At 37.8% G+C, this 72,089-nt stretch overlaps 3 protein-coding genes and 1 long non-coding RNA gene across 6 annotated transcripts in view; 2 read left to right on the top strand and 2 right to left on the bottom strand.

Moving 5' to 3' along the window:
- Nucleotides 1-15,304: 15,304 nt before the first annotated feature.
- Nucleotides 15,305-30,950, bottom strand: LOC122139734 (guanylate cyclase soluble subunit beta-2-like). Its single transcript, XM_042738855.1, has 10 exons — nucleotides 30,908-30,950; nucleotides 30,709-30,812; nucleotides 30,249-30,465; nucleotides 27,700-28,020; nucleotides 21,135-21,283; nucleotides 20,915-21,061; nucleotides 20,597-20,751; nucleotides 20,228-20,439; nucleotides 15,907-16,026; nucleotides 15,305-15,776 (listed from the first exon to the last, which is right to left on the bottom strand). The coding sequence occupies exons 1-10, from the start codon at nucleotides 30,948-30,950 to the stop codon at nucleotides 15,619-15,621; spliced, it is 1,626 nt and encodes a 541-aa protein (XP_042594789.1). The 3' UTR covers nucleotides 15,305-15,618.
- Nucleotides 30,951-32,088: 1,138 nt separating this feature from the next.
- LOC122139753 lies at nucleotides 32,089-33,816 on the bottom strand. Its single transcript, XR_006156513.1, has 5 exons — nucleotides 33,651-33,816; nucleotides 32,982-33,055; nucleotides 32,758-32,852; nucleotides 32,507-32,668; nucleotides 32,089-32,174 (listed from the first exon to the last, which is right to left on the bottom strand). It is a non-coding gene; the product is annotated as an uncharacterized LOC122139753 (long non-coding RNA).
- Nucleotides 33,817-48,502: 14,686 nt separating this feature from the next.
- LOC109059504 (cullin-3-like) lies at nucleotides 48,503-63,437 on the top strand. The gene is made up of 15 exons (XM_042738883.1): nucleotides 48,503-48,723; nucleotides 52,030-52,143; nucleotides 53,379-53,539; nucleotides 55,205-55,319; nucleotides 56,611-56,839; nucleotides 58,276-58,421; nucleotides 58,512-58,688; nucleotides 58,949-59,119; nucleotides 59,202-59,309; nucleotides 59,397-59,521; nucleotides 59,639-59,735; nucleotides 59,818-59,949; nucleotides 61,157-61,343; nucleotides 62,148-62,293; nucleotides 62,438-63,437. The coding sequence occupies exons 1-15, from the start codon at nucleotides 48,526-48,528 to the stop codon at nucleotides 62,567-62,569; spliced, it is 2,238 nt and encodes a 745-aa protein (XP_042594817.1). The 5' UTR covers nucleotides 48,503-48,525; the 3' UTR covers nucleotides 62,570-63,437.
- Nucleotides 63,438-67,389: 3,952 nt separating this feature from the next.
- LOC109103043 (protein FAM124B-like) overlaps nucleotides 67,390-72,089 on the top strand; it is a 6,562-nt gene continuing 1,862 nt past the window's right edge. The window contains exons 1-4 of one of the 3 annotated variants that reach the window (XM_019116360.2): nucleotides 67,390-67,730; nucleotides 68,905-68,936; nucleotides 69,042-69,808; nucleotides 72,031-72,089. The exon at nucleotides 72,031-72,089 is cut by the window's right edge and continues 1,859 nt beyond it. In XM_019116360.2, the coding sequence (XP_018971905.1) occupies nucleotides 67,594-67,730; nucleotides 68,905-68,936; nucleotides 69,042-69,808; nucleotides 72,031-72,089 (995 nt within the window). In that variant the 5' untranslated portion in view covers nucleotides 67,390-67,593. Of the gene's footprint in view, nucleotides 67,798-68,863; nucleotides 68,937-69,041; nucleotides 69,809-72,030 lie in introns of all 3 variants that reach the window. The other 2 variants (XM_042738880.1, XM_042738881.1) reach the window with 2 other exon arrangements.

Here is a 72,089-nt window from a genome sequence, read left to right as displayed (position 1 = left end):
TAAGGTGGTGGGCAGCCAGGTAATCACGCAGCTATATAGACACAGGTGAGATGTAGTTTCCTCATGACTTTGTATCGATGTGACCTGTTTAAGTGAGGTTCCCAGATCTCCTTCCACCTCGTAAAGGTAGGTTTTGTTCAGCTGGAGAATTCATACATGAAGGGAATAGACTTCTGAATATGGGTGTTTGTGGGAATTTAACTTAATTCACTCTGTTTGATTTAATGTGCTTGCTTGGTGTACTTTTAGATTATTCGGTTACGTTCGGCATTGCTAGTGAGCATGTGAGTGTTATGCACGTCAAAGGTAATTTTATTTTTCCCTTTCCCCTATTTGTTATTTTTAAATGGAGGGGAGTGGGGAGGAAGTAAATGAAAACATCTTTATTTGTTTTACAGAAGTTGCCAGTTGCTGCTTTGCTGTGGCTTAAAATCGTCAAGCTCTCCAATTTTTGGGATCTAGATTTTTGTATTTTGTTTTATTATGGGAGTCGTGGGAAATGTGTTATTTCAAAGACATAATTCCAAAGAAAGAACCTCCTTGTTAGTCTATCTGTTTTGTGAACGTTCTTGTGTATAAATTTTCCTTTCTTTTCGTGTGGTTTTGCCTCAGTGCAAGGGGTGGTTTGACCTATGTGAACTGACTAACATGCCCATTGGCTGTATTCATTTCACATTGATTAACGTGTGTTTTTTTATTGATGTGAGCTCAAGTTGTTTTTAATTGAGAAAATAAAATTGTAGCTTGTGGTTTGGTCCTCTGCTTGTCCTTTTCATATTTAGTTGGAAAGCCTGTTTATCGGGGAGGATTTCAAAATTGGGGTCTTGAGTACCGGGCCTTACTAGTGTAAAGTTGATCAGAGTCATGACGGTCACAAGTATTTATGGTTATGTTTGTGCGGTTATGCTACTGTAAATGTTGTATTTTTCAGAATTTTTTTAAGTGGTGGGATGGAAATCTAAAAAGCCTCAGCCTAGGGTCCCAACAAGCCTGGGAGGCACATACTGGAAACTAGAGAGCCGGGTTTATATTTGAAATGGTCACAAAAACATGCACAAAAGTGGGAAGCAGTCGATTGGTGGCGCATGATGATGATGTGCCTGGTTTTGAGACAACACACAGAGATGGCATATCTGTTGAAGTTTAATGATAGGATGGGGAAAGAAGCCTCATAAAACACAAGGTTGTCCCCCCTGACTGTTCCAGGATAAGATTCAAAACATTCGGAGACCCTCACGAGAGCGAAGCAGGAATGACGCTACATTTAATTACCTGATTGATGATAGTAGTAGTTTGAAAGTAATAATAATATATCATCATAAAGCTCTTTCTGATTCTGAAAGGTGTAAGAAACACAGAGCAGCCAAAAGCCTGTGAAAGAAGCTCTGTCAAATGAAGCCGCCTCAATAGTCTTGTCACACACGGTCCTGCTTGTAGTAAGGGTGCTGAAAAAGGAGGAGAAGAGTAAAAGGCGGTCTTTAATTAGCATCAACATGCTTAAACCATTGACAGCAAAATTTATCCTAATTGAGGGCTTATAAACACAAGGATTCCCAGGAGTAAAGGAGATGAGTAACATATCACGCAGGTTCAAACAGAATGAACGATGGTTAACTAATAAATGAGAACAGGAAATGAATCCAAATAAAAAAAAGGACAGACAGGAACTAAAACCGAAACCCACACCTGACAAGTCCAAAGTCATGAGCAAAACTAAATGTTCTCTCTCTGTTTAGGCTACCTATTAAATTAAATGTGCCTGTTAAAGTGGTGGCGATACATGTCAGTTGAAATATCAGTGTGATGTAATAGAAGAATAATATACACATATTGATTAATGGGTTTTTCATTTTTATTTAATTGAAATAATTTGTATTCTTAACTTTACTTGTATAATTCGGCATTTAACATGTAATCGAAGAAGTGTGAATGAAAACCAGTTTTGTAAAGTAAGATCACGGGGTGTTGAACAGAGCAACACGCAAAGCGAAATGGACTTGAAGCGGGCTCTCACAGACCGATTTGCTGTCATGACATCCAAGTACCGCGCAAAAGCCTCCTGCTTTCTGATCGCTTTGGTGGCACTTTGATGTCATTGATACTTTGATACAGCGATCGGGTGTGCGCAGCGCCTCTTCAAGTCGACACAGCTTGAGGCTTATTTGGGTCGTCAGTCACGTGAACTCTGTGAAAGCAGTTGTGAAGACGGTGCTAGTGCGTGCTCGATACGTGCCTCCAGGCTTCTTCAGTGTTGTTTTTCTTCAGTGATATTTTACTTGTCAATTTGAACCAGAAGGTGAAGCATGTTTAGGTTTTTAAACAAACAAATACATATATAGACCTACATACATACATACATAAACATAATCTACATAGTTTTTTCTCACCAAGTTGAAATTCCGAACATTTTATCAACTTATAAAATACTGATGATCTCAGAGCTCTTTATCTGCACTTCTTCGTGTTTTAGTTTACATAAGCTAATCAGGATGATGACCAGAATTACTCACAAGTTCCAGAAGGTGGGATTAATTTACTGTTATTGCTATGGTATATGCATTACATGTAACAGGGACACATTAAAATAAAGCACGAGTGTCCATTACTGCTCCTGCCCTTACCAAAAGAAATATACTTTGTTTATTTGTATTAAGTTTAAGTTCAAGTAATATTTTTTTAAAATATTTTTAAGTAGAATCTTTTATGTAGTAAAGTATACAAAAATACCATGTACTAGTAGTATACTTGTAAATGTACTATTCAATACTCCTTGGGACTAAATTGGCCCACTGTCTAGTGTATAAAAGTTACACTTTTAATGTATAAAAGTATAACAGTAGCAAACTTTGAGTACCACAACTAGTTTGCCTCTGTTGGTAGTTTGTACTGCAACTATACTAAAAGCGAACCTTATAGGTATACTGATAGTTTATTAATTAAATACTTGTAGCATTTTTTTTAGTACACTTTGAAGTATAGTCTCAGTAAACTAGTACTTTTATACTGTAAGTATACTCAGAAATTTTCTTTAAGCAAACTTTACATCATACTTTAAGTAAACTACTATGTCACTTTTTATTAATTTGTATATATTTTGTTATATGAAATCTGAAGAGACAAAACATGAAAAAGAAAGAACAGGATGCTGTTTTATGTCTGATGATCATGTACAGAAGATGATTATAGCGCCCCCCTACTGTATAACACACAAAACATTCTCGGAGCATAAAGCTAAAATAAAATTTAGACTTTTTCCAAGTATAAGTCAAGTATATTTAAATGTTATTTTAAGTATATTTCTGAGAAGTATATAAGAAGTAGACAAAAGTATACTTTTCTATATTTTTTAGTTTAAAAGATAGCACACTTGAATAAACTTGTGGAGGAGTGGAATATCATTGTGTCTCAGTGAAGTATCATTAATTAATCCTTGCACATCAATTAAGATTACAGTATACAGACTTTAGAATAATTTTATGATAATTTTTTTTAGCAATCAAGTCGTGTTTTTCTATCGGCTGTTTAGAATCAGAATGCAGATTTGCGAATGAGCACTGTTTTTGATCTAATTGGTTCAAACGGGTTTGCAATAACACCTGAAACTGTTCGTGATTCACTTTGATTCTTTTGGACAGTTACTCATACAATCGATCATTTGCAGTGGTTTCTCACACTAAAATAGTAACAGGCAGAGCTGGGTAGACACTGATCACATGTTTTATCCGGATTACGTAGACTAATCAGATTCCAAAAATTAACTGCTTGTTATTCAATTAAATTACTTTTTTTTAAATATTCATGATCAGACTACAGTTACTTTATATTGATTACATTATTAAATATTATTCTCATAATAGCAATAAATTATTTACATTTTTTTTTTATCCTCCCTAATTTTTCCTTTTTCATCTTTTAATTTTCCTTTTTAAATAAACTTACCATTTTTATAGATTTGAAATGCACAAATTGATGTTATTTCTTATTTATATGTAATGCAGGGATTTCCTAACTTCATTGTCATCTGAACCTTGTTTATATAATATATATATTTTTTGAAGTTGAACATTTGAATGTTCATGGTTGGTCAATTGTCACATGGCATGCTGGTATACAAAATATTTCATCTTTTTTTTTTTTTTTTTCTTATTTAAATTTTTTTATATATAATATATATATATATATATATAGAGAGAGAGAGGAGAGAAGAGAGAGAGATAGAGATTTTTTTTATTTTATTTATTTTTATTTTATTTTGCATTTTCATGGTTTAATTGATTATATGCTTTTCATTAAACCCCCTGCGGTTTCTTCACAAACCCCAGTTTGGGAAACCTTGATGTAATGTAATGTGTAATGCACTTCATGTTTTTTAATAACAATGAATGGAATATATTGTCTTTCTCTTTGATTTTTTTTTTCAATATTGTACAATATTATCCTATTTAAATCAATTTGATAAGCGAATTGGGTCAAAGGTTTTACCATATATAACATTATAATATTACCCATGTGTAATACAATGGATTATGTTTACTAATTATTAGTTTTTGTCATGTAATTTGGAATCAGTAACAGACTACAATGTCAATAAGTTGACATTTTTAGAAGATCTGTTGTCATTTTACATTTTTTATTATTGTTAGATAAGAAGTAAACTCTGCTCTGGATGCTGATTCAACATTTGACTACTTGGATTTTGTTTTTGGTTTCATTTTCTTTTGGACTCTTCGTTCGTTTACCTGTCTTTTATTTCTTTGTTTCTTTAGTTCTCATATGCTAAGGCGGGTTTGTTTGCATTGATAATGTTCATCACCTGTGCCTTGTTTGGTTGGTTTCTTTACCTGTGTGTTGGTTTATTCCCTCACATGTTTCACAGCGCAGTTCAGTGTCCGGTATTGACTTAAACATTGTGACCCGCAGTTTGCAGAGCTGGCCTGTTTATCTTCTGTCAGATCTCTAGTTGTGATCTTTGTTCATTTGTTTAAATAAAGAAAAGTGTAAGCTGCGGGTGTAGATCCAAGCTTCACCTCTACCCTTTGGGGGGGTAACGCATTACAAGTAACACAAGTTATGTAATCAGATTAACTAGTAAAATAACACAATACGCTTTTATAATTCCAGGGAAATGTTCTGAGTTACGTTCGCAAATATGAAATGCGCAGTCACTTTGTTTTCTAGTGTATTGACTGACAGCTCTCCTGAAGCACAGCTGAAAGGTTTGTTTGAGCTTTTGAATTTGAATTTGCAGCCTGAGGCATGTTCATTTTACTTTTGATCAGTAAGTAATCTTCCCAGCACTGGTACGGCATATATATATAAGACAGAAAACAAAAAGAGCTCTGGATGAGGTGGATATTTGACTTGCGAAATGTCTTCTATAGTGTGTTAATAACGAAGCAGCTCTTTCTTGCCTGTGCAGCTTGTGAACCACTCTGACACTGTAGTGCAAGTAAAGATGAATTCATTTCCGTTTATATCCATATGGGTGTTTTTTTGCTGCCCTGCACTGATGAAAACTGGCTCCAATCTCAATTAAACACCTGAATCAGCAAAACAAGGTCTTCTGGAAACTTCCAGGCAGATGAGTTGGAGTAAGTTACAACAAAACTCTGCAGGATATTTTGGCCCTCCAGAGAAGCAGAATTGTACACCACTAAAAATAAAGTGCTACCTATTAAGAAGGCATCACTGGAATGTTGTTGAACCACCAAGTCCTTCTGTTTGACCTCCCAAGTTTTTTCCTCCTATACTGGTGGAATTTTGTCGATTAGTGGGACCAAACAAAGAAATCCTTTGAGGAACAATAAACAAAAGAGCTGTAGCTAGGAAAGTAAGATCAGGCTCTCTTACCACTGTTTGCTTTAGCTATGGATTTTTTTTATAGACAGCATTTTCCTAAAAAGGTTTTATTAAACCAAAACTTTGGAAACACTTTATTTAGGCCACATCAGACATTCTGCTAACTATAAGTGACTTTTGCAACTCCATGTCATCTAGCAAGTCATTATTAGAGTATCAGTGGCTTTATATCTGCTAACACTTTATTTTGATGTACATTCTATAAGTGACTTTGCAAGTGTATGTCAACTTATTGTGCTAACTCTACCCTAACAGTCTGCTAATACTAATGAGAGTTAGTTGACATATAGTTGCAAAGTTACTAGATAGTAGAATATCTAAAGTAGACTAAATAAAGTGTAAACCAATATATTTATTGATGTGGATGGAGTTATTTTTTAAACCCATACACAACTGCAATATATTTACTCATATACATTTCCATATGTGAAATATATTGTCATTTGAAGTGAAAACATACATGAAACCTATTAGAAATTAGTACAATATCATATATTAACACACACACACACACGCGCCGTTGACATGGTTGCAATATATAACACTATATAAATAGCTTAATATAGATATTATTAACATGTACATATACAATCTATATGCCTACATATATAAAAAATATCTTCCTCTATGTAAAAAAAATATAGGTAACATAGCAAATTCACTCTTGATATAGGGCAATATATGTCTCATATTACATTTCCATATGGAAACAATCAAATTACAATACAAATCCAGGAAATAAATAGTTTCAAAGACTTTCATTGTCTTAGTAAGGATGTAAACTTTGTCAGTATTGCACACTCAACTGATCCCTATTCATGTCTCGTCGTGTGAGGAAACAGAGGGATTTGTTATGAAACCATGGCAAAAAAAACACAAAGGGATCCTCCACGTTTCGACCGCAGCGTGTTTCTCCACCCACAGCTGGAATGCAGTAAAGTGAGTTTCCATGCTATGAGAAATAGTTCAGCTCGGCGCTGCTGAATAAACACAGACATGAATATTAGGGTAGAGTTCGCTGTTTTAGGGCTGGCCAGTACGGGCTGGTTTTTCTCTATCCTCACAAAATTTCTACCCATGTGGCATGTAACCGGAATGGTGGAAAACATCACAACAACACTTCCATTGTACTGGGATGGAGTTTGGCTGAACTGGCAACACCACACGACCGGCAGACTTCGCTGCGCCTTCTATCAGTCTCTGCTGAATCTAACCGAGCACTTCAACTCCTGGAAAATCCTGGTCATAACATCCATAGGATTGGGAGCTCTTGCAATTGCAGTTTACCCTTTGGCTGGATACGATACCCTAAGAACATATCGTTAAAAATAGCATCCGGGCCCATGTTTGTTGTGAGTGGGCTGGTTTTACTGGTGGTGATTTCCTGGACTACACATTTAACTGCATCGAAAGCTGGTGCTGTATTAACACGGGGGAGTTCGGCTCAGCGATCTACACTGGCTGGATAGGCACAGTGCTGCTTGTGGTGGGTGGAGTAGTGCTAACCATTATTTGCAGTATAGCACTCGGGGAGCAACGACGGGATGAGAGAGCGACGCAAACTTCAGAGCCAGGCGTTCAGATGCCACTCCAGGCCACACACAGCACTGCGCTTCCACAATATCCCTAAGCGGATTGTAGACTGTGAGTCTAAGAGTGACTGTTGTTGCGTCTGCTGAAGGAATTAAGTTGACGTTTTAGAAGATCTGTTGGTCATTTTACATTTTTATTATTGTTAGGTAAAGAAGTAAAACTCTGCTCTGGTTTCCTAATTCAGCATTTGGCAACTGGATTTTTGACTCTTCGTTCGTTTACCTGTCTTTTATTTCCTGTTTTTTCTTTAGTTCTCATATGCTTATTTGTTTGCATTGATAATGTTCATCCCCTGTGTCTTGTTTGGTTCCTTGTTTACCTGTGTGTTTATTTCCTCACTTTTCACAGTTCAGTGTCCGGTATTGACTTAAACATTGTGATGTTTGCAGAGCTGGCCTGTTTATCTTCTGTCAGATCTCTAGTTGTGATCTTTGTTCATTTGTTTAAATAAAGAAAAGTTAAGCTGCGAGTAGATCCAAGCTTCACCTCTACCCTTTAGGGGTAACACACTACAAGTAACACAAGTTATGTAATCAGATTAACTAGTAAAATAACACAATACTTTTAATTTACAGGGAAATATCTTTTTTCAAATATGAAATGCTGGTTACTTTGTTTTCCAATGTATTGACTGACAGCTCTCCTGAAGCACAGCTGAAAGGTTTGTTTGAGCTTTTGAATTGGCAAAAAAAAAAAAAAATTTTTTTTTTTTTTCTTAACATGCCTGAGGCATGTGAAGTGTTAAGAACAGCCTTTGGGTGAACCAAACTGTTTTAAAAAATATACATAATTTAAAAGGGGTCTTGAGTTTCATGAATGTGACCATTTAATGACTGCCAGATGTTAGTTATGATTGTAACAGTCTTTTCGTAACTGTTGTTGCCACCTTTATTGCAGTAATTTATTTGAACTGAAATGTGTTTATTTACTGAAGAAGTAGAGGGAGAATGTATTGTGTGATCAGAGTTTGACCGCTAGATGGCGGTAAAAGAAAACAGAGGGAGAGACTATAGAGAAATTGAGTTGATGATGACCTGTTCTTCCACACTTATTGACATTAAAGACTGTTGTTGTCACTGTATATGATTTACATTTTTAATCATTTAATTTATTTAATTTAATTGATTAATTTTAGCAAGATTAGTTATGTAGTGTTTTCTAGTCTGAGTTAGTTATGGTTAGACTTGGTTATTGATTGCTGTTGAAATTAAATGTGCAGACAGGTAAAAATAAAAATGCAAGCTACCATTATCAACACTGGTTTAACAGATAAATTACAAAAAGATGCACCAAATAGATAGTGAATGTTACTTCATAGTTAATGCTAGCTAGATTGTAAGATTGCTTGGAGCTTTTTATAATTAACTAGCAAGCTGGCAATTTCTCACAAATTAATCCAAACATTTAAAAAAAAAAGTGCTTATGTTTATTTATTTGAATTAGTTTAACAAAATCTGTTAAATCTGAAGTCTGTACATATTTATGGCAATGAAGTGTATGTATCTGTAGTAGTATATAAGTCAATTTTGAATTTCATGAACTTTTAATGCAACTTATCCACTGTTTGTACAGGCAGTCAATGTGAAATGTTTCACTCCAGGTGTGTTTTGATATCATTAGTGAATAGAAGTTAAATAGTCTCAAAATAGTAAATAGTCACACAGTGCTATATCACACTATTTGTGCTTTAAACATGAATCTGAGTGCAGGATGCAGTGGAGGGACAGTCCATAGAGCTCAACGGAAGCTGTGCTCATTTTTTGGCCAAGACCCAGTCATTGTAACAATTTAAGATCCATGTTCATTTGACAAGTATTGTCTGGATGCTATGCTTTGATAACAACAATATTTACAACACTTAGTCTTTTATGGACAATGTGACAGTGTTGGGGAAGGTTACTTTTAAAAGTAACACATTGCAATGTTGTGTCACTATATTAAAAAGTAACTAATTGAGTTTAATTAATAAATGGTATTACATATTTGAAAAAGTAACTGAGATACTTTGTTGCAAATGTAAAAGTAATGTGTTACTTTACTAGTTACTTGAAAAAAAGTAATCTGATTATATAACTTGTAATCTGTCACTCCCAACACTGCATTGAGATTCCAGTCATTGCATTTTTGTCCCAATTGAAGGCCTGGCTTCTCAATAGTCAAGCTCTTAAATAATTATTTACAGTACAATAAAGACATTTAGGTAGTAATGAAATGACATAATGCAAACAAGCTTTATTATGTATTAGTTATTCTATTTGTGTTTAAATAGAATTTCCAGATTGAGTGTCTTTGTCAAAAATCATCACTGGCGTTCCACCCAAAACAGTTTTCCTGTACAGAGCGAGGCACCTTTACCCAGCTGTGCTCTGTTCATTTCCTTCCCTTCTGCAGATACAAAAGAAATTCTGAACTCATATGACAGATAATTGCTGAGCTCTTTCAGTCTCTGTAAAAGGTGCATGCATGTGAGGTGGCAATGTGTGATCACTGAATCAATCCGAGCCTTTAGGAAAGGAGTAGACAACACGCTTTTATCAACATCCACTATAACATGCTGCCTAGCATTCAGGTCCAGGTGATCTATGCTTACTAAACCCATAGAATTTGGTATGGATGAAGTTCAGACACTTCTGAATAATTCTTAATGTTTAGCGATCTTATCTGTGACTGAACACTGAAGTACTGGAAATATATGTTATAAATATTGTGTAAATAAAGTGTTGTGTCGTTCCTAAAACCATTGCTATAATGTGCTTGAGGCCCCGGAGACCAGGGTTTCTGCTCAGGGTTGCCAGGTTTTGGAACAATTTCCAGCCCAAAGCAGAATCAACGCCCGCCCAAATTTCCCCCATCCAATAATATTTGACAGCTGCAGGTTTCCCATAAACAGCCTTAAAATAAACATTTTGATTTTATTTATTCTATTTTTTTTAATCTTATCTGTATGATTTTTAGCTATACTGGTGTGGTTATAAATGTGCTTGCTTAATCAAGAGAGCAACTCGTTAAATATTAGCAAAGTTTGTGTCTGCTTATTCATTTATTTATGCAAAAGAATTATATCTATAAATAACTATAGTTGCATATATATATATATATATATATTATATATATATATATATATATATATATATATATATATATAATTTTGTTTTTTTGTTTTTTTACATTTTGGGGGGAATTTAGGTGTGGGTTTGGTTTTATTGTGCTTTAAAATGCATAATAAAATTACAAAAGATAAAATGTCACTAAAGATGGTGCAAGATTTTGTTTAGGACTCTGAAATGAATTTTGTTCAGAACGGTTGCTTCACAATAATCAGCGGTTGTCATGACGACCATGCACACATCTGAAGTCATGGATAGCAGTGTTTGGGTGATAGGGTTTCTCTCCCACACAGACAGCCTCATGCATGATTCAGAGTCTAGCGTGCACACTGGAGAATCAGATAGCTTTCTGTTAACAACACACAGACAATGTTTTGGTATTCAACAGCAAATATGCCTGTGGTTTTGGCACTATGGCAATGAGGAAACAAAAACAAACAAAGATCATCATTTTCATATTGTATTTTTAAAATAATTTTGTGATTTTTAACCTCATAATGGTTCAAAAAGAACATCATATTTGTACATTTCATTAATCTAATACTATGTATTTGCTTGTGTGCAAAAAGAACAGAGAAACAAGTACAGCATCAAATATGGAAATGTTCTAAACCACCCTGTGCTCTCTTTGATTAATTTGTGATCACAGTAGTGTGAAGAGAAGAAAAAAAATATTAAAGCAGAAACAACTGAGCTAGCCATTTTTGTGCTTATGCATATTAGGGCAATTTTCTGTAATTTCCCCCATTGTATGTTCTATTGTACACTTTTATTTGATGTGTATTCGTTAGAATTAATTCTTTGTTAGACTCAAACACAGTATTCTTTATTCTTGTGTCTGTGCTATAACTAAAGGGTAATATCCTTAACCTCTCTTTTATGCTGCCTTGCCAGATGCATATTCATTGGAGCTCATAATGACGCTGGATAATGGTGTATGAATAACACAAACATTTCTTTAAGGGTGCTAATTACAGATAATTACTCAATGATTGTGGTTGGTTTTCACTGATTGTCACTTCCTCTTGTTTCTAAGGTGTACAAGATGTTGACGTCTATCATTTCTGTTGCTAAATGTTGTCATTTATTTTGGTATGGACATTGGCAAGTCTCCTAGAACTGAGAACAGAATGATGATGAATGAACATATTTATATGCCAACTGCTTTAGTTGTAATAAATATATAACTACAGTCGGTTTGCACAATGCTGAAACCTTTAATAACAAATGGAAGACATTTTTAGACATGATGTGAAAAAGATCATATCTGATGACACCAAAACTGATGGACCACAGTGTAAAGGGGACATGTATAATGCTTATGAAGAACTTTTCCATCCTAGATTTTGTTGCTACTTGTTGACTGACCTGATGAATTTTTTAAGCTCCTGGGGAGGCGCATCAGTTACCACTGAATCTATCGCAGATCTTCATCTCTGTCTGATGAAAACTTAATTGCATTTGTCCTCTTAGAGAAAGAAAATTAACAAAGTGGTTTTTGTAGCTAAGTGTTCTATGTCTATTTAGTTTACTTTGTATGGTTATTTTACCTCCATATACACCATTCTGGGCAAAGCTAACAAAGGAAACTCAACACTCTGTCTGTGATTAATAAAACATCGTCTCGAGGCCCAAAGGGCCAGCCACCCGAATGCTTTCAGCTGTATAAGTGGTGAAAGGCGACATAATCTCCTCGGGACAAGATTTGGGCTGAGATTGAAAGACGCTGTGGGAGAGGTCCGGTATAAGTGGTGGAAAGAGGACTCTTCATGCTGCACTCGAATGGACGGATAGTCTGGAAGCATGGAGAGCGGACGGAGCTTGGCGCAGGTCATCTCTGAAATGCAGAATGAGATCAGAAAGCTGGAGAGCGAAAACAAAGCACTCCGTGGGCAGCTTGACCGGCCGGCTTCAGAAAGCAGAAAGACGGGTCACAGGACACCTCAACCCATGCCAGCCTGAGACGAAACGTGTCCGCACCACAACTTGAAGCACAGTACAAAGGTAAATAAATATCTTGTGTTGCTCAAACTTTAATAAACTGTAAAAATGGTTACACTTTATTTTTATGTCTCCTTTATGAATTCTGCTGACTATAAGTAACTTTGCAACTACATGACAACTAACTCTCATTAGAGTATTAGTAGACTTTTAGGTTGGGGTTAGTACTTGCAAAGTCATTTATAGAGAGTAGAATATCTGACCATCACAATAAAGCATATTTTAATGAATGCTTGCTGACATGTACTGTAGCTGCAAACTTACAGTCAGTATATGTGGACTTTCAGAATATAGTGTTACTGTTGCTTACTCAGTGGTGATGTTAAATAACAATTTTGACTAATAATAATAATATCATTTTTAAATAATTTGGATATTACATGGTAAAGAATGCAACCTGGTATTTTGTAGTTACATGCATTGCTCTTTTTGTTGTTGTTTTATATTTTCACACTTTGCATGTACAGAAAAGTTGTTTAATTACGGTCCCATAGTAGGCTCTAAGACAGGACTGGCCAACTCTGGCATAGGCTATGTCTACATTAATCCAGATACATCTGGAAATTTACAATTTCAAAACACTGTCCATCCACACTTTCTTTTTGAGCATTTTCCAAAAGTTTCTAATTCACACTGAAACATCAGAAAACGCTAATATTATCTTACTGTGTATGCGTTTAAAACCTCATAAAAGCTCACTGAGATGGTACAGAGAGACCAGACATAGTTAAGTTCCCACACTATTCATTTGCCACAATCATGTTATTATCAAAAGTCTAACCATGTACTGGTGCATCAAGGTTGCGCTCAATCACTGTTTATAAATTTGGTCTAAATGCAACTACCCACATTTTGTTTCAGGCCAGCAAATGCGCAGACATCTTTACAAGAATCTCATATTAAGATTGTACAAAGTAACATATATTTAGCAAAACTGTGAAAGTGAAAAGCACCTAACAGACACATACTGGAAAAAAACAAAAACAGGTTTGAAAAACCTGTCACGTGACTAAACATGTGTCATCATTTTTAAATACTTCTGTTTTCACACTGGTTTCAAATTTATCTATTAAGAAGAGCATCTTTAAAAACCTCAATTTTTGCTGAACAAATACACCATCTCAGTTTGCAGGCAAAAACTTTGAGGAAAAGAGTAGATGTAGCTCTAGTTTAGCTCCAGCCCTAGTCAAACACAAAGCCTGTCATTTTTAAGCAATTCTGAAGACTGTGGTTAGATTGAAAACTGTAGATATGACCATGGAACTGGAAGGACAGAGTTGCCCAGCCCTGCCCATTCATGATAAATGCACTGATGAAAATGATAAAGATGCAGAGATCATTACATTTATCGCTTTCCAAACCAGTAATGCCATTCTTAGTCAAGTATTGGTTGTTATTCAAAAAGAGGTTATAGTTCATGCCTTCTGCTTTATTTCTGTAGAAAACATTATTATGACCGTGCGAAGATACTCCGTATCGTCAAACTCTGAGAATGAGATTTTGCACAAGCCGAGACGATATGAGGAGACTGTGAACAACAACAAATGGGCAAAACTACATGATGGTTCACACAGCCGTCCTTCTAGTGCCTATTCTAAACCAGACATGGAGAAATTAACCAACAGACATTCCCTTCAGGAGTATGTCAACAAAAACAGGTGAGTTTGGCTTTAGTCGGTATGAAATATTAACCAGCACTTAGTAACTTTAATGCTAATTGTTATCTGACATTATAGAGCCAAAGTCAAGACGGTAACTTTCCTGTTGCCAGTGGATGAACATTTACACCAATCAACCTGTACTAGCTGAACACCTGTCAGAAAGAAGCACCTGTGAACTCCAAGCGATAGCGGAAACAGACTCGTGAAGCCCAAACTAATGGCGGGAAAAACAGAAACACCCAAAAAAACTGATGCTTGTGAAGCTGACAAAGAAGAAGTGCAGTAATGCGGTCAAAAATCTATCCCAATGCATCCTGCGGTGAATTAATACCCACACCTGACCTCAACGCTTTGACTCCTGTTACAGATTTGGTTTCTCAAATTCATCCAGCTAAAGAAACTCAAGTCATCCCATGGTCTCGTCCGATGTCAGTCCCACTCCAGCGTTCGGATCGGGTGTCTGCTTGTGTGAAAAAAAGCTCACTAAACTGAGTTTGGTGCAACTGTTAGTTTATAACGCTTTGAATGATGGACATTATTTACATCAGTTTGTTCTCCACAAAATCTCCCACTATTTTATTCAGCATTAGCTTGCTCAACTTTAACATAACAGTTTACTTAAAAACATGTTTAAAGTGATAGTTCCCCTAAAAATTAAAATGAAAATTCTCTTATAATTTCTCATTCTCAATTTGTTCCAAAGCAAAGGAAGATATTTTGAAGAATGTTGGTAACCAGACAGCTGACGGTAACACTGATTTCCACAGTATTTTTTTCCCCAAACTATAGAATTGGCAGTGGCTACCATCAACTGTTTGATTATCAATATCTTTCTAAAATATCTTCTGTGTTCACCATAAGAAAGAATCTCGTTGAGTAAATGATGATAGAATTTTCCTTTTTGGGTGACATATTCCTTTAAATAAAACTGTTATTTAATCATGTTAAAATGTATTAAAGCAGTGACACTTTTGCTACAAGGAAGAGAAAGCCAAAGGAAGGTTTACACATTATTATTTAGTTAAGATAATGAGAAATTTTTTGAAGGTGTTATTGGTGGTGGTAGAAAGGCTGCTTTTTTTACACTCCTGAAATCAATTATTGCTCAGGGGTTGACATTTCTTTTAGGTATCACTTCCATGTTTAACCCAAAGGTAAAACAAAGCCACTCATTTGTGAAATTAATAAAGAGAAAATAGTCAAACCTAAATGCTAAAAACAGAAATATTTATCTCATAGACTATTTGAGGTGTAGAAAACACTTCAATAATAATTTAGTACATGACCATTAACTTGTCTCTGACTTACAATTTCCATATTAACAGCATAGGTCATTATATTAAACTCTTTAGAGTTACAGTGTAACATATTGGATACATCTGGGTTTAAGAAACAGGTCAGAATAACAAGCAGAACCTAGTGTGAACATGTTTGCTGCGTTTATCAGCTGAAGGTTTCTTATTCTCTGTCTTGTTGTGTGTGCCGTCCTTTGTGAGCTCAGAAGGCTCATCCTCACTGTAAAGACTGCCGTAACTCTCCGAATCTCGTGGCTTACCTGTTAGTGAATATAGCAGTCAATGTGAATAAGCAATGTCAGTGCACCCTTTTGTTATCAATAAAACATACTTTTTTTTAAACAGTTGTATTACATTTTTTTTTATTTCTACTGTACTGCATGGTGATACCTGTTATAGTGCTGTGCTGAGGTTCAGTAAATTGTGTGGGAGGTTTGCTCTCTGTTGGACTATCTCCATATTTCATTGGTACCATTGGAAAACTGTCTCCTTTCTGCAGTCTCTGGGTAGCTTTGAGCGAGAGATAGACGAGGAAGAAGACAGAGGGTGATTACAAATAGAAAACCATAACATAACTTATGTTTTATGTACACAATTTTTTTTTTATTATTACTTATTCATAAAATTAATTTCTTCTGGAATGGTGAAATACTGTCACTCTAAAAATGTTTGACTCTGTTCTTACTTAAAAGCATATACAACACATACTGTATCCACTACAGGATACAAAACAGGTTATACAAATGTGCCACTTGTTTTTGACAACAAAGAGTCCATGAAAGGAGTAACAGAAATAAGGTTAAACTAAATATTATATGTGCTGTTTTATGTTTATTTTAGATTTAAGGGACAATTCACCAAACAATTAAAATGAAAGATTCTGAAGAATGTAGGTAACCAAACAGTTCCAGGTAGTGTTGTCACGGTACCAAAATTTCAGTATTCGGTACCGATACCAGTGAAAATCCACGGTTCTCGGTACCAATTTCGCTACCAAAGCAAAATACAAAAACATGCTAATTAAAAAAATTTGACTATACTTTCATTTATTTCAAACTGTGTACATATTTATTTTTAAAGGGCTTTTGAAAACATTTTAGAGTTATTCAGCGAAGAATAACATCTAAGTTAGCTACATTTTTTTTTTAAACCCAGAACTGCTTTTCTGACTGATATGACACAATGTTAACCATTTGTTAACGTTTCTCTAAAACGCAAATTTTAGATTCAGAATTCATTTAAAAGCCTCTTGTGTGTAAAAATAGTAAATAGCATCATGTCCTCTTGTTTTTTTTAACCTAATAAAAGTTATAGGAGCATTAAATAGTTAATAAAGAAACTTAATTCTAATGCTCATTATGTTTATAGCAGTTATAATTCATTATAGGATTAACTACTCTAATAACAGCATTCATTTCAATTCGACATACAACTTACAATATTTAATAATATTCATAACAGAAGCGGTGTTTCCCACAGCCTTCCACTTTATTTTTGGCAGCATTTATATGCAAATTCATTTTCTGCCAGCAGGAGGCGCTTGTAGAGCTCGAGAGAGGTTTCCTCAGTAATGGCTGTAATCAAAAAAGCGCTCCTTTCCTTAATTCCTCCTTTTGATGTAGTCATCTCTCAGTGCTTTTCTGAAGAGAGCGCATCTGCGCACCTTTCGGATAGTGCATCAAGAACCGGGTTGACCGGGCACTCGGTACCACCAGTACTTAAAAAAACCTGGTACTGTAATGTTTTCATTTTTTTAGTACCGACTTGGTACCAAAGTACCGGGTCTTTTGACAACACTAGTTCCAGGTGCCATTGACTTCCATTGTATTTTTATTTATTTTTTTCCATGCTATGGAAGCCAGTGGGGACCAGCAAATAATTGTTTTTCAAAATATCTTATTTTGTGTTCAGCAGATGAAAGAATGTCATTCCTTTGGTTTCTTCCCACATGTCTAAGGCACGTAGGCGCCTCCGCATGACCTTGAGCATGCGAAGCGGGTTTCCCCTCGAGGAGAACCCCTTGGTCTTGAGCCACCACTGTAGGAGTTTCATGTACAGCAGGCCAAAAGTAATCACATTGGAAACAGCTGCCATCACACCCAGCAGTCTCTGAAACTGCTTGACAGTGAGTGACAGGCCTTCTTTCACTCTCTTGACTGCCGTGAAGATCGACTTGATCTGAGACAAATGTGCCTGCATCATGGTCGACCCACACCACGCCTAGATAAGTGGTCCTCTGTAATGGAGAATGCACACCTTTCTTGATGTTTAATCTTAACCCCCAGCTCTTTCATGAGAGCAAGAACGACATCTCGATGTCGAACCACCATCCGCTCTGAGTGAGCTAATGTCAACCAATCATCGATGTGGTTGAGTATGTGGATGCCCTGGAATTGCGGTGGAGCCAGAGCAGAATCCACACACTTCGTGAAAGTGTGGGGTGAGAGTGCAAAACCAAAGGAAGAACTCAGTGTTGGTAAGCTTTTGCCCCCAAAAGCAAACCTCAGGAACTTCCTGTAATGAGGAAGGTTGGAGACATGTGCATCTTTTAGATCGATCGTGCCAAACAAGTCCTCGGTCTTGATCTGAGACACGACTTGTTTGAGTGCGAGCTAGCTGAACTTCAGTCGCCTGACTGAGTGGTTCAAAAGACACAGATCTAAAATAGGACTCCACCCTTCATCTTTCCAAGGAGCGGTGAAGTACCGGCAGTAGAACCCGAACTCTGCTACCTGAGGAGGGACCACCTTAATGGCCTTCTTCCTCAAAAGAGTAACTACTTCTGTTCCATGACCAGAGCCTGCTCGGGACCCATCATAGTGGGGATGACCCCATTAAACTGAGGTGGAGGAGAACTGGATTCTATAACCTCACTCTACAGTGTGCAGGACCCACCGAGACACGTTACTTTACTAAGGAAATCAGTCTCTCCAGATTGACCTCTGGTGTAATTGAAGTAGCTAGCTCGGTGCCCTGAAGCGGCACACCTTCAGGGGATGGCCGAACTAGCTGCTCTAGAGACCTCCGTGGAGGCGGCAAGCCTCTTTTACCGCTACATTTCCAGGCAGTAACTGAGAGAAACACTCACGGGAGACCGCTGAGCCCAGGAACACCGGCAGGGTTGGCAGATCGATCTCCTGAGGGCACTGAGGAGAGATGGGCACCGTGTAATGCGATGAACCCAGCTCTACCCCAGAGGCTTTACCTCCTCAGAGGAAGAGACAAGTAACAAGTGCTCTCAATAAATTTTTATCCCAAGAGCCCCTGTATATCGTGGGGAAGTCGTGGCCTAATGGTTAGAGAGTCGGACTCCCAATCGAAGGGTTGTGAGTTCGAGTCTCGGGCCGGCAGGAATTGTGGGTGGGGGGAGTGCATGTACAGTTCTCTCTCCACCTTCAATACCATGACTTAGGTGCCGTTGAGCAAGGCATTGAACCCCCAACTGCTCCCCGGGCGCCGCAGCATAAAATGGCTGCCCACTGCTCCGGGTGTGTGTTCACAGTGTGTGTGTGTGTTCACTGCTCTGTGTGTGTGCACTTCGGATGGGTTAAATGCAGAGCACGAATTCTGAGTATGGGTCACCATACTTGGCTGAATATCACGTCACTTTCACTTTCACACTTTCACTTTCATATCTAACTTCTCATAGTCAGATAAATAATTAATTTTATTCCTCAGAATTAAATGCAATCAAACAACCAAATGAGTAAACACAGTCTGGTGTAGTAAGATTCACATCAAAAACCGAAAATGATGTAATACACGCAATTGCCTCTGCAGTGCGCGAGCCGCTTGGTCACACAAACAATATCAATCTCTTCATAGAAAAATAGCTGCAGCAGCGAGCTCTCACTCAGAGGGGGAAAGAAACCGCAGCGCGGGCTTCCGAGCCTCGAGAACAAGCTCTAGATCTAGGGAACACGGGTGGAAATAGGAAGAGCCGTCTCCAACCCGTCCGCTAGATCATGTGCGTTCCCCGCGATCTTAGTCACCGCCGTGCCTCAGCAGCATTGGGACCAGAACCGGGCACCGGATCTGGTGGTTAAGGAAGAAGACAGGGACTCGTCCATTTACATTCCCTCCACCAGATTCATATGCGAAACTCCAGCACCATGAGAAACGCTAGTGAAGGCTCCCTCCTCAAAGAAAGCCCTCTGAGAGCGAAGCAAGGCAGTAACAAAACAATCGCAATGCTGGCAGTCAGCCCCCTCGAGAACTGACTCTGTGTGCTTTGCTCCCAAGCAGACAACACACAAACTGTGTGTGTCCCCACCCGAAATATAGCACGGGCAGGGAGGAACACACAGCCTGAATGCTGCCTACTCGCCCAAATGCTTCTCTTCACTGAAGCTTTGACATAATGGAGCTTATAAGTGGACAAACAACTCTAAATAAGACTCACAAACAGATACCGACTGACACACACACAGAGCACTTGCTAAATGACAGAAAGCTGACGCCGGTTTCACCGCACATGCTTTCAAGCTTTCAAGTCACCCCATCCATGACGTCTCGCCCATCCATTGGATTGATTACACACGTGATTCAGAGCATGGCCATGCTGAAGGCATTCCCAAAGCGTTTTGATGCAGCTCGAGTTCCTGAAGAGGAACTAAAGTATACTTTGGACTTAAGAATCTATAGTGGGACAAAAATACATATGCCGTTGCTTATGACTGGTAACCAAATAATAAAGAGACATTCAACTGACCTTTTAATGATGGGCTATAGTGAAGAAGCTGTGAAGCTTGTGTAGAATGATTCATCTTCCTGTCTGAGTCAGCGTTGGGCACCAAAAGCCCCATGATCTCACTCTCTGTGACTTTTAGGTTCCTCTGCAGGAAGTAGGTGCGCATTCTTCCTTTACCTTTTACCTCTATCTCTCCACGCTCCTCCATCTGATAGCCTTTATTTCTTAGAGCACTGGTAAGAAGAAATCAGCCAAAGAGATTCAAGTCATGATTCTCATCTAAAGTCAATTATCAATTTACGTTAATGTTTATATATGCTGAATCTTTACAGGTCCAAACAGAGATTATGTGAAGTAACTAAGACAGAGACATATTTTTGTGCTTCTCACTGATAAACACTGGGACTGAGGTGGATTTTGTCAGGCAGTCCATGACTCTCCATTCGGGAGGCCGTATTAACTGTGTCTCCAAACAAACAATACCGAGGCATCTTCTCACCAACCACCCCTGCCAAGACCGGTCCACTGTGCAAGCCCACTCGAATCTGGGACACAAAACTGCAAAAATCTAAAAAAAAACTCTTTTCTAAATCCCCAAAACAGCTGGGGATGAAATGTCAATTACAGGAAAGCAGGTACAGTTTGAGGTTACAGGCTGAAAGGCTGATCTCAAGGCTGAAGTATTAATCAAAGATAACCCTCAATCACCTGTATAGGGCCACCAGTCACAGGGTTAGTGACCTCTTTTGCAGCTATGATCATGCCTAGGGCAAAGTTGGCCACACGCTCAGTCTGACTTGACATTGGGATGGGCACGCCACCGACAACCATGTAAGCATCTCCAATTGTCTCAACCTACAGAACATGTTGCAAGACATTAAAATCAATAGACTTACATTTAAGAAGAATCCTTAAAACTAATGCTCACCTTGTAAACATTGTGTATAGTGGTAAGACGGTCAAACTTCAGATACATGGAATTGAGCATGGAAACAATCTGGATGGGTTCACACTCAGAGCAGATGTTGGTGAAGGTCACCACATCGCTGAAGAGGACGGTACACTCTTCAAATTCACCTAAAAGAAAAGCAATGTAAAATTTAATTGTGATTTAGAGGTCTGCGCTCCGCTCCCGTAAGGATATATATTCCGCACCCACCCGCTCCCACTATATATCCACTCTTTGTTCACCCGCTGTCCACTTAGAATAATTTTCTTTCTGACCCGACTGTTCCTGCTAAATTTAGATCTTGTTTTCAGAACCTCAAATTTAAATTTCCGCTACTGAAAGAAAGAGAGACAGGCTAATAAATAAAAGTGTAGTCTGCACAAAATTGTATGTCATTATATTTATCTTGTCAAGAGTCTTGAATTTATTGACTTTGACTTGAATTCATATGAATTATCTTGAGACACAAAATTTGTTTAATATTTTATGCAACACATTAAAAAAGTGTCAGAGAAAATAAAAATGTTGTACAAAAATTGTATTTCTTATTTTTATTCATCTTGTCAGGATACAATTTGTGTAACATTTACAACACAATAGGAAAAAGTGTTGCAGAGAGAAAAAAAATTATAGCCTATTAGCAATTTTTTTTAGTCTTGTCAAAATACTAAATTTGTTTGACATTTTTCTGTTAACACAGTAGGAAAGTGTCACAAAGAAAAATAAATAAATACGACATCTGATGTTCCACCAATTAAGATTCATGACCATAATCATATTATTTTGTTGTACGCTGATGACATGTCAATTGATATGTCAATAACCAATATAATTAAGGAATTTGACCACTTTAGTAGTTCATCGGGGTACAAGTTAAACTGGACCAAATCTGCTTTAATGCCAATGTTAAAGTTAACTCTCCTATCCCCTCATTCATTCCTACTTAAAGATTATATCATCTATTTGGGTATATATAAAGAAATTCATAAAATTGCCAGAAACAATTTTAATAATATGTTAGTCAAGATCAAGAGTGATACTCAAAGATGGAACAATTTTAAAGTCTCTCTCCAAGGCAAAATCTCCACCGTCAAAATGAATTTGTTACCTCGGTTTAATTTTCTTTTTTCTGTGTTGCCTCTTTCCCCTCCTCCAGGTTACTTTAAGGAGATCAATTCCATACTTTCCCAGTTTTTCTGGAATGGAAAACGACCAAGAATAAAACTTGCCACGTTGCAGTGTCCTATATTTTCAGGAAGATTGGCTGTACCAAATATTGAATTATATTATTTGTCCTTTCAACTTAAGGCTCTTCATATTTTGATTGATTCTCAATCTAAAGCTTCATGGAGAGTAATCGAAGCTGACCAGGTTAAACCACATAGGCTCCAAGATATTCTATTTGCTGGCACAGGAAAATATAAATGATAAATATAAATTTGGCCCGGTTGTGGCCAATTCTATTAGGATATGGAAAAGGGTGGAACGTCTGATGGGAGGACCTTTCAAATTTTGTAACACCACACCCTTATGGCACAACTTTCATTTTTTATGTGGAAATCGGCCATTTGTCCAGCTCTCTTGGTCTACATTGGGCATAAACACTTGCGTGACTTATATGATAGCCAAGGACTCTGCTCGCTTCAAGAAATAAGAACTTAATTTTGTTTATCAGCATCATCATATTTTGTCTTTTTTCAGTTATGTTCTGCTCTCAAGGCTTATGGAGTTCCCTGGGCATCCCCCATTTCCTCTCGTCCTATGTGGGATTGGATCACACCATCCTCTGGTTAGCCATCTGTTTCTTTAATATATAGTAAACTTAATGATCACACTGCAAAGTCTCTTTCTATTAGACATATATGGAATTGTGTATTAACAGAAAACATGCCGGTCGACTGGGAGAGGGTGTGGTCTAATCTAATCTTAACTTCTAAAAACTTTGCTCATTGTCTTATCCATTTCAAAGTCATCCATATAGCATACATAACTCCTTACAAAAGGTTTAAAATGAAACTGCAATCAACCTATAACTGCCATATCTGTAACACTGCATCATCAGGTACTTTTCTCCACGAATTCTGTTTTATCCTTTTTACAACAACTTGATTACATGTCTAATACATGTTTATGTCTTCTCAATGATTATTCTAACTCCTGTATATGTTCATTAAAGAAGAGAATGTTGCTTGCTGGTTTTACAGCTGCAAAGAAGACAATAATACAAAACTTGGTTTACTCCTCACAGCGTGCAAAAACATTTTGGATTCACAGCCTCCTTAAAATAGTGACTTGTGTATACACAAGAGCACAGATGAACAGGGCTAAACCTAGTACCATTGATGCATGGCAAAGTTTTTCTACCAAAATTTTGGATTACATAAAGGAATGACTATATTTTTTTTTTCTTTCAGATTGTAAAAATATTGATATGTCTGTTGCTCCCCCTTCCCTGTTTGGTTTGTTTGAATGGATGTTGTTTTGTTGAATCAAAAATAAAAAAAAAGAATACTTTTGTGCACAAAAGAAAAAACATAACGACTTTATTCAACAAATTTGTCTCCTCCGCATCACCCTGGTGCCATTTTGGAGAATATCTTCTGGACGTATACTGTTCTGTATCAGCTGCGTCACGCCGGATACACTGTTTCCATTCAGATCAAATCACAACAACGTAGGAAACGGATCCAGCATGACGCAGCTGACACATGTTTACGGATATTTTCCAAAATGGCACCAGGGTGATGCGGAGGAGACGAATTGTTGAATAAAGTTTTTTTTTTTGGCGCACAAAAAGTATTCTCGTAGCTTTGTATAATTGTGGTTGAGCCACTGATGTCACTTGTATTATTTTACAGATCTCTTTGCTACGTTTCTGGACTTGGGAACATTTCAGTTGCGTTGCTGTCTATGGAGGGTAAGAGAGCTCTCAGATTTCATCAAAAAATATCTTAATTTGTATTCCGAAGATGAACAAAGGTCTTACGGGTTTGAAACAACATGAGGGTGAGTAAATAATGACATAATTTTCATTTTTGGGTGAACTAACCCTTTAACAAGCCAAGCAATTCAACATTAATTTCACGGCGTGTTTCCTTTTCCATCATAGTAGTTTCGTGCAAGCGTGAACGTCATGGCAAAGTAGCCTCACATGGGAGACACTTAATGTAACGCGTAAATGCGTGTAACTAATGTAAATCAAGCAAGCTAGTATTCATAGGCCACGAAGTGTTGACGAAATAACACATTAGCAGACCAGAGGGGATAATATGGAATTATTTTCCAGAAAACTTCTTGCACAAAATAAATTCAGGTCAGTCAGGAATTGTTGGTGGGGTAGTGAATAACCAGCGCTCTCTCCATCCTCAATACCATGACTGAGATGAGAACCTTGAGCAAAGCACCGAACCCCCAACTGCTCCCCAGGCGCCGCAGCATTGGTGCATCTTCCTCCTCTGCTGGTTTCGTCAAGCATAATTTACCCTTGGTTCCACCTGGGTCCCTAGCTCTTCATCCTCCCCTGGTCTCATCCAGCATGAAAGACTTCCAGCTAATCCCTACCAAGAATAATTGTTCCTTCTCTTTTGGCTTTGCCATGGTCTTCATCTGCTCTCCTTATTCTTCATCACCTTTCTGCTCTGCCGGTACCACTGGCTTTACCAGCTTGACCACGGTCTCTTAGCCAGCCAGATTGTCACCTCAGCTAAGGTACTTGGATCCACCCCCTTCAATCGCTTGGCTCCACCTTTTCTCCTACCTTGGTACCGCTGTGATGGTCTCCAGCTCCACCAATCCCACCATGGTGTTCTCCTCCACTGACTCTACCATGAGCAACTGACTCTCCACTGACTCTACCTACTGCTCCACAGGTGCCAAATAGACAAGGTCCTCTCCCGATGAGAAGTCCTAACCCTAGGTATGTCTAACATGGTTAGGAGGTAACGTCACATTTCTGTGTTTCTAGGGGTCTTATGTTTACAAAAGATTCTTGATGGTAGTTAATATTTTTTTCTGCGATATCTTTATTTTACTTCCCACATCCCAGAATGTGTGATAGAAATTTGAGCTAATCAGCTATAACCAGTCTTTACAACATGTTTTACCCTCTTCCTCAATAAATTCCCACATGTTTTAAATAATCCCTCATGATTCCTGTCCCCAAAACCCCTGTCTCAAAAGCTCTTTGAAAAAAAAACTGATCAGAACCTACATCTGCTCCTTCCTTCCCATTTGCCTGGACCCATTACAGTTTGCATTCTGATCCAACAGGTCCACAGATGACACTATTAAAGGGTTAGTTTACCCCGAAATGAAAATTCTGTCATTAAGTACTCCCCCATCATGTCATTCCACACCCGTAAGATCTTCATTCATCTTCGGAACACAAATTAAAACATTTTTGATGACAGAATGCTGTCAGATTTCCTTCCATTGACTACCTTTGTAACCACCACTTTAACACTTAAAAAACTTCTTAAAGAAATCGAAAAACTAGTCAAAATTTTCTGAAGAGAATCGATAATTTTTTATGATGAACATATTTAATTTAGGCTTTTACTCGAATGTAAACATTGATCAGCGAACATAACCAGAAGCTCAACTAAAACCTGAATAACGCACAAGAACGAACCTCTTCCGGAAGCTCAAACGATTTGCATGACACACGTGAATGAACCTCATTGGTTACGCAACGTTTGAGCTTCCGGAAGAGGTTTTTTCTTGTGCATTACTCAAGTTAGGTTGAGCTTTTAGCTATGTTTGCTGATCAATGTTTACATGCAAGTAAAGTGAACGAAAGTCTTATGGGTTTTGAACAACATGAGGGTGAGTATCTAATGACAGAATTTTAATTTTGGGGTGAACTAACCCTTTAACCACACCCTACACACTTCCCTTTCCCACCTTTATCAGAGGAAAGAGATCTACATGCAGATGCTGTTTGTAAATTTCATCTCTGGTTTTAACGCAATTGTCTCTTCATAAATTCACAAAAAGCTTCAGAACCTTGGACTGAACCCTCCTTACTGACTAGATGCACCCAGGTGCTTTAATCCCTTGACACCAGCAACTGCACACCAAAACACAGCTCCAACAAATCATGGAAAAAAATTACTTTGCCAACATCAGAGTGGCCTCATCACTAATAATGGCAAGATGGCCTACTTAGAGGAAGTGGACATCCTAACAATCTCTTCCTGAATGCCCACCAAGACTAAAGAGATTATCGTCAGTTAAGGGGGTAAGCAGGAGAGGAACTACAGTTCCTGATGAGCAGTGTGGCTGCTGTCAAGAAGGCGACCAACTTCAAATACCTTGGGGTCCATCTCAGAGAAGATCTCTGCTGGACAACACAGCTTGGTGAAAAGGGCGCATCTGCACCTCTACCACTTATGACACCAGGATCAGCATCTCCCACAGAAGGCTAAGGGCTTTCTATACTGGGGCTGTGAAGAGTCCTCTAACAGAGGTAACATGGCCTAAGGTACCATGGCCCAAGACATCACATGTTTGGATGATTGGATTGTTTGGAAGAAGAAGGCGGAAATCAGCAGACATTTGTCAAAACTCACTGACCCCTCACTGGCTACCTTCATAAACATAAAAAAACACAACTAAAGTGTTCCAGGCCTGGTCCTGTCTCATCCTTCACTATCATCACTCCACCTTTTATACTTCCGGAGCTCCTCTGTGGGACTCGAGACCAGTGAGTGGCACAGGTGTCGCTATTATCATTTACTCCACCAGTCACACTCAGCTCCCACAGCTCTCAGCCCCATCCTACTCGTCACAAGGATGTTTGGATGACATCTGAGCTGCACGTAGACCTAATCCAGCATGGACTGAATTACTCCAAGGGAATGTATTAAGAAAAACAAATCCTTAGCCAAAGATGCCCTCGAGCAGTGCTTCTCCAGCCTGTCCAGTGGACCCCCAACCATTGCATGTTTTGTATCTCTCCCTCATTTAACACTCCTGATTCAACTCTTGATTCAATTGTAATTTTATGGCCTCAAACCTGTTTTTCCAGTCCATCTTTGCCCGTGCAACTTTCAGAGTATACTCAACCATGGATGACTGTGAATGGACTAGTTTGACATATGCACAGAACCCTGTGAACTCCTCTAAACATTTCAAACCTCATTTATGAATTTTTGTATACACATCATCCACACAGACACAAAGAAAGCGGAGTGTAGCGAATGTTAACAGCCAAAGTATACTTCAGGCATAAGAATTTAAAAGGAACGACTGCCTAGATTTACACCAGGAGTTCTCAACTCCAGCTCACAAGGTTCACTTTCCTGCAAAGTTTAGCTCCTAACTTGATCAAACTCACCTGCCTGTAACTTTCTAGTGATCCAGAAGACCTTGATTAGTTTGTTCAGGTGTGTATGATTATGGTTGGAGCTAAACTTTGCAGGAACGTGGACCTTGAGGGCCAGAGTTTATCTTTACACTATAAGGCACACTTCTGTTGTCTCACAGAAACCATAGGTTTTGCATTGTCTGCTCTCCTAACCATCCATCTTTTTCTTTGATTCACCTGCCTCTACTCTCTTGCCCTCTTTCAGCTGGTTGGCCACGTGTTTGGGCAGCATGGCATACAGTAGATTCTCCGTCTTCTGCTTTTCCTCCTCAAGGTGTTTTGAGAGCTGATGAAGCTCTTCCTTTTTTCGTTCTAGCTGGTTGGAGAGCTCCATCTCTGCCAGTCGCTGCTGGTTGAGCAGGATCAGGTCACGTGTAGCGTCATGTGGAGCAATATCGGAGAGGTGCATGGAGTGCTCCTCCAGCTCCTGCAAGCTGCGAAGTAATGGTGATGCTAGGTAAAGCATGCAACGCAATGGAGTCATCCATAACATTTGTCCTGGGGGAAAGAAGTAAGAAGTAAGAAAAAGATAAGCTTATTTGATATTCCCTTAAGGTACAAAAAAAAAATGTGCGATGGACACGAGATAATTTATTCAAATTTGGTCAGTGTGGAACTAATTCTCAATTAAACGAGTGCCCGACAGTTGCATTTAAGTTCTAATTCTGTGACAAATTAAGAACTTCTGCCTATCTTCACGATCCCTTGCCACAGCAACCACAATTAAAGGGTTAGTTCACCCAAAAATGAAAATTAGGCTGCGTTTTACTCAACCCCAAGGCATCCTAGGCGTATATGACTTTATTCTTTCAGACGAATCCAGTCAGATATTAAAAACTGTCTTTAATCTTTCAAGCTCTATCATTGCAGTCAGCGGGTGTTGCATTGCTTCAGTCCAAAAGAAGTGAAATAAAAAGCGCCCTTCCATAAAAAAAAGTGTCTCACATGGTTCTGGGGGGTGAACAAAGTCCTCCTGTAGTGACTTGATGCATTTTTGTAAGAAAAATATCCATATTCAAAATGTAATAAGCACTTTAATCTATAGCTTGCGCCAACAGTTGTACACAGAAGCAGTTCTTGGAGCATGACGTATGGAGGTCAGCGTTGTGCATGCGCCGGTGAGTCTCTTGAAAACCAGAGTTTTGTTTACAGGATCAAAGGAAGCAAAGTTTCTTACTTTAGCAAAGGAAAACCAGAATCCTTTTGGCTAATATTGATATCCTCCGACATTCTTCTTTACAAATCCTCGTTTTGTACTTCTAATTAGTGACTGTTGTTTTGTTTTGATCTCTCGGCTGCATCTCCACGTGCGTCACTTCTGAGCGGCGCATGGGCAAAGCCAACCTCATACATCTTCAGCCTGGAACTGCTTCCATGTACAACAGTGAGTGCAAGCTAGATTCAAGTGATTATTATGTTTTGAATATGGATATTGTTCTTACAAAAACACATCGATTCGCTACAGGAGGACTTTGTTCACCCCCTGGAGCCATGTGAGACACTTTTTTTATTGAAGGTGTTATTTCACATCTTTTGGACTGAAGCAATGCAACACCCGCTGACTGCAATGATAGAGCTTGAAAGATCAAAGACAATTTTTAATGTAACTCAGACTGGATTTGTCTGAAAGAAGATAGTCATATACACCTAGGATGCCTCGGGGGTGAGTAAAACACAGCCTAATTTTCATTTTTGGGTGAACTAACCCTTTAACAGGTAAATCAGCGATAGGCAATAGCCTTCAAATAATACTTAACAACATGCTAGTCTGGCGTTGACAAGGAAGTTCTTATTTTATATAGTTAATATAGTTACATTATATTGTTAAGCAATAGATTTTAATAAAATGCAGATTAATTATATAAACTGACTAGTTATAGAAATATTCCCAATTTTGACTGTTTTTTATCTATTTTGCTAATAAAAATCATTCCAAACAAGGCAGAAGTTGCATCACAAGCAGCTTCATTTTTGAATGAATCAGAATTTTTGAACAAATCAGTTGAGTCAATAATTCATTGACTGTTTCATAAAAACAGTGGTCAGTTGCTTCATTTATGAATGAATCAGCTGTTCCAATGAATCATTCAAAACAATGATTCTATAATTCACTTATTCTGGTGTGAAACTTATTTACTTATAAGACTTGACGCCACCTATTGGTGGTTTTAGTTTCATAATAATTTCATAGTTCTTTTCATAACTGCTATATTTAAAAAGGTTCATCTCATAACATTATTTATGCAATTGTAATTGCAGTGTAACTGCATTTTGATCAGTGGTAAGATGGATGAATGATAGCAAATGGATGCATGCATGCAAAAAAAAAAAAAATTCTAAATGTAGTTAATAAATGTTTTTCAAAGTATATAATATATAAATCTGGAAAGTAAATATAAGATAAAATAATCAAGCTTACAGACTGTACAATATGCGGGGTTGGTCTAAAAAGCATCTTCGCTATTATTCAGGAAGCTGATGTTTCAGAATGCATTCTTCAAAGACAGTGGTTGTTAAATCTGTTCCTGGAGCTCCCCCAGCTGAGCACATCTCATTTAAATGAATATACATAGTGCTCATATAGGGGAAACACAATTTTAGACAGAACAGCAGTAATAATGAGGTATAAATGGCTGAAGAGGTGAAATACAGAATTAAAAGTAATAAAAGACATACATAACATACATGATCGTATATTAAGTCATCACCTTTTCTAGAATTCTCACCTCTCAGTTCTAGCATGGGTCTCTCTCTCCAAGCCATAGGCATTCTGTCTCTTCGTGTCCGCAAAACAAAATGGCTATTAATGAACTTGCGGATGCTGCAGATGTTGAAAGTCACCTGTGGATGCTGGATGTTGAAATATTGATCCAGCTGGCCGCACCTGCTCTGTAACCCTGGCACAATTCTCTGAATAGTCACCCCTGCCTGTCTGACCTGGAGCTGAATGGATGCATTGAGTAAAAGAATAAAACAGCAATTATATAACAATGCTCCAACTATTCAGCGCTCAGCAATGCAGAAATTATTTAATACAATGCTTTCAAACTATAAGAAAGCAGAGGGGTTTTCCACACTCATATTATCAACACCTCTGTCACAAACTGGCAATGTTCCATATTTAAATATGCAATAAATGTAATGATTTCAGATTCTGAAGAAACAATGTCCTCAATCACCCCTTACTTCTTCATCAAACACAATGTGGAAAGGAAAGGCATTGCAAAATGTCTTCAGATCGATGCACAGATTATCTGGATACACAGGCTCAAATGCCCTTAAAGTTTTACCTGAGGTTGAAAAAAATAAAATAAAATTAATCTCAAATATATACACCAATAGAAATAAAAAAAATTCAAACTACATTTCCTTATATATTCGTTACAAAGAAAATGTATGAATGTTGCTGATAACGAATCAGACCTCATCAGAGAATCAGTTCCTTGATTAAAAAATGATTTAGCTTTACTGACTGCTCAGTTAAGATTTATATTTAGCTGTAGAATTCAAATAATAAATTTGTTGTATCTCATGAAACAAATCATTTTAAACCATCTTTACCCTTTTCTGGATGCACCAAGTTTCTGACTGCGTCATTTTTTTCTACATGATTTAGAGATTTCATCTGCAGGGACCTTTCAGGAAAGTCCTGGAAAGACAACAGAGGTGCATTTTTCTGCAAAATTGCATAAAAACCAAACAAAACACTAATTCTCAACAGTACTGTATATATAAGGTTGTATATGACTGTGAAATCTTTAAAGCATGAGGATTCAAATACTTAAACATATACTTTAAAAGCATTTTCAGTGTATACTTTGTCTAAGAACGCTGGGCTTTGGGTGATGAGGAAAACAATATGCTCTTTTTTCCCCATCCTCTCAACTTCCTCGATCTGGTTCACAATTTCCATCTTTATCTCGCTGTTGAAGAAGTCTTTGGCTACAGCTCCGATGATACCTACAGGATTAGAAATCAGTCAACTAGGAAATCAAATTACTTCCTGATTATTTCTTATATGGTGGCCAAAATGATTAGAACACTAGTATTTTCACCAGCTAAAAATTATTTTAAGTCAGTCATGTCTATCTTATATATCTAATCTGATCATCATCCAGTCTGTCTGGAATAACATGAAGAAACAGAACAAAACCAAGACAGACTCAATCCAGAAGATCTGTGGAGAACAACGTCTCCAAGGTGCTTCAAGAAACCTACCTGCAAAGCTACAGTGCTGTTAAAAGTTTTAGGCACTTGTGTAAAAATGCTATAAAATGAGGATTGCTGTCAAAAAATAATATCATAAATATATTTCCTTTATCAATTAACTTCTATTAACTAACTTAAGATAGAAATAACTGACTTAAAACCATTTTTAAGTCAGTGGGGAAAATACTAGTGTACAAATAATTTTGGCCACCAATGTATATATGGATTATTATTTTGTTGTATTGTTATATTGTTTAAAAGATAGATAGATAGATAGATAGATAGATAGATAGATAGATAGATAGATAGATAGATAGATAGATAGATATCAGTAATTGTTTACCAGGGACGATATGACAAAGACCTCGTCGGTCTGAGTAGTAGTGTAACAGCAAAGTGCCATCATTGTTTTTTTCTACACGGAATGATGGTGCATTCATTTCCTAAAATAAAATAAAGGCAACAGAGATTTACTGTATATATTTTGCACATACGAAGGATCACTCTAGATTGTTTGTAGTTCTTCTCACAAGATAATAATCACAAGAATAAATATTTATAACTAATTCTGAATGCATGGCTCGAATGAATGAATGAATGATTGAATGAATCAAAATTCAGGAAAAGTATTATTGAGTGAGAAAAAAAAGGTCTTATTTGGCACATCAAAAGTGCGCTATTCATTCTGGATTAACAAATAAATTATGAAGCAGAGTCTTTGATCGAAATTATCCTCAAGATGTTTATGAGAATACTAATGTCCTGCTCACTCGACCTTGTAGGAAAGAGAGAGAAAGCCGTGCAGCGCGTCCAGGTTCTCCATGAACTCAAACAGATTTCCTCCAAGAGTGCGCAGCATATGATCATATCCAGCCCTTTTGCAGAACTCAAAGAAATATTCTCCAAACTGCCCCAGAACCACCACTTTGCTCAAGGTCTTGGGATAAACAAAGAAAATTGTATATCAGCTAACAAACAATGCACTTTTAATAAATACTGGCTGCTTAAGAAGTGAAAGTGCTTTACGGAGCATCTTGCAGGCCTCTGTCACTAATTGCATGGTGATGTTATCTGTGTACACTTCATAAGTCATGAAAGTGTCTTGAACCTTTGCTGAATCCCTGTGAAAATCCCATCAAATCAGACTTTTTCTCCGTATGATTTAAGAAGGCAATTTCACAGACATTAAAAAAAATCTCTTGAAAAATCTGCGTAAAATCATCAAGTAATTCAGTGTTATGGACACTCACCTGAGTTTGTCCCACGTCTCTTCTCCAAATCTGTCAATCACTAGAGACTTCAGACATGTGTTGATGAATCCATACTGGACATTAGAGGTAAACGCGTTTAGACATTTGATGATTTGTAGCCAATAGTGAAAGTCTAATTAACATCTGCAATAATAATTCATAAGACCCATGCTAGTTTTCAGAAGGGCTATATTTCAGTTTTGGAGTCAAAAGTTCTGTTACACAATGTGTGATTTTTTTTAAGTGGGATTTGTATGTTGGTTTCAAACAATTAACTCAAAAACATATTGTCTTCCACAACTTCAGGCAACAGTAAACTACAATGAATGCAGACTATTTTTCACATTTTTTTTATATACAAAAAAAAACATACCAAAAAAAAAAAAACATGGATCATAAAAAGTGCATTTTGCTTGTTATTTACAACCCTGACTATGCTTTTTCACATGAATAATAACTAAATTGCTGCACATTTTTTAATTTTGAACAGGTGTTTTCTCCGTATTGAATTAGCCCACACATTGTGAAGATAATCGGTGTATATTGTTAGGAAGTTAAGGTAAGCTATTTATGCACCCAACTCTATAGCTACACATCAATAAAAATGCAATAAAGCTAAATAAAGAGCATACAGAACATCTAGATATATAAAAAATGCCATTTCCTCACCATTTCTCTGTCAGGTTGTTTTCCTTAGGCAATTGAAAGGTAAATTAGTGTCTCTTTTTACAGTCCATTGATAAACCATTCATTCACCTCCATGACCATCATGCTCCGCTGAAGAAAAAACACACAATACAACGCTCTATCCAGCAAACAGAGTTTTCTGCATCGAGTCCCACAGCTGAACGAGCATGAGATGTCCTCTGCAGCGCGCGCCGCGTGAATGAGACCGCGTGACCCTGGGAGAGACCTCCTCAGCAGTCTGTTCATATTAATTGACGTTTGACATTCATTAGACATTGTTTTTCTTTTTTTCTTTTTTTGCCAGTTAAGCTTTTTTTTATGTTTTGAACCCAAACTAACTCAGATAGACATCAATACATGCCCTTTACGTTGCACAAGGCTTCTTTTTTTTAATTAACCATTTATATTAATTAAACAATTTAACTACCTGACATTATAATATAAAACCAATACTAAAATGTTCAGAAAAACATCCCTGTTATTGCACAAAGCTCCGTTTTTGGAATTACCATTTTATGTGTTTTATAATAATTTTACAACTTTTAATGTATGCAATAATATAAATCCAATTAAAGGACGACATCATTTGATCTAAAGGTGTCAAACGAACTGTAAAATATTCAGAATATTATTCCCTATAAACAGGGCCGGCCCAGGCTCTGTTGGGGCCCCAGGCAGGATTTTTTATTTTTTCCGCCACTAATAATAATTCTGGAAATAAATTTTTTTAAAACTTTACTATAAAATAACATAACATAAATACTTAAGTATTAACATTAATAAGTAGTAGCCTAAATAAATTGTGATGATAAATAAATGGAGATGTTGAAGTGCCTTGTAAGTATTTTATTTGTAGTGAATCTGTTAAAATTGCTTATTGAAGAGACCAGACCTGAGCTACTCCCACAACTATGCCTACAAGTACTTATTACAACAAAGAGAAATATGGGCAATATAAAAAGCCTAAAGTAGTCTAACAGACAACAAAATAAAGGCTACATTTTGTAATTTATTTGTACATGTTACAAGATAACTAGTTAGTCTAATTAGCATTCCCATACCTTTCATTTCAATTATGTTCATACATACAGTGGAAAATGACATACTTAAACTTCATTATTTCATTTTATGAATGCTAGATTATAGTCCTATGGACTTTTTCAAAAGACATTTAGACACTTTTTGGTGAATTAAAAGCAAGCAGTAATGTAACTGATCTTAAAACAACATTAATTAAATAAGCAACTCAAGCAAAACTGTTCCACGGTGTGAGTGTTAAGATGCTCTAAAAAGCTATTTCAAAATATTATATAAACATCACGGGCTAATACACAGTCGTCAGAAGAGGGCGCACTTCTGACCAAAAAAACAAAAACAAATACCTTTCCTGCGGGGCCCCCAGTCATTTTGCACCCTAAGCAACTGCCTGTGTCGCCTATGCCACGGCCTGGCCCTGCCTATAATGCACAAGGCTTGATTTGTCAGATTATGCCTTTATTGTTTTTATATACAGTACTGAATCCATATTTTTCACATGTTTTATATACTGTACCCACTTATATTAATTAACCTCTGACACCGTTTGAGATAAAGGCATCAAACCAACTTTAACATTTTTAAAATAGTATTCTCTATGATGCACCAGGCTTGATTTGCCAGATTATGCCTTTATTGTTTTTATATAGTACTGAAACCGTATTTTTCATGTTTTCTATACTTTACCCACTTAAATTAATTAAAATCTGACACCGTTTGAGATATAGGTATCAGACCAACTGTAAAAATCTCCGAATATTATTCCCTATAATGCACAAGGCTTGTAAAAAATGTAAATATTTTACTATATTAATTATTGTAAGTGCATCTCACTAATCTAAACCAAAAGGAGTATTTTCGGTCTACTTTAAAAAGGCTGGCTGTGGTGCCGAAAGGTCCTCACAGTCATTGACACTGCTGATACCCATCTTTTCTGCAAAGTTCAGCGTGACTGAGAGGGCTAGGGGCAAATGTCAATCACAAATAGTGACTGGAGTGAATAGAGACAATTGCAGCAGCATATGATAGACAGTAATAATTAAAATAATTAATTTAGTACAATATCTGCATTGATACATGTACAGGATACATAGACATACTGTTTTAATTGAAAAAACAAAAACAAGAACATATGCCCTGTTGATATATATTTATGATGAAATAGTAAATTTTATATATATATTATGATGAAATTTATATATTTATATATATATATATATATATATAAATTCACAATTTGCATTTATATATTCAGACATAACAATATATTCAGAATTATAACTATGTATTCACAATTTACAATTATATATTCAGATTAACATCATATTCAGATTTTTATATAATTATTTCCTGTTTGGCACCTCATAATACACACACACACACACACACACACACACACACATATACATATATTTCTATGATGTGCAGCTGAATTTTCAGCATCATAACTAAAGTCTTCAGTATCACATGATCTTCAGAAATCATTCTAATATCATGATTTATTATCAGTGCTGAATATGATGTGCAGCTGAACTATATATATATAGATATATATATATATATATATTAACCTGTGATACATTTTTCAGGATTCTTTGATGAAAAAAAAAGGTTTAAAAAAAGAGCATTTATTTAAGATAGAAATCTTTTCTAACAATATACACTACAGTTCAAGATGTTGGGGTCAGTACATTTTTATTCTTTCTTTTTTTGAAAGAAATTAAAACTTTTATTCGGCAAGGATGTGTTAAATTTTTCAGAAGTGATAGCAAAGATTTATTGTCTGGGTTTTGCACTTTGTGGTGAAATCTGTGTGTTTCGCATCTGCACTGATTAGCTTGTGGGCGTCTCCGTTAATTGTCATCAGCAGCAGCTGTCACTCATTACCCTCTCCCTATATATATGGCTTGTCTCACGTCTTGTGTTTGTGAGAGCGTTGTTTCATGTTTTGGTAACTGTTACTGGTTTTTGCGTCTGTGTTGTTCTGCGTTTGATGTCCGTGTCTTCCCCCGGAACCTCATCCACTCATCGCACCTTCACAAGCATCACCACTTACCTTTGGCTCGATTCAGTTCCTGTGCCATCCTCTCCTGCTGCCAACTCACCATCACCATCTGGATTACTCACCGTCTCCCACCATCTTGGATTGTCGTCTTCCCAGTGTTGTTGTGTATTTTTGTTTGTTTTGTTTGGTCTTCATTAAACTGTTTCATACTCGCACTTGTTTCCAGCTTCTCCTTCACCCAGTCGTCACAGAACGCTCTCACCCTTAAAAATGGAAGCAGCGAGCACCACCTCTTTAACGGACTTTATTCACCACAGCGCGTCAACCGTATGGATCAGCAGCAGGAGAACATCACGAACACCGGACGCGCTATCCAAGCGCTGGGTGGCACAGGTGTCCGAGCTCACCCAGCAGATCCACCAGCTCACCTCTCCCACTGCGCCCATCGCACCGCGCCGCCGCCCGTCCCCCGGGAAATTCCCCAGGATCACTTCCGGCCAGAGCCGCGACTCCCGGCGCCAGAGAACTACTCCGGTGAGCCAACTTTCTGCAGAACTTTCCTTAAGTGTTCCATGCACTTTGCCTTACAGCCCCGCACCTTCGCCACCGAGGAATCGAAGGTTGCGTTCACGCTGACTCTACTTTCCGGCAAGGCCGCCTTATGGGGGACGGCGGTGTGGGAGAACCAAGTGTTGCGCCTCGTTCCATACCCTCTCGGAGGAGATGAGAAGGGTCTTCGATCGAGCCGCGGTCGACAGGGAAGCCGGCCACCAGCTCTCAGACCTACATCAAGGGACCTCCTCTGTCACGGATTACTCCATCCAGTTCCGCACCCTGGCGGCCGCGTGACAGTGGAACGAGGCGGCGCAGTGGGATCGATTCCTGCATGGGCTGGCCGACCGTGTTCAAGAGGAGATCTACCTCCTCGAGCTGCCCCCCACACTCAACGGTCTCATCGACCTAGCCCTACGAGTTGATGCCCGGATTAATCGTCTGGGCCGACACACCAGTCCTACACCGCCATCCCATCTCCCCGGAGAGGGGCCGCTCGAGTCGAGAGAACGCGGTCGTTCCCGTCGACGACCACGAACCCATGCAGGTGGGTAGAGCTCGGCTGTCCCGGAAGGAGAGAGAGCGGCGGAGGTCCCAAGGACTATGCTTGTACTGTGGAGGCTCTGGACATACCCAGTGGTGGACGAAGTACACAAATCAAGTACTTGAGTAAAAGTACAGATATGTATAATAAAATATTACTCCAGTAAAAGTAAAAGTACTCCTTTTTCAATTTTACTCGAGTGAAAGTAGAAAAGTACTTGATTTTTTAAGTACTTAAGTAAAAAAGTACTGACAGATTTATTTAGCAATTTTATATAGACTACCTAATTAAATTTTATATTAGCACATATTTCATATAATCCTATTTTTCATAATCCTACTGCTCAAACTACCTGGAATTTTCCCAAAATAACCACTATATGGAGTCACAATATATATGTGTTGTTGATATGGACTACGTTGATGAGAGTGATGTAGTAATGTTCACTGTGTAGCTTACACTGTGATGTGATTTAGATGAGAGAGATCTGTTATGTTGGAGTGGAAAACCAGTCATAAGGGTCAATTTTTCAAAATTGAGATTTACGCATCATCTGAAAGCTGAATAAATAATCTCTCCATTGATGTATGGTTTTTTTAGGAGGACAATATTTGTCTGAGATACAACTATTTGAAAATCTGGAATCCGAGGGTGCAAAAAAATCTAAATATTGAGAAAATCATCTTTAAAGTTGTTCAAATGAAGTTCTTACCAATGCATATTACTAATCATATTATTAAGTTTTGTTATGTTTTGATTTGTTTATGTTAGGAATATCTTCATGGAACATGATCTTTACTTAATATCCTAATGATTCTTGGCATAAAAAAGTGTTCCTGTGGCTCAGTGGTAGAGCATTGTGTTAGCAACACAAAAGGTCATGGGTTTGATTCCCAGAGAACACACATACTGTTAAAAAATGTATATCCTGAATGCGCTGTAAATTGCTTTGGATAAAAGTGCCTAAAAATGCATAAATATAAATAAAAGGAAAATTTATAATTTTGAATCATACAATGTATTTTTGGCCTTTGCTACAAATATACCCCAGCGACTTAAGACTGGTTTTGTGCTCCAGGGTCACATTTGACCATCAGATTTTTACCAGCAAGAAAAAAAAGTGTTTTAAAACTTGTTGTTTTGCAGAACATCATAGTTATATATGACTGGTGTATGAGGTCTGGAGTTTGGGGTATGATTTTAGGGATAATATTTTATTGTATTTTTATTTTTATTTTTTTATTGTTTGTTTCTTTTTTGTGGTTTGTATGTGGTCCTGGCCAAATCACTTCCCACTTTGATAATTACTGTAGTTACTATGTTCGAACATCATATCCTTTCTTTTTCCCCCAGATGTAATCGATATAGGTGGTTGAATAAAAATATTTGGACTTTATATCTAAAAATGACCTCAACTTGGCACCAGCAAGCTTGTTAGCTAGACAGTTAGCATCAGCTAACAATATTTACTTATTTTCAGTATGGTTATGAATAAACAATCATATCTGTCTACTTGGGTGGTTAATCCAAACAATATAAAAATTTACACTGTTGATAAACTATAAAAACAGACATTACATAGGGCATGCATTTTAATAAATCTGTTAACATTACGGAAGCGGGGAATTTGAACGTGTAGGAGTTATTTTCGTTAATCTGTGTTATTTTAATGGTTCCATTTTTTCGTTGTTTTTTATTTTTATTTTTTTTTACCTACGAGTCACTTATGCTGTAAATAGATCACCCTTTACAGCAGATTTAGTTCACAAACAACTGACAGTTTTGACCTAAATATGTTTTTCAGTTACAATAATTAATCCTAAAATTCGACATTAGTGAGTTATATTTAGCAGCTTCAGTCGTGCGCGTGCTCACAAATTCTCTGGGTTCTTATTTGTGAATTGAGTTCACTAGAGACTCGCACTAAATGGCGCGGGAAGGGGGGGTGCTGCGGGGGCTGCAGCCCCCCCGTCATAGCATCAGCCCCACCTGGTGGGGGGGCTGTGGATTAACCTACTATTGTACTTAAAAAACGTGAAAAAAAAATAAAAAAAAAATAAAAACAGACATAACAATGTGTGTATTGTGGGATTAAGATATAGTGTATAAGATATAAACTAATGATTAATTATTTTAATATTTCTGTGTTCGCTGCAAAGACGATGCGGACTCGCCATGAACGCCAGAGAGAAATGCACATTTCATATGGATTAGGCCTACATATTCAGAGAGTAGCCTATTTCTTTTCGTTTTGAATATTTTCGTTTAAAAGTAGACATTTTTAAGCTTTCTATAATAGATAGCCTATATTTCTCAAAAACTGTCTGTGAGGCCACACAAGCTGAGTTTCTGCGCCCTCCAGTTCACGTGCAATACAAGTGATGTGCCGGCACCTTATTACATTGTATGCTAATATATTTGCTGTTTATTAAATACAGGCAATGGGTTGATAAAATATTGATCAAAATTAAGATACAATTTGATACAAACGAAAAATCTTTTAAACAGAGTCTTTCTACAAAACAAAACTCAATAAAAGTGGTCAAAATCATTGTCTTACCAACTCCATGTTTCATAGGCTATTGCGCATGATGTATCATATCTTTCTCATGCTGCATGCTCACTTTCATAATAAACATTGATTAAATAAATAAAAAAAATACCATTAGCCTATAATATTTAAATAAATATGGAAACCAAATATGTTTTCTTTAATGGCTACAACACATAGCCTAAACAGTACAGAGATGTTTTTTTTTTTATTATTTTGTTTTATTTTTTTTTTTTTATTAAAACATCAAAGTACAAGTACATCAAGTACAATTTTTGTGTATAAAACAGTAACAATCACGCCAGGGGGAGAAGACTAGTAGAGAAATTTCATGTCGTCAGTCACAACATAATGACGTCACATATTTTCCAACCCAGCCCTCAGCCACCCCCCCATGAAACAGCTTCCAGCGCGGCCTGCTCGCACTAAAACGGTTCATTTGAATCAGTGAGTTGTCGACTCTAGAACAGCTGCAATCGGATCATTATAATTCGTGAATGAATCGTTTGGTGTGATTTGAGAACCTATTTAAAAGGTCCATTGAAAAGGTTCATTTAGTTCTTGAACCAGACACCGCTTCTGCGTCTCGGAGCATGTGAAATATTATAAGGAGTAATGATATGTTTTATGAAATGTAGTGAAGTAAAAAGTACAATCTTATGCTTTGGAATGTAGTGAAGTAAAAAGTAAAAAGTTACTGCAAAATAAAGCTACTCCAGTAAAGTACAGATACTTGAAAAATGTACTTAAGTACAGTAACGAAGTAAAGCTACTCCGTTACTGACCACCACTGGAGCATACCATCTATTCCTGCCCAGTAAAAGAGCCAGCCCGGTAGAAAGGATGAGGCTACTATCGGGTGGGATCTCCGCTGGGAAGTCCTCAACAAAACATCCTCGACTCTCCTTCCGGTGAAACTGCGGTGGGGGAATCACACACACGACTGTTCACGCCCTTCTGGACTCGGATCCACCCGAAGGTAATTTCATCGATTCACTCCTTGCACGTCACCTGAACATTCCTGTCCGGCCTGTGTCTCTTCCCATCCAGGTCAACGCACTCAACGGCCAGGAACTGCCTCACGTCACCCATTACACTGAACCCATCACTCTGCTCACTTCAGGCAATCATTGCGAACCATATCCCTTTTTCCTCATGGACTCCCCTGTAGCTCCCACTGTCTTAGGTCACCCCTGGTTAATGAAACATAATCCACAAGTGGATTGGGGTTCCAACACTGTCACATTGTGGAGTGAATAGTTGTCATGAGTCTTGTCTGGTTTCTGCTTGTCCTGTTGTCCCTGTCTCTGTTTTGCAGAGAGAGAACATGGTATTATCAAACGTGCCCGAAGAGTACCTGGACCTGAAGGAAGTGTTCAGTAAGTCCCGTGCTGCTTCTCTGCCTCCGCATCGTCCCTACGACTGTGCCATGGACTTAGTGCCAGAGAAGTCTCCGCCTAAAGGCAAGTTATACTCTCTTTCTATTCCAGAGAGGGAGGCCATGGAGAAATACAGTTCTGATTCCTTGGCCTCTGGGTTCATCCACCCTTCCTCTTCTCCAGCGGGGGTGGGGTTCTTTTTTGTGGGTAAGAAGGATGGATCTCTGCGACCTTGTATTGACTACCGAGAGCTGAACAACATTACGATAAAAAACACCTATCCGTTACCACTCATGTCTTCAGCTTTTGAGAGGTTACAGGGAGCATCCGTATTCACAAAAATTGGATTACGTAATGCTTATCATTTGGTCCGCATCAGGAAGGGGGATGAATGGAAAACCGCCTTTAATACCCCTAGAGGGCACTTTGAATACTTGGTGATGCCGTTCAGGCTCTCCAACTCGCCCGGGGTTTTCCAAGCACTCGTTAATGACGTGTTGAGAGATATGGTAGATCAGTTTATATATGTTTACCTGGATGACATACGGATTTTTTCTTCATCTCTCCAGGAACACGTTCAACACGTCAGACGAGTGCTCCAGAGGTTACTTGAGAATGGTCTTTTTGTCAAGGCGGAGAAAAGAAAATGCGTATTCCATGCACAGTCTGTTCCCTTCCTAGGGTATATCGTCTCGTCCGAGGGAATATTTATGGACGCTGACAAAGTTAAGGCTGTGATAGATTGGCCATCTCCAGATTCCCGTAAGGCCCTACAGTGGTTTCTGGGGTTCGCCAATTTCTATCGGCGGTTTTATTCGCAATTTCAGCCAACTAGCCTCACCTCTGACGGCCTTGAACTCTCCCAGTACTCTGTTCAGGTGGTCGGCCGCAGCGGAGACTGCGTTCACTAACCTCAAGAGCCGCTTCGTTCGGCTCCCATTCTTGTGGCCCCTGACCCCACACGGCAGTTCGTGGTGGAGGTCGACGCATCAGAGGTGGGGGGGGTAGGAGCAGTGTTGTCCCAACGTGCTGCCTCGGACGATAAGGTACATCTTTGCGCGTTTTTTTTCCCATCGTTTATCTCCTGCTGAACGCAATTATGACATTGGTAACAGAGAGTTGTTGGCCGTCAAATTAGCTTTAGAGGAGTGGCGTCACTGGCTGGAAGGCTTAGGGGTACCTTTCATGGTTTGGACCGATCATAAGAACTTAGAATAAATTAGAACTGCCAAAAAGACTCAATTCCAGGCAGGCTCGGTGGGCACTTTTTTTCGGTCACTTTGATTTTACCTTGTCGTACCGCCCGGGTTCCAAAAATGTAAAACCCGATTCTTTATCACGTCTTTTTGATCCCTCCGCCCGCCCAGTGACTCCCGAGTGTCTTTTACCTGAGAGAGTAGTGGTCTCAGCACTCGTATAGGAGGTCGAGTCGAAGGTCAAGACGGCCTTAGAAGGGCTAACGCCTCCGCCCGGTTGTCCACCGAAGAGTGTCAGAGTGCCGGAGGAGTTAAGGTCCGAAGTCATTCAGTGGGGTCATTGCTCTAACGTTGCTTGTCATCCAGTGGATAAGTCGAACTAATGGGTTGGTTAAACAACGATTCTGGTGGCCACTTATGGCTCGTGACGTCCGCGATTTTGTGTTGGCTTGCTCAGTTTGCACCAGTGGTAAGTCATCTAATCGACCTCCTGATGGGCTCCTTCAACCGCTGTCTGTCCCTTCGAGACCATGGTCCCACATCGCTCTAGATTTTTTACCGCCCTCCCGCCCTATAATGGCATGACAGCGTTTTGACCATAGTGGACCGGTTCTCGAAGGCGGCACATTTCATTCCCTTGCCCAAATTACCGACAGCCAAGGAGACAGCGGTCACTGTCCTAGATCATGTCTTTCGGCTTCATGGCCTCCCGGTAGATGTGGTTTCTGATTGGGGATCTCAATTTATATCCAAATTTTGGAAAGAGTTTTGCAAATTGCTAGGACCGTCAGTTAGCTTGTCTTCGGGTTATCATCCCCAGAGTAACGGACAGTCTGAGCGAGCCAACCAAGATTTAGAGAGGACGTTGCGATGTTTGGTCTCCAAGAATCCTTCTTCCTGGAGTCAACAACTCTCTATGGTGGAGTACGCTCACAATTCGTTACCAGTGTCAGCAACGGGCCTTTCTCCGTTCCAATGCAGTTTAGGTTACCAGCCACCAATTTTTTCCCAGTCTGGAATCTGAAGTCGCGGTCCCCTCCGCTCACGCGTTTGTCCAGAGGTGCCACCGCACCTGGACCAGAGCCCGCGAGACTCTGCTCCGGATGAGGGAGCGCACTAAGGCCAAGGCCGATCGCCACCGGTCAAAGCCTCCCGTTTACGTCGTGGGTCAAAAAGTGTGGCTTTCTACCAATAACATTCCTCTGCGATCCGTATCTAACAAGTTAGCTCCCAAATTTATTGGCCCGTTTACTATTACCAAGATCATTAGTCCGGTGACAGTCCGCCTAAAACTACCTCCAGCGTACAGGAGGATACACCCCGCCTTTCATGTGTCCAAATTTAAACCCGTGTTTTATGCACGTATTAATCCACCTACTCCGGTTCCCCTGCCGCCGCGTCTCGTAGATGGGGAACCGACCTATTCGGTTAATCGCATTCTGGACTCGAGGCGGAGGGGGCGAGGATTCCAGTACTTGGTGGACTGGGAAGGTTACGGTCCGGAGGAGAGGAGTTGGGTACCTGCTAGGGACATATTGGATCACTCCCTTATTGATGATTACAATCAGCAGGTAGGACCTTCTGGGAACTCCAGGAGGCGTTCTTAGAGGGGGGGGTACTGTCACGGTTGGTAAACCGTGATCTCTGGGTTTTGCACTTTGTGGTGAAATCTGTGTGTTTCGCGTCTGCACTGATTAGCTTGTGGGCGTCTCCGTTAATTGTCATCAGCAGCAGCTGTCACTCATTACCCTCTCCCTATATATATGGCTTGTCTCACGTCTTGTGTTTGTGAGAGCGTTGTTTCATGTTTGGTAACTGGTTTTTGCGTCTGTGTTGTTCTGCGTTTGATGTCCGTGTCTTCCCCCGGAACCTCATCCACTCATCGCACCTTCACAAGCATCACCACTTACCTTTGGCTCGATTCCCCGCAGTTCCTGTGCCATCCTCTCCTGCTGCCAACTCACCATCACCATCTGGATTACTCACCGTCTCCCACCATCTTGGATTGTCGTCTTCCCAGCGTTGTTTGTATTTTGTTTGATTTTGTTTGTTTTGTTTGGTCTTCATTAAACTGTTTCATACCTGCACTTGTTTCCAGCTTCTCCTTCACCCAGTCGTCACATTTATATTGTTAGAAAAGATTTATATTTTGAATAAATGCTGTTCTTTTTAACTTTTTATTCATCAAAGAATCCTGAAAAAAAGTATCACAGTTTCCAAAAAAAATATTTGGCAGCACAACTGTTGGCAACTTTGATAATTCTAATAATAAATCATCATATTAGAATGATTTCTGAAGGATCATGTGACACTTTATGAGTAATGGCTGATGGAAATTCAGCTTTGCATCACAGAAATAAAGTATATTTTAAAGGATATTTGAATAGAAACCATTAATTTATATTGTAATAAACATTTGCAAGATTATGATTTTTTCTGTATTTTTGAAAAAAAATGGAGCCTTGATGAGCATTAGTGTGCGTGTGTGTGTGTGTGTGTGTGTGTGTGTGTATGTGTGTGTGTGTGTGTATAGCCTATATATATATATATATATATATATATATATATATATATATATATATATATTATATATATATATATATATAATATATATATATCCAAAGCCGATGGATTCCCCAGGTTTGTGTACTCCTCTGTATCTTTATATGCTGTTTTGGCAAAAAAAAAAAAAAAGGTGATGGGCCTTTGAAATTCTGAACTTTAATGATACTAATATAATATGTATTCATCAAAAATGACAGTAAGGATTCAATAGCCAATTTTAAATAATTTAAATCATAATTGACATGTAGCTAACGTTGAATGAGCAATGCTAAATCCCCCCCCCCCCTTCATATATTATGGAAGAAAAAAAATCACCTACTATATAAGGGTCAAAATTTAACTATAATTAAATATAAAAGTAAATAAATTGTATTATTTACAAATTACAATTGTAGCTCTAGACAGTTACCTATGGCTATGACTTTATTAATACAGTTGTCTAATTGATTTTTATAGTCTCAAGCATTCAGAAATCATACCAAAAAAAAATAAAAAAAATAAGTAGTTTTACTATGATAAAACCATGGTTTGTTTTTTTGTAAGGGTTGTGATGTCCACATGTTTCTGTTGAAGAAATTATAGAGGCTGTGTCATCATATAGCAAAAAGCTGGCCCAAAAATGAAAGATTAAGTGAATATTTGAATTAAATGTTTGGCCAACAAGGATTTGATCCTCCTGTAAGTGTAACAGCCAGCAATAACCAGGCCTTTGGCTCCCTTTGCAGGCATTGTAATAATGTGTAATGTACATAGATTGTTTATTTTTTATTAGCCTACATTATGTATTTTAACAAGCCTTATTAACCAATCAATATTGCCTCATTGCTTTTATATAATGCATTTTAAGTCATTTTAAATGGTATTGTTGGCTTAGGTCTGTTTTTATAACCACACACACACAAAAAAAATTCTTTTCTTAATACTTCTTTGTAAATTATTATTTGAAGTAACAAAAAACATGGTTAATTTGCAGTTACCATGGCTAAAAATAACGATACGCTTTGGTGCAGTACATGGTGTAAGATCTCGCGAGAGTTTCCTCGGTGGTGCGACGAGAGTCTGCGAGATTTGCGCGTCCGCCATCTCTTGGAGCGAGAAAAGTAGCAGAACGCGAAGCGCCTGTCAACAAGTCCGAAGAGTGAGACTCATAAAGAAGGTCAAGCGGGGCTCAGCGCTGCCTCTTTTTACCTGTTCCCGTCTTTTGTCAGAGAAGACTTTCATGTGAAAGGGAGACAACGGCGGGGAATAAGCCAGACATGTCAAACCTCAGCAAAGGGGGGACTAAAAAAGACACCAAGATGAGAGGATACGAGCCTTTCCGTGAGTATGAGCGCTCCGAGCCGGCGACACCGTCACTCGAGCTCCGGGGATCCGAGCGGACAGGCCCGTGCGAACACATCCCCTTCACACCGCCTCTGTTGTTCACACAAATCCCACTAATAGTCAAAGAACCATCACGAGGGAAGCGTCACTTTGGTCTGGGGTTAGGAGCTCTTGCGTTGTTTTTATCTCAAGCTAATGAAACAAGTTAGCGAGCCTGCTAACGTTAGGTGGCTAACCTGTTTAACAGCAGCAGATGATCACAAAATAATCACGCAGTGACCCAAATACTCTGGTTTTATTGCATAAGCTTATTCGATCAACAGTAAATGTGTCACTAATCAAAACATTTGTTCTAGTATCGTTGTTTTGGGAGGTCGGTTTGTCTGTGACGAGGGGTTTGCGTCATGTATGTAACGTTACAGTTTGGATGTGGTATGACGTGATACGCACTTCTTAACGTACTGCCTGCGAAAGAAGCTTGTTCAGTAGCACTAATGCTGCTGTAATGTTTGATGTGGATATGTGTACAGGTGCCTCGATCTAAACAGTCATACACTGTAAACCCAAATGCACTGAGATTCGCCCGTCAGCTGTAAGATCATGAATATTAATGAGCGTGACGTCACATGATGGGGTATTTGTGCGAAAATGATGAATCATTCCTGCCATCAGGCAGCTCCTGTTCAGAAACACATCTGTCCGAGCTGCATGTCCACATGATTTCACGTGACAGCTTTATGTCAAGACAGTTTTTATGTCAAAAGAGTGCTGTATGATCAAACAAATACAGAAGGATGATGTATATTTTCTTAGAGCTAGCTAGCTTGGATCCTGAAAGTTCACTCAGGTGTCTTTGTGGAGTATGTCTTTTTTAGCGTGGCTTGGTGCGATGTCTGATTTAGGTTAGATTGATAATCTAACCAGTCTAACCAGTCCAAGGTTATGCTGAGCCACAGTGAAAGCCTCTTTATACCAAGAATGATAACTGTAATTATGACTATAATGCTTTAATAACCATTCATACCAACAGTAAAATCTATATTGGCATCCACATCAGCGCACAATGACATTCTGTCTGTTTGCATGCGCTCCAGTTTTGTCTTCTGCTGCTTTAAATGCTTGAGCTCTTTAAAGCAGAATGGATTCTGATTTGCTGTCGATGTGTTTATTGTTCATTAGCAGTAAAAAATAAATCAAAGTGTCATTACGCTTGTGTTGTGTGGACTTCCCTGCTCTTATAGAATTGGTAAGATCATTAAAACTGTATAGTTATCATTATAGATATCGTTCTTGGAGTGAACGGCCTTAAAGGGATAGTTCACCCTAATGGTAAAGTTTTATCTTCATTTACTCACCCTTGCATCGTTTCAAACCAGTATGACTCTTTGCGGAACATAAAAAGACATTTAGAGGAATATTGGTAACCAAACTGCTGCTGGTAGCCATTGACTTTCACAGAATGGAGAGAAAATAAAATAAAATATAGAAGTTAATGTCTCCCAGCAACTGTTTGGTTATCAAATATCTTCTCTTGTGCTCAACAAAAGAATGAAATTCATACAGATTTGGAACAACATGACGGTGAGTTTTCATTTTTGGGTGAACTGTCTCTTTAAAAGGAAGGGTAAAAGAGTGCATAGCATTTGTATTTGGTAACCCTCACCTTTTCCCTTAACGGTTTCCCCTCTTCTCTCGGCTTCATCTCAGATGACCATGGACGAGAAGTATGTCAACAACATCTGGGACCTCTTGAAAAATGCCATCCAGGAGATTCAGAGGAAGAACAACAGTGGGCTGAGCTTCGAGGAGCTCTACAGGAACGCCTACACCATGGTCCTGCACAAGCACGGAGAGAAGCTTTACACGGGCCTCAGGGAGGTGGTCACAGAACATCTCATCAACAAAGTAAGAGCCAGACGTCTCAGCCGTGTCTCTTCTCCACGGTGAGGGTGACGGGGTCTAACCTGGAACCCTTCTGTTGGCAGACCTCCCTGATCCAGATCTGGCACGAGAAACGATGCATGTACATGTGCTTTCATGCGTTTGGTAGATGCTTTTTTGTTTGAAGTATCCAGAGAATCATATCCTGTGAGCTTGACGATGCTAATGCCAAAGCTCTGCTGTTTAGCTACTGGAAGATCTGACACCAGTTCAGTGAAAATGAGTAGAAAGTAATGTTTGGAGGAGATAAACACCATCTCGTATCAACATGAATGTTCAGCACACAAATCTACTCAGATTTTCTCGTGCAGTTTGTCTGTTTAGACCAATGTGAAAAAAAGTTCACAGCTTTTTTTGTTTCCGATGCACTGATGTATTGGCCGATAAAAGCAATCATCAGCAGCACTATTGGAAAGTCGTTTAAATCAGCTGATGATCAGAGCCTATTATATCCTGCTCCTGCAGACTCCATGTTGAATTTAGGTAATAATAATGCAGTAAAAACACATTAATGCAAATCTCCCTTCTTTAAAAAAAAATGCACTGTTAACCAGAGCATGTGACGCTCCGCTACGTTTTCCGCCTCTATGGACGTGCGCTCCACTCAGTCGCTCAACCGCCCAAGCAAGCGCTTGTTAATATTCCGCTCACGCTCGCCGTAAACCAATTCTCGCTCAGATCCCGCTCCGACATAAAATTGCTCTAGTAGGCCTAATTGTTTACTGTTTGTACCGAAATTCTTGGATAATTGTATACAATTTTTCATGCTGAGTTGCTGATAAATAGCAATTATCATGTTTCAAAAACGAAATTCTTACATTCTTCTTAATTGTATTATTAAAATGTATTAATATATTAACCTAACCTTAGCAGCACATACCTAAAATGCAAAAACTGAAAAAGTGTATTTGATTTTCGTTAACTTTTATTTCCGTGAAAATAGGCTAGCTGCCGTTGTTGTGCAATAGAACATTCAAAACAGGTTCATTAAAACAAACGCACACACACGAGATGAAATATGCCTAGATCTTTTCTTTATTTCTAACATTGTTTTTCGAGAGGTCACGTTTTTATAACATAGGGCTGTATGTTATTATGCTTCATATCTTTCATAACTAATTAAAATAGCCTAACTAAACGGTAATATATTATCTTTCATAACTAATTAAATAACTAAAAACGATAATATAATAAACAAATCTATTTCATGTTAAGCATAGATTAATCCTTTTAAACTAATTAAGTAATCTAATACTTAATTCGTGGCCATAATTTAGACTAAATGAAAAAAATAATTCTTAATTCGTCGCTTCAATGTAGGCTAGTCCTAGCATAAAACAGAATAGCCTATTCTAAATTCGTGGCCGTGATTTTGTCTGCATGTTATGATCGGGGCTCCGTACAACCGAATACTAACCTTAGCCTACCTGTTTATTTGTTTTTTATGGTAGCTCACCTTTTGCTGCACCATGTTTGCGTGGCACATCCTTGTGCTTTCTGGCAATGTGTCGCTTCAGATTCCAGTATGAATCTTTACTAACTTTAACAGCGTCCCCGCACTCCCTCTCAGTTTCTTCTCCCTGCTCATTCTTAACTTTGATTTTTACTTTACGTATATGTACAGTACAGACCAAAAGTTTGGAAACATTACTATTTTTAATGTTTTTGAAAGAAGTCTTCTTCTGCTCATCAAGCCTGCATTTATTTGTTCAAAAATACAGAAAAAACAGTAATATTGTGAAATATTATTACAACTTAAAATAAGAAGTTTTTCTATTTGAATATACTTAAAAAAAAAAATAAATTTATTCCTGTGATGCAAAGCTGAATTTTCAGCATCATTACTCCAGCCTTCAGTGTCACATGTAACATCCAGTCTATCACATGATCATTTAGAAATCATTCTAATATTCTGATTTATTATGAGTGTTGGAAACAGTTTCTGCTGTCTAATATATTTGATGAATAAAAGCTTAAAAAGAACTGCATTTATTCAAAAAAAAAAGTATTCTAATAATATATATTCTAATAATATATTTTCTTTACTATCACTTTTTATCATTTAACACATTCTTGCTGAATAAAAGTATTGATTTATTTAAAAAAAAAGAAAAAAAAAAAAAAAGTTACTGACCCCAAATTACTGACCAGTAGTGTATATTGTTATTACAAAATATTTATATTTTAAAAACATAGCTTCTTTTTTTTTTTTTTTTTTTTCACTTTTTATTCATCAAAGTATCCTAAAAAAGTATCACATGTTTCTGAAAAAATATTAAGCAGCAGAACTGTTTCCAACTTTGATAATGAATCATCATATTAGAATGATTTCTAAAGGATCATGTGATAATGATCCTAAAAATTCAGCTTTGCATCACAGAAATAAATGATCATTTAAAGTATAATAAATTTAAAAAAACAATTATTTTAAATTGTAATAATATATCACAATATTAAATTTTTTCTGTATTTTTGATCAAATAAATGCAGGCTTGATGAGCAGAAGAAACTTCTTTCAAAAACATTAAAAATAGTAATGTTTCCAAACTTTTGGTCTGTACTGTATAAGGCTTGCAACTTCGTTGAATATCTATCTGGACTCCATAACTGCTTCTACTATTCTCGACCGCTCTCAACATGCTCTGCTGTTAACACAGGTTTTTTTCCCTTTTGCTAACATTCTGTTAAGAAACACAAGTCTCCGCTTTCAAATTCGACCCGTTTTATCATGAAAATCAAACAATAAATGCTGTTTTGAAGCTCTTAAATGTGGAGTGACGGATGGCTTTAGCTGCTTCAGTTCAAGTAGCATCATCTCTTTCACTTTAATAAAAGTTATAGCGCACAATAAATGTGAATGAATAGCCGAAGTTATGTTGAGAGATAGTAAACTACTGAGATACATCGTGCCTCAAGTAATCACTCAATTAGTGTTTCAACAATTAAAACAGCTTGTGAACAGTAAGCCACTTAACGTTACATTTACCTCAAGAAAAATATGCAGTGTTCTCAGTTAGTTAGTTAGCTATAAAAGGGAAACACTAGAGAGGAGCTTATTTTCTGTGAATTATTTGTGTATGTTTGAGTACATCTGACACATAAGTGTTATGTTTTAAGTGGGTTCGATATGTGATGTTCACCGCACCGCATATGAGACGAGTGCTTCATTAACTGATTACACAGAGTTGTGCTTCTACTTGCTGGCTTGGTATGAATTAGCAGGAAGCCTTGTTTATCCTGTACTTATGTCCAGTTTTTGTCTGTTTAAAGGTACGAGACGATGTGTTAAACTCCCTGAACAACAACTTTCTGCAAACACTGAATCAAGCCTGGAATGACCACCAGACAGCTATGGTGATGATCAGAGACATCTTGATGTACATGGTGGGTCCTTATGACGATCCTTCATTGCATGTTGATTGATTTCGTCTTGATGATACTTCTTCGTGAGTGGTAGCTTATTACAGAGCTTGCAAGGCATTGCTGTGTTGATGAACCTCAATCATTCTGGGGTGTGTTTCCCAAAAGCAACTGTTGCCGCTAGTTCAGTCTTTACCAAGAGTTCAGTGGAACAAATGACTCACAGACGATGCTTTTGGGAAATGCAGCCCTGGTTCAAGTTCTAATCCCCATTTACAATGGTGGCCAAAATTATTAGAAGACTAGTATTTCACAATTATTACAATTAATGGCTAAAGGATTGTTTGGAAATGTAAACTGATATTTCCTACTGACACACTACAGCAAAAGATAGAAATAACTGACTTGAAACCAGTTTTATACTAGTGTCTAATAATTTTGTCCGTCACTGCTGGAGAATTGGAGGTCAGTGAGTGTATTTTATTTTATTTTATTTTGTGTATTTTACAAAACACTGTAAACAGTTTTGAAGGGTGCCTTGCAAACACCTTAATTAGCAAGCCAAAGATGACAATATTAATTGCATTCATTTTAAGTTATTAAATTGATGCAGTTATGTGCTGCTGCATATGTGTATTATTACTAGGAAAATGCTTTTGAAAACAAACTTGGATGATAGATGGTACTATGGGGCTATTTTTGCTGTGCAATAGCTTATAATTAATTATTTAATTATATTAATTATTAATAATTCTGATGCATCAGTAAAGGTTTTTAGAAAACCATTAAGTGATTTTTAATGAAGTGATTAGGCAAGAGATTTCTTTGCAGCACAAATGTTGTAACTTTAACCCTTACATAAGTATTTATAATAGCATTTCACGATCATTTCTGGTACAACTAAGTGATTGAGAAGCAGTTGCTATAGCTACAACATCAGCCACAATAAACTAAATATATAACTGAACACTGTTTTTTAAACAACTTTCATCTTTACTACAGCTGTACTGCGATATTTGGGTGATGGAGATTACTAAGGAGCATCCTAAAATTTGAATGTTTTCTGTAAATGTCTGCACACTGAACCCAGATATGGCTCCAGAGGCTGTGCAAAATCCTGCTGAAGGAAAAAAATCTGTTTTTTCTTCTGGATAGTTGTGTGTTATGTTTCCAACCAAACTGAGAGTTGCTTGGAAGAGCTTTACCTTCTGCATCAGCTTGATTCTCCTCTGCCTCTCTCCCCTTCTGTTTTTGTTCAGGACCGGGTGTATGTTCAGCAGAATAACGTAGAGAACGTCTATAATCTAGGTCTCATCATCTTCAGAGACCAGGTGGTTCGTTACGGCTGCATTCGGGACCATCTGAAGCAGACCTTACTCGACATGATTGCCCGTGAGAGGAAAGGGGAGGTGGTGGACAGGTGGGCGTCAGTGTTTTGTTTGAGTAGCGTCAAACATATAGACCATGCAGAAAACTGTGCGAGTCATCATAATATGACCTTTTTTGTTGCCACAATTTATTTTTAATTAGTGCTGTCAAATGATTAATTGCGATTAATCGCATCCAAGATAAAAGTTTTTGTTTGCATAATATATGTGTGTGTGTACTGTGTATATTAATTATGTATATATAAATTCAAACACATGCATGTATATATTTCAGTGTATGTATGTGTGTATATATATATGTACACATATACACACACACAGAACACACCATTTATTTTGTATGTGATTAATTGTTTGACAGCACTATTTTTAATGTATCAACCCCTCTCTTTGCTAATGTGCACACAATAATGCCTCCTTGTTTTTCTTTTAGTTTTTTTTCTCAATTCCTTTTGTTAAATCCTTTGATTTAAATTCATGAGCCTCATAAGTTTCCACTTTTCTGCTCCGTTGTTTGTGCAAACACATCAGTACATGACCCCTCTGGCTAGGACGACCTGAGTTTGGGGTGTACAAAATACCAAGACATTCTGCTTAAAGAAAAATAGGTAATATGTCACTGTAATGTCAAACTTATGGTATTAAAAGTCAAACTAGCCAGTGACATACTTATAGAAATTAAAAAGGTCCACATTTAATTGTACGAAATCATTTATTTCTTTTTATGTTTTTATTTTTGATGAATTAAATCAAGAGACAGTGGTGTTTGTTTTCGTTTAAAGGATAGTTTACTAAAACATGAAGTTGCTGTCATCAGTTGCCCACTCTCATTTCGGTCCAAACCTGTAGGACTGAATTATTTCCGTGAAACATAACAGAAGATCTTTTGAGGAATGTATTTTTTGCCTGTACGATGGAAGTCAATGGCAACCAAAACGGTTTTGTTACCAACATTCTTCAGAAGATCTTTTATGTTCCACTGAAGTAAGAATACATTTTTAGAATAAAAGTATATGATGACAGAATCTCCACTATGCCTTTAAAATGACTTTATGCATAAAGCAAAGAATAATAACTAATTACCAGTTTTATTACCATTTCATTGGCCCAATTATAAGTTTGTCTTAAAAAATACATTGTGGGTTGTTGTTATGTTTTTGCTCAGCAGCAACAGAAAAATACTGAATAACCAGCGGATATTACCTCTGATCAATGTGTTAAATGTTGGTTAACTTTAAGCCTTTCTGAACATATACGATTATTACAAGAAATTGATTTTAATACAATATACAAATATAAAAAACAAGCATCTAATTCTACACTGCATTCGAATTTAAGGCTCATTCAAAGAGATGAGGGAGATCTTACCACAGTCTGCAACACATTACAATATAAACACCATAAAATAACCACTGTCATAATTCCTCAGCAGGAGATCATAAGAGGTCTGTTGGTGTAAATGCACAGTATTCATTGATCATGAAGCGGCGAGACTGTAGACACCATGACAGCGCTGCATCTTAATTAGCCTTTTTCACAAAAATGGGAAATTAGGTCAGCGCAGGGTAAAGTTAGTTCCGTTACAAGTCTGTGCATATTATATTAGTATGCACTTTTTATGCCCTTATTAAATGCAATGAGGAAAGTAGCTGCAGTTTTCTTGGTGTGTATTGTAATGAGTGCTTGTCTTCATTCAGGGGTGCCATTCGTAACGCTTGTCAGATGCTGATGATTTTGGGCTTGGAAGGACGGTCCGTCTATGAAGAGGATTTCGAGGCCCCATTCTTAGAAATGTCTGCTGAATTCTTTCAGGTTTGTTACACTTTATTGCATTATTATTTCATATTATATCATATACAGTACAGACCAAAAGTTTGGAACGATTACTATTTTTAATGTTTTTGAAAGAAGTCTCTTCTGCTCATCAATCCTGCATTTATTTGATCAAAAATACAGAAAAAACAGTAATATTGTGATATATTATTACAATTTAAAATAATTGTTTTTAAATTTATTATACTTTAAATTATCATTTATTTCTGTGATGCAAAGCTGAATTTTTAGGATCATTATCACATGATCCTTTAGAAATCATTCTAATATGATGATTCATTATCAAAGTTGGAAACAGTTCTGCTGCTTAATATTTTTTCAGAACATGTGATGCTTTTTTAGTATACTTTGATGAATAAAAAGTAAAAAAAAAAAAAAATGAATATATGTTTTAAAATATAAATATTTTGTAATAACAATATACACTACTGGTCAGTAATTTTTTTCCTTTCTTTTTTTTAAATAAAATCAATACTTTTATTCAGCAAGGATGTGTTAAATTGATAAAAAGTGATGGTAAAGAAAAATATATTATTAATATATATATTATATTTTTTTTTTTTATTTTTGAAAATGCAGTTCTTTTTAACCTTTTATTCATCAAATATATTAGACAGCAGAACTGTTTCCAACACTCATAATAAATCAGAATATTAGAATGATTTCTAAATGATCATGTGATAGACTGGATGTTACATGTGACACTGAAGGCTGGAGTAATGATGCTGAAAATTCAGCTTTGCATCACAGGAATAAATTATTTTTTTAAAGTATATTCAAATAGAAAACTATTATTTTAAGTTGTAATAATATTTCACAATATTACTGTTTTTTCTGTATTTTTGCTCAAATAAATGCAGGCTTGATGAGCAGAAGAGACTTCTTTCAAAAACATTAAAAATAGTAATGTTTCCAAACTTTTGGTCTGTACTGTAGTTTGTAGTTGGTATCACAGTGAATGTGTATCTTAGCATTTTAAAGTGTCTGCTTATGAGTGAGATCATTTACGCACTATTATGTTGTTCCAAACCTGTGTAAGGTAAGCTCTTTCTTTATTTCTTTCTTAACTGAACTGAATGTTGAATTGAGCAGACTTTAATGTGAAGACTCCTCAAAAGTATTTTGAAAACAGTCGGTTTAGAATGACATAAGTGTGAGAAAAATAATGACTGAATATGTAATGATTTCTTCATTAATGTGATGTTTTCTGTTTGTTTCTCATTATGCTTTAACCCTGTTAATTTGTTTTGATTGTATTCATCTTTCTCAGATGGAAAGTCAGAAGTTTTTAGCTGAGAACAGTGCGAGCGTGTACATAAAGAAAGTGGAGGCACGGATAAACGAGGAAATAGAGCGAGTGATACACTGTCTGGATAAAACGACGGAGGAGCCGATTGTGAAGGTGGTGGAGAGAGAGCTGATCTCCAAACACATGAAGACCATCGTAGAGATGGAGAACTCGGGCCTGGTGCACATGCTCAAGAATGGGAAGACAGAAGGTGCGCTGTCCTCATCTCAGTCATTCATTATTACTGTTGTATTACATCACTGCTAAAGATTAGTGAATGAGAAGGTCCTCTTTTAAAGTTAACTGTTGGTTTTGTTGCCATTTTTTATGATTTTTGTGTATGTTTTCTGTGTTTTTTATGTTTTTTTTGAAGATTTTGGATGATTAATTTTATTGAATTTGATTATTACGAAAAATGTTTTTAACTAGTCATCTTACAAACTTAACTTGCAACATGATTCAGGTAGCATTCTCTTTATTAAAGATCTGGTTAAAGAAAGATCTGTTCCAAGTGCAGCACACACAACGTTCAACATAGTGCGAATGTAAAACAAATTCACTGCTTAAATATCTTTGCAGAAAATATGCATGAAATATGAAGACAAGTATTGTCCAAACTTGCCTAAAACATAACTCATATGTGTCCCTGGAGCACAAAAGCAGTCTTAAGTCTCTGGGGTATATTTGTAGCAATAGACAACAATACATTGTATGGGTCAAAATTATATATTTTTCTTTTATGCCAAAAATCATTAGGATATTAAGTAAAGATCATGTTCCATGAGGATATTTTGTAAATGTCCTGCTGTAAATATATCAAAACTTAATTTAATTTTTGATTAGTAATATGCATTGCTAAGAAACTCATTTGAACAACTTTAAAGATGATTTTCTCAATATTTAGATTTTTTTTGCTCCCTCAGATTCCAGATTTTCAAATAGTTGTATCTCAGACAAATATTGTCCTCCTAACAAACCGTACATCAATGGAGAGATTATTTATTCAGCTTTCAGATGATGCATAAATCTCAATTTCAAAAAATTGACCCTTATGACTAGTTTTGTGGTCCAGGGTCACATATGTTCAGAAGTAATACAAAATATGAAAAAATGCTAAATATTTGTGAACATGCTCTTGAAGGACGCATTTGGACGTTGTGCTCACATTTCATGTCTTTTTCTAAAAATGTGGCGATCAAGTTAAAAGAAACGCCGCTCGCGTCTCATAATTTTTCCTGCATCTTGTTTTTCAGTGCTTAAAATAATAAAGATAATACTTAATTAATCAAATTGTCCAGCCCTAGTTTGAAAGTGACTTCTGTGTGAGCACTGCTTCATACATCACTGCTCTGTTCACAGTGGACCTAATGTGACCGCACTCTTACACTAGGCAGAACACTACATACATGACCAGTCACGTTATTGTATTCATAGTTGTGACTGTGCAGAAACACATTTTTGAAAGAAGTGTCTGTGCAGATTAATGGTCGAAAGAATTTTGATTAATCACAAGCAAAGAAAAAAGCAAACTGGAACATTTAATGAGCTTGAATTAAATCTTAAATAGAAGATTAATAGAAAATGGACATCAGTGGTTCGGAAGCTTCTATGATATGATCGAGATAATATCCATGCTTGTGTGTGCAGATCTGGCCTGCATGTACAAGCTGTTCAGCAGAGTGCCGAACGGCCTGAAGACCATGTGCGAGTGTATGAGCTCCTATCTGAGGGAGCAGGGCAAAGCTCTGGTGTCTGAGGAAGGAGAAGGCAAGAACCCCGTTGACTACATCCAGGTAACAGAGATAACATCTAACTCAAGGACACGTGAGATGTGGGGAAGACCTTTATATCCAAACCTCCCTCTTTCTCTCATCCTTCCTTAGGGTCTTCTGGATCTGAAGTCACGGTTTGATCGCTTCTTGCAAGAGTCCTTTAACAACGACCGTTTATTCAAGCAGACCATTGCAGGGGACTTCGAGTATTTCTTGAACCTGAACTCTCGTTCGCCCGAGTATCTCTCGCTCTTCATTGACGACAAGCTGAAGAAAGGAGTGAAAGGAGTGAGTCCGTTTCTCTAGTCGCATGATTAGTGGAAGCTTTCCAATATAGGAATCATGACTTTATAGAAATCGTGAAATCCTTAAATCCTAAAATGAATCCTGTGGATGACTGAAAAAGAAAGGATGTGTTTTGCTAACCATTATTAGTAGTTAAAACACTAAATATTCCATACGTCATTTCTACAACCTTTGTCCATTAGTGCATAGGAGTTTTATGTATAGGAAGTCAGGAGTTTTTCTCTTGTTTGTCTGTGCTTCAGCTGACGGAGCAGGAGGTGGAGTCGATCTTGGATAAAGCCATGGTGCTGTTCAGGTTCATGCAGGAGAAGGACGTGTTCGAGCGCTACTACAAGCAGCACCTGGCCAGAAGACTCCTCACCAACAAGAGCGTGTCTGACGACTCGGAGAAAAACATGATCTCGAAGCTCAAGGCAAGATCTGCTGCTGTACAGAGCGGAGGCTCGGCGTGCCCTAACACTGTGTGTGTCTCACGTGACGTTTCTCCTTCCACAGACGGAGTGTGGCTGTCAGTTCACATCTAAACTGGAAGGCATGTTCAGGGACATGAGCATCTCAAACACAACCATGGATGAGTTTCGGCAGCACCTCACGTCGACAGGGGTGAGATGCAGATGAATAAACGCCTCGCTTGTGTTTGTGTCTGTAGTGATTACAGTGGATTGAGATCGAATGGGGTTTTCTTCTTAGGTGTCTTTAGGTGGCGTCGACCTCATAGTGAGGGTGCTAACGACGGGATACTGGCCGACCCAGTCAGCGACTCCCAAATGTAACATCCCCCCTTCACCAAGACATGCTTTCGAGGTCTTTAGAAGGTGTTGATTGCTGTATTTTGCAGTAGCTTTGTTCCGGTTTTTAACTCATTTGGCAAGAACTTTGACTTTGAGAAGTTTTGTGTGTGTGTTCACGGCCACTTAACTCTTTCATTGCAGATTTTATTTAGCCAAGCACAGCGGTAGGCAGCTCACATTACAGCATCACATGGGTTCAGCAGACCTCAATGCCACCTTCTACGGGCCAGTCAAAAAGGTAACAAGCAGTCACTAACAGTCCAAAGGATTTAGTTGTTTTATAATCTAAGCTGTGATAATTTGATTTGCGTCGTCTTCAGGAGGATGGCTCAGATATGGTCGGCGGGGCTCAGGTCACAGGCTGTAATGCCAGGAAGCACATCCTGCAGGTTTCCACATTCCAGATGACAATCCTCATGCTTTTCAACAACCGAGAGAAGTCCACATTCGAGGTACTGCACTCCTGCCACATTTTGCAATGCTCGGGCAATTTCTCTGCTTTAGAAAAACATGTACAGTACAGGTCAAAAGTTTGGAAACATTACTATTTTTAATGTTTTTGAAAGAAGTCTCTTCTGCTCATCAAGCCTGCATTTATTTGATCAAAAATACAGAAAAAACAGGAATAGTTGTGAAAATATTATTACAATTTAAAATAATAGGTTTCTATTTGAATATACTTTAAAAAAAATAATTTATTCCTGTGATGCAAAGCTGAATTTTCAGCATTCATTACTTATTCCTTTGGTGCTAAGATGTATTTTCCAGTCTATCACATGATCATTTAGAAATCATTCTAATATTCTGATTTATTAGGTACTGCACTCCTGCCACATTTTGTAAAGCTCGGGCATTTCTCTATTTTAGAAAAAGATGTACGTGTTCGTAAAATATAAGCAATAGTTTTAGTGCGAACAACTCGTGAGATTACAATATAATAATTACTTGGTTAACTGGTTTCAGTGCTGAAAGGTCTTTGTTAATGTATTCAAAGTTGCATACTTTACATGTGCTGCACATGTTTTGTACCATTTTTATCCATGTTTTTAGAATTTATAAAATGTGATAAATAAGATGTGATTGTAGTCTTTAAAGATCCAAAAGGTAGTGCTTGAAAAGTCTTTGAAAGTCCTAAAATTTCATTTTAAACTATCTTTACAAACACTCATAAATTTATAATGAAAATGAATGCACAAGATTAAGTTTAAAGGGAGGAATAATAACTGAGAGCTCTGTTCAGAAACATCCCTCAACTCACTATATTTACAAGGCACAGCTAAACGTGACATGCATTATAACAGGTTTATGTAAATGTAGTTTTGAGTTTGCTTCAGTTATACACTGGGTGGTACCCTTTCAAAAGGTACTAATATGTTTCGTTTAGGTACTGATATGCAGTCTTTAGGGGTAAATAAGGTTTAAAGGTGTACCTTTTCAAAGGGACTGACCGCCCCAGTGACAGCTTTTGTATAATGTTTTTTTTCTATTATGTTCAATGGCTATAATTACTCATAAAAAATGTATGCACTGGTTCCAGAATAGACGACCGTTGTACTGGCCTTCACTCATAGTGCTTATTAATCAGCCTCTACATTGAATTAAGTGGCATTGCTGTACTTCTCCCACATGTCCGTGTTGTTTTCCTCTTGCTCTTGGCAGGAGATCCAGCAGGAGACGGATATCCCGGAGAGAGAGCTGGTGCGGGCGCTGCAGTCTCTGGCCTGTGGAAAGCCCACGCAGCGAGTCCTCACCAAAGAACCCAAGTCTAAAGAGATCGAGAGCGGCCACGTCTTCACTGTCAACGACCAGTTCACCTCCAGACTGCACAGAGTCAAGATTCAAACAGGTAACGGTCAGCAAGCCAAGATGAGATGTTCAGCAAAACCCATACGAATACAATTTTCCTTTCATCTTTGAAATACTCGAAATAACAGTGTTGTCTATTTTGATGTATATTAAAATTGTATTTATTATTGTAACTGTAAAGCTCCATCACGTGTCACATGATCCTACAAAAATCATTCTAGAGGGTTCAAATAACAGCTTTTACATTTACGACTCACTCTCTTTGCATTGGATTACAATAGCAAAATATATAATAAAAGATGGGTTTGAGAAGCAATTAATTTGGATTATGCTCATATGAAATGCATGTGCTGTTTAAATACAGACAGCAGACAGACTGTGATGTCTGCAGTGTTGAACTTGCTTCTCCGGTGTCCTGCTCTTCTGATTATCCAGAATGCAGCGTCTCATGTTCATGTTGCACCCTCTATCGTTCAAGTGTGAATTTACTTCTTTTTTTTTTTTTAATCTTGGTGTTAAAGGACAATTTATTGACTGTTTTTGTTACAAATAGATTCAGATTCAGCATTGGCCATAACCATCTGTTAATTATTGTTGCTGGCGCATCCCTTTATTTATATATACTGTTAAATGACAAAAATTGCAAGATCTTTGTTACATACATTTTTGCTTATAAATGTCACATTATGACTCCATATTGTGGTTTTCCTCACAAATACAGTATTTCAGGATAATAAGTATCGTTATACACAGTTATACACGTTTAGACGTACACTCATGCTATTTTTCAACAGTTCTGCGAGTTAAAGTGTTTTTTTGTAACCTGTGTGTCACATCTCTGCAGTTGCAGCCAAGCAGGGAGAATCAGACCCCGAGAGGAAGGAGACGCGACAGAAAGTGGATGATGACAGGAAACACGAGATTGAGGCGGCTATCGTTCGGATCATGAAGTCCAGAAAGAAGATGCAGCACAATGTTTTAGTAGCAGAGGTGTGGAGACTTTTTGTGGAAATGGTTTAAATATCCAAAAAATGTTCAGCCACGCTTGAACATGTTATTTGAGAATCTTTTTCCTGTTTCTTTGAACAATTGTTTATAGAGCTTCAGATTGATTATGCGTGTTTTTGCCTTTAGGTAACCCAGCAGCTGAAGGCGCGATTCCTTCCCAGTCCTGTGGTCATTAAAAAGCGTATTGAAGGACTTATCGAGAGAGAATACTTGGCAAGAACACCAGAAGATCGCAAAGTGTACACATACGTAGCATGAGCAAGGAGCAGAATTAAATCTGGCATGAGAGAGCGAGTGAGTGTGAGTGAGCGAGCGAGCATTGTTTTGGGACTTTGTTACACACCTCACATGGGATATTATTTTATTTTATGCATTTTTTTTGCCTTTGTTGTCATTCATACTGGGAATAAACTGAGAAGAAACCTCTCATCTTTTAATGAACTTGTTTTAAATCGTTCTTTTCGATTCCCATGACGTGTTCCACTGGATTAGATTCAACACTTTTACAGAAGGTCTTGGTCTTTATGAGGGAAGTTATTTTTGTGTCTCTTCACAATCCTACAACCGAGTTAATACAGTAAGCCACACAGTTTCCCAGCATTGGATATCATTATGACCATTCATATCATGAAATACCTTCGGAGTTATTTTCTTATATCTGTGTAAGTGTGTTTGTGTCTGTGGCACCTGATTTGGATGTACAGGTTCTCGCCATCAGTGCTTTACCTGTAAGGTTGTCAAATGTGTATCTGAGTAGGGGTGTAGCGTTTGGTTCAAAGCATGCTTTTACTGAAGCCAGATGGAGTAACACTTACGCAGCATATAAAATGGTGGTTTGGCTGTCTTTTTCCCTTGCCCTTTTTTTTTTTTCATGTCTAACATGGCCAATTGTAAAAGATGACTTAAATGCGTTTTATTTTGATGGGTCCTTTGAAAGCAGTTTAAACGGGGTTGGGGCGCAGTTTGTGTTTTTTCAGCATTATTATATTTCAATGTGTATAAATTGTAAAATAATTGTTATTGTACTCAATGCTGAAGTGAACTGTACAGGGCCTTGTTTTCATCATTAAATGTAGAAAAATACAGGGGGGAAAAACAATAAAAGGATTGGCCGTTTTGGGTCAGACTTTTTGTCTTGTTCTGATTTCCTCAGTGGAGGATCCTGGTAGGTAGGACATCAAATGTAATAGCAATGTGAAATTATACATATCAACTGAACTCTTTTATAATGCTTTTTATTGACATATATAAGCATTGAGCAATGTATGTACATACACAGCACAATAGATATGGTAAATGACATCTCAAAGTGCACGCTTGACACAAAAGAGCCAACAAGGTTTGTTCCCTTTCGAAGGGGACCTTGCACTGTGCCCTTTAGAGGACACTATGGGGAATGGCTCCTGCATGACCAGTGTCTAAATACGACAATCAACTTGATGTTGGTGGGCGACAGCCTTTGATGTTCCTACTAGTGCAACTGTGAGTATAAAGGGGCACCTATAGAACACATCATGCTCTTCTTTGGCTTCAGGAGCCATCTGTTTGTGGTGTGTCTAGGCAAGCAGCTATGGATATTTCTAGTGCTAAGTGTTTCAGGAAGTGTTCATCTGTCCATGGATGAGAAGAATGCATGCTGAATGCATGCATTGCAATGTTTTTCTTTAAAGAAGCTCCCTTCTTGTTGGTCCCCTTTGTCGAGAGAATTGGGACAGCCATCCTCGGCTTGTGGATCCGAAAACTGAAGTCATGGTGGAGCTCACAGAGGAGTTTGAGAGAGGAGAAATAGATCCTTCTCATTCTTCTGTGGGTGATGAAGATGTATATCATCTGATACAGCAGCTAGCAGGCTTCTGGCCTAAAGCCAAGAATAGTGGGATGTGGCTGTTGAGGACAAAGTTATTGCCAAGTCTTCACAGCCTGCCTGCCAAGGGTATTTTTTATTAGTTTTTTTGTGTTATGTAATAGGCAGATTGGATATACCTTGGAGGCATGAGAAACGTTGGGTTTTTTTTGGAGATTTGTTTTGTGTTTTGTGTTAGTAGTCCGACCTTTATACCCTGCCTGGTCTGTGCCCTTGATCTCTAGGGCAACAGTGTCCAATACCTCTTCTGGAGGGCCACTATGCTCCAGAGATCAGCATCGTCTCCAATTAAACAAGCTGGGACACCCCTCTCCAGAGATCAGCATCGTCTCCAATTAAACAAGCTGGGACAGAAGTGGTGTGTTGGCTGAGTTCGTGCCCCTCCTTCTTGGAGGAGTAGGGAGCAGAGGACATGCGATGCCAGGAGTAAACAAGACTTAAGGGAAGTAATCCTGAGTAAACATGCTCATGTGTGGTAGTGTGTGGGTTGAGGTATGTCTGATGCTTTGATGATGTCTGATCTTTTTTGTTTTTTTATTTGTAATTTTTGTTTGGTGAGGTAGGGTGAGGGGTGAGAGGTTTTGAAATTTACCTCAAATTTAATTTGGCCTCCTTTCAGTTAAGAGTCATTTTTGGGGGGGACCTCTATTCTTGGAGCTTCGCCACTGGAGTGCATCGCTATGTCTCTTTTATATTATAAGCCCCTGAGCTGCAAATAGATCCAAGTTGTACAGTTCTCTTTGAGCCACCTAATCAATTTTTTTGTTTCTAGTATAGTGAATTTGTTAGTCTCTCTGTGAGACTCCTTAGCCTACTGTCATTAGTTAGACCTGGTCTCACTACAGAGAGTTGTCCTGCCAAGGGGTCCACTTCCCAGTCCCCACTGGGATGGCAGGTCCAAATTGTTAGGCTCTCTGTGATCCTCCTTGGGAAGCTGTCCCAAGTGTAGGGCATGGCTAGGTCTCCTCTTGCTCTAAAGAGTCGTTACCCAGAGACCTCTGTTCTTTGAGCTCATCCCAGCAGTAGTACTAAGTTGTTAGGCTCTTTGTGAGCTTCCTTGGTTGCTTAGTTTTTGGTTTAGCTGTTGATAGTTTTTCTTTTTGATGTAGTCGTGTGTTCATGGTTCTGCCTGAGCAGCAACATTGAATTGTTATGTGCTCTTTGTGCCCTGTTCTTGGCATAGGGCATAGTTAGGACTCTGTCCTTGGATACTGATCAAGGTATGGCAGGCTCCCTGTGAGCCTCTGTGAAGCTATTCTGAGTATTGAACGTATTTGGTTTCTTCTTAATTAAGAGAGTCGTAATGCTGATGGCCTTCGTTCTTAGAGCTTCGCTAGATAATGGTCCTCAGTTGCAGGCTCTTTGCAAGCCTTCTCGGTCTTCCTTGTTTAGGGTATTGTTAGTTCTCCTCTCACTACAGAGAGTCATCCACTGAGGCCTCTGCTCTCCTATGCTCCACCTGGTTAATAAGCAATTTAAGAGTTGTCTTGCTGAGGCCTCCGTCCTTTGAGCTTAGTTAGGTACTAGGTTTCTACACTGTCTGTTAGCCTCCCTGACTTGCTTTTAAATTGGAAATGTCGCTAGGCCACCTCTCATTTTAGAGAGTCATTCTGCTGAGGCTTCAGCTTCCTGGAGCCCCACCTGGGTAACAGCTCTGAGTCTTTAGGCTCTCTGTGAGCCTTCTTGCGAAGCTGTCCCGAGCATCGGACATAGCAGTCAGTGACGATATCCCCTTAAAAGGTTAGTTCAGCCAAAAATGACAATTCTGTCATTCTCGCCCTCATGTCGTTCCAAACACATAAGACCTCCGTTCATCACAAATTAAGATATTTAATTTAATTAAAATATAAAATATATAAAATACAACGTATTTACTTTGATTTGAACGAAAACAACGTATCCGTGTGGTGCAGCTGACACAGAACAACATGCGCTGGGAACCATGCTTGCATGATAACCTGAGACATTCTCACAGTGTAGCACAAGCACATTTGTGCTTCCACTAAAACCAGTGATATTTGTTCTCTTGTGTCAAGCACTGATCTATGGAAGCTTGCTTACGCCACAGATTAAAAATAAATGTAAAAAATATATATAAAAATGTAATTGCGTTTTTTTTTTATCCCACAATTCACTTTTTTCTTGCAAAACTCATTCTATGAAAAAAAAAAAAAAATCCAAATTGTAAGATATAAACTGACAATTGTGTTTAAAAAAGTCGTAATTGGCTTTTTTTATTTTTTCATTCCGTGGTGGAAGGAAAAAAAAATTATATCTCACTTGCAATTTTTTCCTTTTTTTTTTTTTTTTTTTTTTTAATTCTGTGGTGCCTTCCATATCGATTAGTGTATATATATATATATATATATATATGAGAATAAAAGGTCTAATTAAGTTTGTTCACCATTGAAATTAATCATGTCTATTCAGATGATTTGGATTAAACTACTCACTTCCTATGGATTACTTTTATAATGTCTTTATGAACTATTTTTGGGGCAAAAATGAAGAGAGGTGATGAGTAAATTACTTTTTTTATTAAGTCACACAAAATATCTCAGACTCTTGAATTTGAAAAAGTACCATGTACTGTTATTAGCTCATGAAGCACAAGAATAGATTTTTCCAAACCTGGCCAAAATACCAAAACTACCTTCTTCTAATTAAAAGGTTTGCCTGTTCAGTTATTTCTGTCAGGACACTTTTCCATATACTAAATGCTAAGCAGATGTATTACAGATTATTATTAATATAAGTCTTGGATAAGTATTTGCTCCAAAGCTGAGAAAATGGTGCTATATGGTGGACAACAGTAGCAATTTTAAACATTTAATAAATAGTAAAAATGTTCCAGCCTTGCTGACAGAATGAAAGCCTGTTAAAAAAGAATGCATGATTTTATTATTAAATGGCACTGAGATTAAATATTGCAATTTAAATTTCAGTACAGTTCAAATAATCTGTAAAGAGTAGGAAGTAAACACAAGTAGTTAGAAAGAATTGTGCTTTGTTTTGATGCAGAATTCTTTTTATGATTGGTTTATTAATTAAACATATAGGCCCTTTATATAGTAGGATGCAATACACATTCCCCAGTTTTCATCCAATTAAAATCTCTATTGTTCAGGACTGCACACTACTTGAGAGGATGCTTGTTTAAAGTGTGTGTCCCACACAGGTCCGGTGAGAAAAGCCCTTCCCCCGACTCCTCATTTCTGAGCTGTTCTCGAGGCACACACGCTGTTCCATTGATATTTCAGATTTCATCTAGAGTCTGATCCTCCTCGTGAATTATAAAGGCTGAAGTGACGTCAGCGTGAACTCGACTCCTGCGAGCGCAGACGGTTTTTCACGAGGCGAGCCAAAGCAGAGATCTTAAGCATGTTTGAGGCGGGTTTTGCACGCAATAAAAGCAGATATGCGCCGAGAACCGCGTCGCTTCACGAGCAGCAGGACTGAGGATGAGACCGCGGAGAAAAATAAACAGCAGCTCACTTTTGTTTGCGTCTCTAAGCGGAGCAACACAGTAACGGACAGAGCCGAACGCTTTATGACGTAAGCAACAAACGATACACTCTAACATTACAAACAGCTTTTGATCTTCAGATACGCGCCGATGAAGGTACATAATCTAAATCAGGCAACTATTTATTATACATTTGTATGCATGCAACCTACCAAGTGTTGAACGACCATGAATTAAACTTTAAAGTTTTTAACTCGGTTTGGCAGTTTAGGGACATTAATGAAAATACAACTATAGTTTCAGGATGTTAATTGCTTACAATAGCACTTTTGTTTATAGAATATGTCATTCTTATGTTAATAAATATGTAGATGTTTGTAAACAAAAAAGAAATCTTGTCAGGAAGACAAGAATCATGAGATGACATTAAAAGACTTTATTTAAGGAAGACAGTGCAGCCCCCAAAAACTAATTCTTATTTCAAATATTTCGGGGTTTTTTTTTTTTTTTTTAATCATTTTTAATATAATATAAATTTTTGTGTTGTTAATCATTTTCTTTTATTTATTATTATTATTTTTTAACAGGTCAGAATAAATGTTGTTTCATTTTTACATACATGGTTTACACACATTTTTACATAAATGTTATTCTGAATGACGATGGAACATTATTTCTTTTTGACATTTTTTCACAGAAGTTATTTGAAACATTTAAGTACTTTACTCACATTTATTATGCTTTTTATGTATATATAGCCTAGTCAATCTTGTAAATTTAATTTGATGTGGATATGTCTTTGACACACACACACACACACACACACACACACATAATACAAAATCCTAATTCTTTTTTTTTTTTTTTTTTTTTTTGATATTGTCACAAGTATAGTGCCATATTTTTAACTGCGTTTATAAATTGTTCACAATTTGGCTTAGCTTTGAATGTGATTTTATTTTCCCATGAAAAAAATCAAAATAAATAGTACTTTTTGAATGTTTAGTATCTTGTGCAAAAAAGAAAAGAAAACATCCTACAGTTCAATTTGTATTACTATTCAAAACATTCTAGAAATAAAGTCCACCCAATATATTCTTGAATATAAACACTAAAAAAAGAATGAATCACTGATTCTTTTTCTATTTGAAGAGTTTTCCATTTGAAATCCAATACCTCTCTCACTGTATTATTTATAAAGAACTTATTTGTTATTTGGTAGATGGATATAATCTGAACAGCATTACATCCCTCTTTCTTTAGATCTGACTGCAGTAAAATGTCCTGCAGCAGCAGTAAGTCCATTTTCATTGTCACTTACTATCACATCAGCAGCCAGGCTTGTGATTTGATTTCTCCTCACTGCTCTGTTTGTGTCAATTGCTCTGCCCTTTGTCCAGCGGACCTCTCATCCGTCCCGGGTCAGGAGCTTCTGCTCACAGTGCACCTGCTGACCGACCCCGGTGCGTCTCTGCTCCTCCAGCACACTCTGGACCGCCTGCTCAAGCGGGTCCGTCCTGGCCTGCGCCTCTTCCACGTGTCTGAGCGGGCCTGTCCCGTTCATGGCCAGCGCCCCGCGGCCGGACACCCCTCACACGCCGTCACCATATTCTTACACGAGTCCTACGGAGAAGAGCGTATTCTCAGAGTGCTGGACTTCCTGCAGTGTCCGCCGTGGCAGTATCACCATACGGAGAGCTGCGGTGCTGGAGAGCCCGGCGTTCACGCTAGTGACCCGTCCAGCGCCCTACTGAGGCCTTATCTCCTGCCCAGCCGGGACTTCTACAGCCTGGGCGCGGGGATGCCGGTGTGGGGCGTCCGGCCAGTGCACTACGGAGGGGAGGTGGTGCGGGTGACTTTACACAGCACCTATGATAACTTCGAGGACACCGTGCGTTTATATGAGACGGTGCTGCAGAGGAGGGTTGAGGAGCAGAAGACGGGCTTCTGCTGGTTCACGCTGCTCACAGAAGCCGGGTTCAGTCTGCAGCTGGCCATCAAGCAGCTCGCGCCCGGGGTGCGGCTGGAGCCGTGTTACTCCACCGTGCTGCAGTTCAGGGTGGGGGAGATCGGACAGCTCGTGCCCTTACTGCCCAACACCTGCTCGCCCATCAGCGCCAGCCGCTGGCACACCGAAGACCTGGACGGCAACAAGATCCTCTTCCAAGTAGGTCACCAGAAACATGCTCTGGTTTCTATGTGCAGTTTTAGTGTACAGTCGAAGTAGGATTTCTGCAGGTCTCAAAAAGTCTAAATTCACATTTTTCACAAATGAAGGCCTTAAAATGGTCTCAAATCAGAGCAGAAAGTCTTTGTAGAGTCATTGCATTTAATGTTGCATGCACTGCAAATATTGAATCATCCTCAGAGTTTTTGTATTTTTTCGGACTCTACTCACAGACAGTGGTTCTTGTTTTATTCATAAGCTCTCTTCATTTTGATTAGTTTCTTAAAAAGGTCTTTAAAGTGTCAATTTCACCCTTCCACAAATTAAGGCCTTTTAAGAGCAGAAAGTCTAAAATCGGCATCAAATGTTCCATGCATTACCAAAAAAAAAAGAATAATTTTTGTCTTGTTTTTTCAGTACAAATATCTAAACATCCTTAAATCTAGATACATTTACTTGAGATTCAAGATAAAGATAAGGACATCTTGTTTTCTGCAAAAATGAACAAAATGTAGTTTAAAACAAAAAGAAATATCTGGAGTCAGAGAAATAAACTTGTTTTCTATTTAAAAATGTCATTTTTCTGTCCCTTTTGGCAGATATATGTTAAAATCATAAACTCACTTGATTTTGATGCATTTATTAGTCTCCCCTTCTATTTATTTTTCTTAAATTATCTTTACTTAATCTTAAAAACGTCTTAAGTCTCAATTCACCCCTTGCACAAACTAAGGCCTTAAAAAGCTCTTAAATTGGAGCAGAACGTCTGAAAGTCATGAAGTCGTAACATTAAAAGTTGCATGAATTGCAAAAAAAGGATATCTTTGTATTTTTGTCTTGTTTTCCAATATAAATATCTAAACATCCTTTTATCAACATACATTTACTTGAGATGCAAAATGAAGAGATGCGTCTGAGAAATTGATCAAAAGTTTGAGTTTATGATAAAATGTTCTTTAACGGGTCTTTAAAAGTCTTACTTTACCTTCACAAAAGCAGCAGAAACCCTGAATACACTGGAAAAATATCCTCAGAATATGACTGTGTTACACATTTGAGCATATGGTTTTCCTATGAAATATAAATAGGATGTGTTTCATATGTTTTAAGCCATTTTCCATGAATTTAGTATAAATTGGTCTCCCATTGTCCATTTTTAAAGCAAATTCTGTTTTCCTCGTGGTTGAACTTTTACATATTATTTAAGTTGAGTCACCTTTATTTCTACAGCGCTTTACAGCTTCACAGAAAGAATGAAAAAAAAACAGGAAAAATAACAGTTGCAAAAATTCATCAGTTATGATGTTACAGTTACATCACTGTAATGATGAGATAGAGGCTTTATGATCTAAAGATCTTATTACCACAGCTCCACTGGAGGGGCCCTTGATGTCTCTGTGTTGGACCTCCATATGGGAATGAACATGTTTTTGGAGGAGATGACCGCATCTTTTCCACCACATGACTATACACGGCTGGAATCTGAGAACGATCCGCAGAATGTTTCCCCAAATCCTGCATCTAATAGCAGTTCAACTGCATTCCGCAGACATACACTTTAATATTCATCAAGAGATTTGCTGGATTGTTATTTGTTAACTATAACATGTGAAGATGGTAATGTGAATATCAGCACTGGCTGTAGGCATTAACATGAGCTGGAGGCTGTGTATTTGTCTCTTTTATACAATATATTTTTAAAGTAAAGAAAAACATTTATGGAAGCCCATTTCCACCACATATTAAAATTATGACCCTTTTTGCAATTGCAAGTTTACATTTTTGCGAATAAAATTTTATTTTATTATTTATTATTATTTATTATTTACATTTCATTTATTTATTTATTTATTAATGCATACATTAATAAACTGACTGATCATCACTGCATACTAGGGGTGGTCTTGATGGGGACTTTTTGCTTTAACATCTGTGTTTTTGTGCTTTTTATCACAAATTTTGATATTATTTTCTTAAATGCATCTGCTACAAATTCAGGTTGAATAATGCAGTAATAACATGGTAACATTCACAACATATTAATAAGTTCACTATCAGATAGAGTATAGTTTTAATTGAAAATGTTTTATAAAATAATGATTCGTCGGGTCCAAATGGACCCAGAATGCTCAGATACTACACAGATTTGGAATGCATTATGAGGGTTAAACTGCAGTTTTCTAAATGACTGTTGAACTGATAAAGCGTGGTTTTCTCCTCAGGTTAAAGCTCCAGCACAAGCGCAAGGCTTCCTGAGGTCTGCGTTTCCTCTGAGCTGTCC

This window comes from Cyprinus carpio, chromosome B15 (genome assembly GCF_018340385.1).
Source record: "Cyprinus carpio isolate SPL01 chromosome B15, ASM1834038v1, whole genome shotgun sequence".
Taxonomy (NCBI): Eukaryota; Metazoa; Chordata; class Actinopteri; order Cypriniformes; family Cyprinidae; genus Cyprinus; species Cyprinus carpio.
Note: the sequence above shows the minus strand (reverse complement) of the source record. Positions and strands in the feature narration are given on the sequence as shown.

Coding starts and splice junctions, on each gene's coding strand:
- LOC109059504 (XM_042738883.1), top strand. CDS start 48,526: ATGACCATGGACGAGAAGTATGTCAACAACATCTGGGACCTCTTGAAA. Junction 58,422..58,511: donor ACCCCGTTGACTACATCCAG/GTAACAGAGATA, acceptor ATCCTTCCTTAG/GGTCTTCTGGATCTGAAGTC. Junction 58,689..58,948: donor TGAAGAAAGGAGTGAAAGGA/GTGAGTCCGTTT, acceptor TCTGTGCTTCAG/CTGACGGAGCAGGAGGTGGA.
- LOC122139734 (XM_042738855.1), bottom strand. CDS start 30,950: ATGAGGTCTGATTCGTTATCAGCAACATTCATACATTTTCTTT. Junction 30,466..30,708: donor ACATTGTGTTTGATGAAGAA/GTAAGGGGTGAT, acceptor GCATCCATTCAG/CTCCAGGTCAGACAGGCAGG. Junction 16,027..20,227: donor CTATAGCCCATCATTAAAAG/GTCAGTTGAATG, acceptor TCTCGCTCAAAG/CTACCCAGAGACTGCAGAAA.